This window comes from Parasteatoda tepidariorum, chromosome 3 (assembly GCF_043381705.1).
Source record: "Parasteatoda tepidariorum isolate YZ-2023 chromosome 3, CAS_Ptep_4.0, whole genome shotgun sequence".
NCBI classification, from domain to species: Eukaryota; Metazoa; Arthropoda; class Arachnida; order Araneae; family Theridiidae; genus Parasteatoda; species Parasteatoda tepidariorum.
Window position 1 is genome coordinate 84322264 of NC_092206.1, and position 63525 is coordinate 84385788.

The 63525-nt window shown below is 28.3% G+C and overlaps 3 protein-coding genes across 3 annotated transcripts; 2 read left to right on the forward strand and 1 right to left on the reverse strand.

The window, feature by feature from the left end:
• Nucleotides 1–3488: 3488 nt before the first annotated feature.
• On the reverse strand, nucleotides 3489–24510 carry LOC107437153 (unc-119 lipid binding chaperone). Its single transcript, XM_016049065.3, has 5 exons — nucleotides 23928–24510; nucleotides 22374–22490; nucleotides 11740–11857; nucleotides 9920–10092; nucleotides 3489–8384 (listed from the first exon to the last, which is right to left on the reverse strand). Exons 1-5 carry the CDS (start codon nucleotides 24112–24114, stop codon nucleotides 8266–8268), a joined length of 714 nt encoding a protein of 237 aa, XP_015904551.1. The 5' UTR covers nucleotides 24115–24510; the 3' UTR covers nucleotides 3489–8265.
• On the forward strand, nucleotides 24315–35380 carry LOC107437152 (RNA polymerase II subunit A C-terminal domain phosphatase Fcp1). Its single transcript, XM_016049063.3, has 6 exons — nucleotides 24315–24724; nucleotides 27124–27207; nucleotides 27802–27889; nucleotides 27978–28103; nucleotides 31556–31800; nucleotides 32994–35380. The coding sequence occupies exons 1-6, from the start codon at nucleotides 24495–24497 to the stop codon at nucleotides 34597–34599; spliced, it is 2379 nt and encodes a 792-aa protein (XP_015904549.1). The 5' UTR covers nucleotides 24315–24494; the 3' UTR covers nucleotides 34600–35380.
• A 5223-nt stretch (nucleotides 35381–40603) lies between these two features.
• LOC107437154 (vacuolar protein sorting 60) lies at nucleotides 40604–54116 on the forward strand. The gene is made up of 8 exons (XM_016049067.3): nucleotides 40604–40998; nucleotides 43214–43318; nucleotides 45085–45131; nucleotides 45222–45315; nucleotides 46982–47053; nucleotides 47853–47961; nucleotides 49974–50092; nucleotides 51961–54116. The coding sequence occupies exons 1-8, from the start codon at nucleotides 40930–40932 to the stop codon at nucleotides 52006–52008; spliced, it is 663 nt and encodes a 220-aa protein (XP_015904553.1). The 5' UTR covers nucleotides 40604–40929; the 3' UTR covers nucleotides 52009–54116.
• Nucleotides 54117–63525: the final 9409 nt, after the last annotated feature.

The following is a 63525-nucleotide window of genomic DNA, read 5'->3' on the forward strand; positions in this document are numbered from 1 at the left end:
ATATGTATCTCCTTAGAGATAATAAATATTTACTTTTTTATTGTTTTAAAACTGCGTGTTTTTAAAATATTTCTTTATAAATATGTGAAATAAATAATAGGTATCTTTTGAACTAATTCTAGATGATCATATACAATTCAGAATCTAGTCTTGTTTTCTCAACTGCATTTTTTTCTCAAATTAAAAGCTTAGTTTGAGCCTATGACTTTATTTATTTTACTTTACTTATTTATTAATTTGGGAGTATATTTTACATATAATATTATATGGTTTTCGAATGGGGGGGGACGCTGAAATGGTATTGTGCCCCGGGGGCGAGTTAAGCTCGCTACGCCACTGTTTCAGGGTTGCACATCTGGCTAACGAATCATCCGTCAAATATCTTCAACATTTCAGAAAATCCTCGTCATGATGAGGTCTATGTAGATGCTTGCTGCCGTTCACTAAAATGAAATGAAAACCAACGAATTCCCGAAAAAAAGATAAATAGGGCTAAAAAAATACATATACATTTATAACAATAACAGTGCCTTTTTTCATCATTGAGTTCATGCGGCAATGATTGCGCATTCCCTTCACATCGATTTCTCCAATAGTGGAAAGTAAAGGATACAATGTCTTTCCATGCAAGCTTCTCAGACGCTATCTGCACTTCAGTGTTCAAGAAAAACCGGCCGTTATTAAAGATAATTTGATGGTCTGGGAAGCTATTATAGTGGATGGCATCAAGATTCCTTGTATTAAAAAGAGGCCTTGTTACTAGTCTGAGTATAGACAAGTGTTCTTGAAGAACTGTTTTTTTTTTCTTTTCTATAGGGAGATTCAGTTTTTTCTGATGTCACTTAAAAGATGACAGCACGTGGCATAATGAACCTCACCACGTCGAAGTTTTTCTATAAGTTGAAGATATTTGCTGAACTGATTAGTCAACCAGATCTTCAGACATGAATCCGATCTAGAACGTTTGGAATTACCTATGCAGACAAATTGCTGCTTTGAGTTCTCCACAGGGTCGTTACATAAAGGGTTATATTGTGTCAAATCTTTGCTCTTATGAGTCCGATTGGCGGCATGAAACATAGTTACTATCAATCCATGGAAGAATTAATTTATTTGCAATTGGGGCTAGATACATTCCTCCCATTTTGTAATGTCTCCACTGAAGTTGCTAGATAAGTTTGTGATGAAAAAAGGGACTTTCGTTTTAAAATAATGTTTGCATTTGACTTAATGTAAATTTCTAAGTCGCGTTTATCAAAAAGCAACAATTGGTGCAGATTTTCCCCGAATTTCATGTTGCTGTGTTTAGTAACACTGGGGAACAATTTATTTTCCGTCGTATAAGTTTTTTTTAACAGTTCTTAGATACTTCAACTTTGCTTATTTCCAATCTGCAATCATTTTTTCTCTACAAGCTACAGATTTTATACTACAGTAGGGAACTGATTATCCGGAACGATCGGGACCATCGCTATTCCGGATAACTGATTTTTCCGGTTTTCTGAATCGCTACAAAAAGCCGTTTTTTTAATGTTAAACCTAACTAAAAAAAAATTTTTTTTTTGAAATAATCTTAAAAAGAAGAAAAAGCGATGGAGTAATACACTAATGATTATTTCCAAAATGATGGTAAGGTAAACATCTTTCAAAAAAGAACGAAAAATCCTAAAATCTTATGAGTAAAAAAAAAATGTTTTTTTTTTTAAAATGGCGGGAAAATTTATCGAATTTCGTTCCGGTTTTTTGGTTTTCTGATTTCCGGATAACGGGTTCTGTACTGTATTTAATAATACAGTCCGAAACTAGTTTTCGAAATTCATTCGAATGACTAATAAGAATCGTCACTTCTCTGGTGAGTGGGTCTTACAGGAAGAACTTAATAATACATTTTAGTTTATGATGCGATGTATAAATCCTTGGCTTACGGTGTTCCGTGTTAGCAGCCGAAAGCAGAAGGTCATAACGTTTTTTTTCTTCTTAAGTCTTATTTTTAAACGTGCAGATTTTGTGCACGTTGGTTCACATCAGTTGGAGGGCTTCAAGTAAAAATAGATATTTAAATAGCTCTTTATTTTGATATGCATGTGGTTATTACACACTTCGTTAAATGGGTACCCCCTACTGTTTGTGTGCATCAAGACAAAATAAATAAATATACAATAAAATTTTGAAAAAAAAAATCTGTAGCTCTCGGTACAGAACTTATTTTCAGATATAAAATCACCAGAGACGAAGTAGGTTAGATCAAGTACTAGTATAAATGCAAAAAAAGTTTGTTCCTCAATATAATTTTTAAATTCGTCTCAGAAAAACAGGTTGTGCCCATACTTATAGTTGCCAGAGTATATACTAGTTGTATACTCATTCTGCGTACAGGTTAAAAACAATCGTGAACCATCAACAAATCGGTATGTTCTAACAGTTGCCTCCTAAGAATATAAAGTATAAGATCACTTTTATCAATATTATTCTACACCAATTAATAAGATGCGCAAACTAAAAGCTTTTTATCAAAATTTTTCATTGAAATAGAGTACACGAACACGAGTTAGTACAAAGTGCACCAAATCAGATTGAAAATTTTTTAAAAATGTCCACAAGAAAACTGCTATCGTTTAAAAAAATTTAAAAAACTTTTAGCCAATCCATGGGATGGGGAAACTTTTTTCCTCTCTCCCTGTTTATTATTTTGAAATTTTTTTTACCAGATGGCGCTGCAGTCAATGAACCTGTAAATCAAAGAAACAAAAATTAATTGTAATTGTAGTTCATTTACGTCGCACTAGAGCTATACAATGGGCTATTGGCGACGGCCTGGGAAATATCCCTGAGGATGATCCAAAGACATGCCATCACAATTTTGATCCTCTGCAGAGGAGATGGCACCCTCGCTTCGGGAGCCCGGCGACCTGCACGCGAAGTCGAGCACTTTACAGTAGAACAGTTTAACGAGGACCAATACCGCACACTCTCGGTACCTACACACACTGATCCAAGTGGTCACCCGTCCGTACACTGACCGCAGCCAGTGATGCTTGACTTCGGTAATCTGCTGGGAACTGTGTCTTAACGATCAGTCCACTGAGGGGAGAGAAAAAACAACTTAAAAATGACTTAACAAAATCTTTGAAATCTTCAATATCAGCAGAAATCGCATGTTTTAAGCAGAGGGCGAAATTTGCAGATATTGAAATGCAAAAGGGAAACACGAGAGAAGAGATTTTCAGCGCAATCCTTTGGAAAAACTTTAGACCTAAAATCTGGAACAGAAGGAGGCAAAACTTAAGTTTTGTTACCTGGACTTGCTGCCAGTTTATTATTTGTTTAACATTAACGGTTTTAGTAATCATTTTTGAAAACTGTCTAATTTTGGTCACCCTGAATACTCTTAAACAATAATTGCAAACACCAAAACTATTCAGAAATAAAGTTTTTGTAGTAAAATCATTTGCCTTTAAGGCAATAATAATAAATCAGGTTACAATAAGTCCAAGATCTAATATCACAATTTTTATTCAGATATTAACAACAAGCACAACAACAATATGCAACATTTTTTCCTTTGTTCTACACAAGTAAATTACACTCACTAATGTAATAATATAAAGATTTTGATGAAAAAAAAATTGCATAAATATAAATGTAATAAAAACAGATCTATAAGTTTATAACATTTAGTGAGCAGTATATCTGTGCAAATATTTTGTTCAGAGGTGAACAGTTAGTTACAAGATGACATCTAAACATATGCTTCTTAAACAACATAAAATACATCTTATAAATTATACAAAGTGTTCAGAAATCGCCACCCTTAATAAATACTTTTAGTATCCTTATCAAAAATGAAGACTAAAAAAGTATACTTTTTAGGGGTCATAACTAATTTATTAATATTTAAGGGAGTTAATCATTAATACTTACAGAAGAAAAACAAAACTGTCTAGTCACTAGCATGGAAGGCGGAATGAAAAACATCAAAATTCTTTTGATAACCCATTGCAACTTACAGGCTTTTCAACTCCTCTTTGTTTCCAATGGCAAATAAATAGGTTTTGATGTTGTTAGTCCTCTCTTCTTCCCTAGAGATACGTTTTATTTTGATAAGTATTTCTGTTCTTTTCTTATTTAGATACCAATTTGCAATACCTACTTCATTTTTGACAAGAATTATTAAAAAAGGGTAGTGGTTATAGAACATTTTATATAATAATCAATTAAGAAAATGAAAAACAACTTCTAAAAAATGTATAATAAAATCCAATTTTATAAATAAATATAACTAGGCAAAATAAACAAAATTAAAAAAACAAACAATTTGCAAGTTGCCTTTTTTAAATCCTCAATACAAAGTAAAGACATAAAAAGATAAAAATATAAAAAATTATATAATTAATCAATTTAAATTATAGCTTATAATTTTTCTTAAAACTAAAATCAGGATTCTGTATTCAGCATTTTAATTCACAATTATATTTACAAGCTGTTTTACTTACATTTTTAAAAATTTCTTTTATAATAAAAAACTAACAAGAAAATGATTGAACTAACAGAAAAATAACAGTTAATTTTGAGAAGATATAATTTAATTAAACGTAGATGATTAATAAAACATAATTTACAATTGATCACATTAATTTTCATTGCACTAAACATTTTTAAATAAATTTAACGCATCAAAAATAATTTTATTTCCTTTTTCAAATTTTTAAACACATTTAAAAGCTTAAAAACAGAAAATTTAGAATGAGTCTATGTAGTTAGCAACCATATTCAACTATCACAGTTAATTAGAAACAGAAAAGTTAAAAAAAAAAACAATAAAAAAACATATGGAAAATTAAATAATTAGCATTTATTGTTACAGTTCTGCTTCAAAATTTTATCATCATGCATATGCTATAATATTAATAAAAAAAAGTATTTAATCAAAAACCACCTCAATTATTTTACTTCTAAAAGAGTGCACAAATGGTCCCTGTTAACCAAAAATAAAGAATCAGCACCTTTTACAACTCAAACTTTAATTTATTAACTTACATGGGCATTATAGTTGAAAAAAATTGAAGGTATTAAACTTGGCTTATTGCTATCAAAGGAAATTTTCTTCAACTATTAATGAAAAAAAAAATCAGTTTTTAAAACATTCCAAACCACCAGCTTCCTTATTTTTAAATTATGAATTAACATTTTAAATTAAGCACAAACAATTAAAAAAAAAATTTCGTACAAATAATACTTTCAAATAATAACTACTGACAAATCTTATAACTTTTATTTTAAGAAAAAAAGAAATTTAATGTACTAGTAAGCATGCATATACATAGTACAGTGGCATACCCAGGAAAAGAGGCTCAACAGAATTTGTACAAAAAATTTAGGTAATAATTACATTTTCGATTGACATTAATTATTATCGTTGTTAATCAAAATTATCAATTATGTATAAATATGAACATATAAAATCCATAAAAAAATCTATGCTGATATAAGAAAATTCTGCAGGCACCAGTGAAACTTAGTACCAAGAGAAGAAATATAAATGCAACGTTAATGAAATAATAAAACTGGAATATAAGATAAATATATTACATTCAACTACTTTAGTTACCCACAAAAGCTTTCTTTAAGAACTATTTGCGATTAATTTCACACAAAATGTTAGGTTTTTTTCATTTATTTATTTCATTCCTTTCAAATAGCTCACACAAAAACTATTTTTACCTAAAAATAATAAATTTTTTGATTGATACATCACTAAAAAGGATATACAGTACACTCTCGATATCTCGAAAACCTTGCTGTGTCAAAAAAATATTTTTCCCCTTGACATTATATATCCACATTATGTTAATTTGAATTCCTATGTCAAAGAGTTTCTTCTAAAAACCTTGTTATGTCAAATTTTTCTCAAAATAGAAATTGAATTTTTTCGAAAAATGTAAGTTTATTATAAGCCAATATTTTTTATTTAATGCATAATTATTTTTGTCTTACTTTTAAAAATAAAATAATCATTGTTGTATTTAGACTTATAGTCAACTATCATTATATACGTATTTAATAGTAGTTAGTCTTATGTTTCATGATTCTACTTTTTAGAGCAATATTTTAGAATATATATTTTTATTTTTAGTGCATATTTAGTTCTGAACTTCTTATTTTGAAAACTCGCTATCCCGAAATTCTTTTACAGTCCCTTCAACTTTGAGATATCGAAAGTCTACCGTAAATTAAAAAAATTTATAAACTATTTAACAACAAAACAAACACTTCCCAAAACTAGATATCAACCACAATCAAGAAATAGAATTTCACTCAAAACTAATAAAAACAAAATTTAAAAAAGCATTTTATAAAATAAAACTTGAACACATAATTTGATTGCACTGCTTTTGATACAGATGTGAAGAAAAAAAATGCAAACCAATAACAACAGATCTTTCAATTCAAATTAAGTATTTTCTATATCTTTTCACGGTTTAATTGCATAAATGCAAACCTCTTCATTTTTATCACAAGACTAGAAAATTATGCATACAAAAGTCTTTGAGTCACAAGCCTTTAACTTTCACATTTTCAGAGAATTTACTGCACCATGTAATTAAAACCTCGCCAAAAAGCCAGTTGTCATCCTTCTTAATTTAGAAGATACATAATGACTAGTTTAAAACGTTCAATATATATTGGGGAAACACCACAACAATTAAGAAACAATTACGCAAGAAAGGCAACTAATGCAAAGCAATGACCAGTGGTTAAATCAAGATATTTTGTGCACAGCATAACTGTCAATTATGTTGCCTTTTCAAAATACCATCATTTAAATTCTTTTTTTTTTCCATAAATAAATAGAGTGATATGCTAGAACATTGAACATTTTCTCAATACAGTTCAAATTTCTGAAGAAAAAAAATTTCTGACAACAGTGGCTAGAGTAAATAGCGCTTTTTTGTTCACAAGGTTCAAGGTAACAAAATAATTGTTATAGAACATTAATTGATAAATAGTAGGTTTATTCCAAACATCTAAAAATAGTCTTAATTAAAATCACCAACACTCATTTTCCTAAGACTTACCATCAGACTGTAGCATAATTTTTTTTTTCAGACTAAGGCAAATTTAAAGTAGAACAAATTTAGAATTAAAAGACATCTTTGCCTTTTTTCTTAAATAATTGGACTCAGAGTAAGTACAATAGTTGAATTAGCATTGTAGATAGACATAAAATATAAGTTCACCAAAATCAAATTACACTTATTCAAGAAGTATAATATGTTTTCAATAATAAAAAGATGCTTATTACTTTTTTAACAACAAGTTTAAAACATAAGAATTTTAAAGTTGCACTGCATTTTATATTTTTTTGGACTAAAATTTTCCTACACAATTAATAAAAACCGCACAAGGCAGTTTATACTCTTGTAAAAAAGGAATATAATATAAAAAATGAAAAGAATTTGAATAAAAATAGCATTGGCTTTTATAAGAATCATAAAAAAATGTAGATTTCACTAACATAAAAAATAAAATAAAATTATACAATTAAATCAATTAGGCAACAGAAATAATTTTAATAATCGTAATGCCAAGAAAAAAAAATTATAATAAGTTTTTAGCTTCAAATTTTTAATATAAACTGTTCACACCAAATGAAAGAGGATTGACATTGAGATAGAGAAAATTGTCCGTTTTTTATGAACAAGATTTGAAAAATGCACTGTTTTTTCTAGCCACTGTAGTTATATGCTCAAGTCTAATTTAATGTTTGTCAAATGTTAATTCACGAGTTAAAAATCCATGTCTGTCTAAGCAATAAGTTAAAAAAAAATGTATTTTCCACACACAATCTTATTTTTTAAATCAAGTTAGTTGCCTAAGTACAAAAAAATCTCAGTTTCACCAAACTATGAATATTTGATACACCTGTTTCACATCTTGTTACTACGGCAACACAACACGAACATTCCAAGTTTGTCCCTTACATATCCACAATGACTTCTACAATTAGATTGTGTTTCTTGCAGTTTTTCAATTTAACCTGAAAACAACATAAGTATAAAATAGATAGCATTTTTCAATTAGTTTGCTACCATGAAAACCAAAAATTGTGTACTCTAAAACTAGTATGTTTTATAAATAGAAAGAAAGGCAAATATTTCTGACACTCTTATTCAACCACTGGTTCGGGCAGATGCCCGTAGTGCTGCATGTGATGCTCTCTCCTCGAGGTGTGCCGTGTGCAATAATAGGCCCAAATGTGTTCTCTCATTGCTGCAGTCCACCGTTGTAGGCATAATCGGCTTTATTGTGCATTATTAGCCTATCATCCACAAAATAAAAGCTGTCTGATCTCGTATCAAAGGGGTGTGCAATCATTTCAGCACCTGAAATGCACAATTTAACAATAAAAGAAAATAACTGAGAGGCATTTTAATAGAGAATTGAAAGCATAATAGTTTTAATTTTAAACCCAATTTTATTGAACAACTTTTCTTTTTAAATATATACAGGGGGTCCCGAAACGACCGCATAAACTCTGCACAGCTAGATTCCTCATTGGGAGTACATAAAAACTGCTCAAAGAAGCATTCCTGTACGATCCATAGTTTACGAGAAAAATATGAAAAACAAAGTATGACGTCACTGCCGGTGCAAGAAAAAAACACTTTATTGGACATATCCACGGCGTGCTCAAACCTGCTTCGACATGAACAGCGGAGACTTTGAACATCTGCTTTAAATTGTGCATAATGTACTGCTGTTGATAAGTCAATAAAGTGTTTTTTCTTGCACGCAATTGACGAAAGCTTACTGCTAACTAATGCTCTTGCGCGGGTCCTCTTGAAATGAAATTATAATTTTATTAAACTTTTATAACGTTTATACAAAAATTGTAAAGCAGTTTGAAGTAAAGGAAACAAGAACTAGAGCAGACACAAATCGCAAAGCTTTTTGGTTGTGATTGGTCAATTCATTATCATGTGACGTCACAGTACCCTCCTCTTTGGATATTCATGGGCAAAATTCTGTATTCATGAAGTTAAAATAGTTCTTCAATATTTTGATAACTGTCAATTAATGGCCGATTATATTTTGGAGAACTTCGTGAATTTATATTTCCCAGGCAAGATTGAATTATATTTTGGAAGATTAAAATTGCCACTCGAGTGTAGGAACGAAAATCAGTTCAGAACTGCTTTTGAGTCTTCGGTCCACGGACTATTGAGGCAGTGGGAGTTTCGGGGATTACACAAACAATTACTCGAGTCACAGCGGGTCATTGCAGATGACTGACTAAGTCGCTAACTAACTGATCTTCGGGCGGCCTCGCTTGTAATTATACCTACCTGCAAGGATTGTTCGGGAATTGGATTTTTCCGGTTCTTTCGAGAAAACAAAATAATGAATCGAAAATGCGCGAGTGTCTGGAAGTTTCGAGCGAAGGTGAGTCATCTGTTTAGGTCGCATGGATTTGTCCAGAATACTATTGTGTTTTGAATATCGGCGCAGGTAGTTTTTATGCGGGTCGTCACATTACGAACTAAGAACGTGTTCAAACATTCTCACGACGGCTCTCTTAAACGGGCCGGATTAAACCTTTCCGCGGGCCGTAGTTTCCCCATCACTGATTTAAACCTTGGTTAAGTATACAAACATAATAGTACACCATCATGTCATGCTTACAGGTTACATATTATGTGCATTAAATAACTATTATGTTATAATATATAGAAATATAGAAGTATTTATCTAATAGGTAAAAAATAAAATGTCCATAAAAAAAATCTATTAGCTTATAGTGATTAAACAATTTGCCATCAATTTTCTAGAATAATATAAAATGAAAGTTTCAAAGTTTTAAGCTATTTTAAGGGAAAGATTTATAAATAAGAAGTAAAACTAAAAAGTTGTTACTTACAAGTATCGGTGTCTAATACAGGGAATTCATAAATATGTTCACAAGTATTTTTACTGTTGGGAATGCAGAAACCAAATTCAAAGTCAAAGGTCTTCAGCAACTTTTCACGAAAATAATGACGTTCTATCATTCGGAATTTGTTTACCGCCTTTTCACCAACAGTGAATTCAACCCTGCAATAAAAAATTGAACACTACAGTTCATCATGTAAAAAAGCTAGAAAACAGAGAACTAGCATAAAATAATTAAAAAAAACGTATATGTTTAATGATACTATTGATTGTATAAAAAATAATTCAATTTAGTTACTTTCATACAAACATTATACTTTATTAGAAACTATTTAAAATCCCATTAAATAATCATTGCCAGCTGTTGAAATCTGAACACCTCATAATGCATGTTTAACAAATGGACAAAGCTCAAAAGGTGAATTTACAAAAATAAACACAGTTTAAAATGAGTGTTTTTTAAAAAAAAAAAGAAAAAAGGATACAGCTTGTAATGCGCCTCTTCTGTTTTCGATTTAAATTTAACTACTAAACAAGAAATTACATTCCTTAATTATTTAAACACTATGCATAGTCATTACATTACAGGTCAAAGTTCAGAGCTTCAGGGTCAGGATGGCTATATATCGTCGCTTTGAAACAAAACCGTTGTAACTCAAAAAAGTCGAAAAATGAAATCTTTGGGTCATTTTGTGTAAAAAAAAGTCACCCTTTTACAAAAAACAACCTGTTATCTTTATAGTTCCATAAAATTAATTTAGAGAGCAGATAAATTGTCATCGCATTGCCGCGATTAGCATTAGCGCAGAAAGTTTGAAATCGCTCTCCTGAAAAACTTGCTTTTTTGAGTTACCACGGTTTAGTTTCAAAGCGATGATATAACAAAGATGTAACTTTTCAGGTCATGTCTTCTCTTAAAACTCTAAATATTAAAGTGAGTTTTAAAACTCTAAATCCAGGCAACAAAAATTTACTACCATTATTAAAATTTTATACAACCGGTAGTAACCTTTTAAAAACAACTGTTATAAACAACTGTTTAAAAACAACTGTTAAAAACAATAAAATGTACCAAGACAAAGTGACATTTGCAAATGGCCGTTATCGCATAACAAATTTACTTGAATTCATTAGTTTATTCATTAAAAAAGAACAATATTCATAGAAAAAAGCTTATAAAATTGAATAAAATGCCATCAGGGTTGCCCCTCAAGACTAGAAAATAAATTCCCTGTATATATATGCAGTATATAAGGATTAACAAGCAACCACTATGGTTACAGATTGCTCTTAAAATTACAATAATCCCTTAGTTTAAATCACTGAAAAAAACAAGGGGCAGTAACAATTCAAGAATATTTGGAAGGAAAAAAATATGATAACAGATTGGCGTTTATATTTAGATACTGTAATACAGCTAGGCCTGAAAATGCACAACATAAGTTAAGAGAAAATGAAAATATTTTTAAGTTCTAAAAAAAAAAAATTGAATATAGTCTAAATTCATTTTCTTTTAAATAGCTATGTCCATTTTCGTAAACACAATTTAAGTAGTGGCTATTTTAAGCATGCATTTCGAACTTAGTCTAGATTTAAAAACTCATTCTTATCTTTTATATACCAATTTGTTTGACAGTTATTATAATACTTTTGGAACATTCTGCAATACTTTTTTTCCCTTTAAAAAATAACTAAAACATTTGACACTGATTTTCAAAATGTGCAACAAGAATATTTTTCTAATAATTCATTTAAAAAATACATAGGCTATTAAAAATATAAATCCTAAAAAAGTAAATTGATACATACGTAGCTCCTACAGTTTTAAGCTTCAAGAATTGGGGAGTGAATTGGTATCTGACAAAGCGACCAGCATTAGGATCTGAATCTTCCTGATCAGGATCACGATCATCAGAGTCATCATCTTCTATAATGGGAAATAAGAATACACATTAACTTTACTTATAAAAATGCATAAATGCTTTGTTAAATATACTAATTTTAAAAACATGTGTTTCTTGTTTATTCAGAGTGCATTTTGAGTATAAATTAAATTAATGATCTGAAAGGGAATATTATTTACCTTTTAGAAAGAAAAAAAACAAAACATTAAAGATAAAAAAAAAAATCTTTGAAATAAAAGATTTAGAATTTATTTCTTTACAGTACCATTACATGAAATCTCAGCATATTCATCAATTATTGATATTGCTGTAAAATTCTAATTTATGATTACGATATTGCTGCAAAATTCTAATTTAACTTACTGATCTGGAAAATAAATTTAACATACTTAAAAATGCATATTATAGATGATCAATGATACAGCTGAATTGATAATTAGAAGGAAAAAAAAATATTTCCCATATAGAGTGTTTTGTAATTATTGCTAAAACTGAAGACAAAAGAGGTCTCAAGTTAATATTAAATCTGTTAAATCCCTAGTTTCAAAAAGGGATGAAAAATATCAAAATTTGTTTCATTGCTTGTGGAAACTTGGGAATGTATCTAATAACAACCTCTTAAATAGACAATGTTTAACTGTGTAATGCTCAGCAAACAAGCACTTGTAATCCCTCAACAAAAGATTATTAGATTTCAATAAAATTTTTGTTTTTCTTTGGATAAAACCCTAAATTTGTAATCCCTAATGCAGTATTTCTCAACCAGATTTAGTTAAAGGACTGGTAAAATATTCTAGCGTTTCATTGCAAAGTGGTGAAGTTGTAATATGGGCTAATTTTAGCTGTACATAAACAATTTTTTAAGCAGCTTGTTTCCAATCACTCATATATTCTCTCAAATGAAAGATATTTTAAGCCTGGATCTATTTAAATATAAATAAAATTTAAGTTAATTCTAAAACAAAATTAATCTGTAGATCAGCAACAGTCTGTAGACTGACAGTTGAGAAACAATGCTCTAATGCATATGCTTTATTTTTGAAAAGTGAAAGAACAAACAATATATTATGATTGAATAATTTCTTTTGCAACCATTAATACAATTAAAAAAAGCTATATATGTATGCACAAGATGTGCTAGAATGCTGCATACAAACTTGGAGACAAGGTAGAGAACATCATTAGGAGTCATAATTATATAGGAAAGCAGGGCGTCACCCTCATGCAATAAATAGACACAAAGACTACAACACATAATATAGTGTAAAACACTTTATTACACAACAAAAGAGTTCAGTGTATGACTTACAAGGATGCACGCACAACACCTACGCGACATGGACTGGCAATTATATTCGAAAAATACCTGGCATTTCATTGATCATAGAAGCAGCGGTGGAGAATTATGGTACCAGGTCTACCTTACAATTTACAAGCGTGTCAGACACATGAAAAGGTTGCGTTATCGCTAAACAAAAGAGAGCTGGAAAATTGCACATTTGCCGTACATTGGTGTATAAATCACTTAGCAAACACAACATAAAGTGGGTGATCATCCGGCCATAATAACTGAACTCTCTGAATATGAAAGAGATGCAAGGCTCTGCTCTGCAGTTCGTGAGGGACAGTCGATCGAGATGCTCCGATGAAAACGGCAAGTGCCCATACACTACTACCATAATTTCGGTCCACAGCATGTAAGAGATTTTCTTCGAATTTGAATGTTCCTGTTTTTCGCCTGAGCCCAGTACCTTCAATTCAGACTAATGAAGGATCCACATTTCGCAAGGGGATGATACACTCCAGAGAACAATTGATGATTTGGTTGGTGTCGCGTTAGATATCTTTCCCAACCCAAACAGCAGCACGTCTATTTCTGTTGGCTAGGCTGCAGATGAAGTGGATGTCCGCCATTCCTGCGTTTGTAAAGCGATTCATGTTGAGCCCAGACAGTCTGTAATGAGGAAGCTACACACATGGGCCTTGAGAGCTCCCATACAGCTCCACCTATCAATTTCCGACCTTGCTTTCCCCCGTAATTATTTCTCTTAACAAATGTTCTCTAACTCCCCTCCAAGTTTGTACACAACATTCTGGGATACTCTGTATATAATGTAAAGAAAAGCAGCCTATAACCATGATACATAAATGAAGACATAATTAGAAAAATAAATAATATAAATTATTTCTCTTTAATTAATATAGTGACAGAAAAGAAAGTAAAAATAGAAGAAATGTAAGAATGCTATTTTCAAAAAAATTTGCATAATACGATTTCCATAGGAATAATATATTGTACTAAGAAGCTTCGCCCCCTGCTCGCTGGCGCTCGCCAACCCCCGGAACTGCTTTCGCAGTTCATTTCGGATTGCTTCAAAATCCGATGCTCGCTTTGCTCGCTCATTGGATACGTTCTTAACGTCTAGCTTTTGTATACTTTTTTGAACACTGAAGTTCCAAAAACTTTTCACTGTAGAAAATTCTAAGCCTGTGCATTTAAATATTAATTTGAAATTGAAAACAGTTCGCATATTTTTCTTAATCACACTATTCTAAATTTCAGTTGTTGAGAAAAGTAACTGTTGTTAGTTTTGTTTTAAAGTCTTTCCCACCAGAGGGCTAAACCCATGTGTTGTAAAACAATATGAAATAGTACTGAACGCCGGATGTAAAGCATCGGCTTCGATGAAGATAATTTTGTGAGAATGTTTTTGATAATTCGGTGAGAATTCACCCGATTAGACATATGATACTCACTACGTGCTCTTGCGCGCCGAATCCTATCAATTAAAAAGGAAAACTGCTGCCAACGCGACAAAAGAAATATCATCGGTTTTATTGATACATACGTATTAGCGTTTTATATAATATAGATACTTAATACAATTTTAATACAATTTTAACTCAATTTTTATACTGAGACCAGAAGACACTAGCCACAAATGATTTACAAAAATTCTTTTTTCCCTTGATGATAAATAGACCAAAATGTTTTTGAGCATTAATACAGATTTGGTTATGCACATTTATTTCTGGATTTTATTGAGATAAAATTTAAACCAAATCATTTTACTCAGTTGTCGTTAAAACTATTTATCTTCTGTTTTTTAAATTCCTATTTAAGTTTTGGCTACTATACAAACTTGTTAAATTTTTAGCCAAAATGATTACTTAATAAAAGGGTGAAAATTGTTATAGTTTCTAATAATGTCTCACAATTTTTTAATTATTATTATAATTGCATATGTTGACAGGACCTAGGCTTAAACAAATCTTGTCATAAAAATAAATGCATAATATTTTTATTAATAATTGTAAAATGGTACATAAATTTAGATAACAATATAAATATTTTTATCATAAAATGTTGCACGACAAAGTAATACTATAAGATTACTTCATAATTAAGAAATGCAATGTTCAATTTCAAGCATTTGGAATTATAATTAAAATCAAAAATGTAATAAGTAGGGATTATAAACAAATATTGCAGGCAAATACCAATGAAATAGGAATAAAAAATATATTTTACAGGTAATTTTATGCTATAATAACCAAAGAATTTTTGATCTTCAAGTGAGAAAACTACATCATACCAAGTAATTTTTTTCTCAAATAAGTATACACAATCCAGTCATTATTTTCACCTGATTTTAATGTATATGGATTGTGATTATGTTTAGTTGTGATATGATATATAATTTGTACATTATTCAATTTACATGTTCCAATTTCCATTTAAACAATAATAAAGAATAATATGAATTTTTTAAAACATGTTTAAATTTATGAATAAAGAAAATGTACGAAGCATATATTATTTTAAAATTCAAGTTACTTTTTAAGAAGGAAATTTTATTAGGCAACAATAACAAACTTTAGGAATTACATATAACTGTACAGAATTCTAAGCAACACTTCAATTTTTCTTTTCTAACTCACTGTTTTTGAATCACGTTTAGAGCTTTTAAAAACACTATTTCAGGTCAGAATTAATTGAATTTTGTATTAACTTTTATTGCTCAACTTCTTATTTTTTCTAAATTTCTGTAAAACAGGTGCACACAAAAATGCTGAATTTCAATGAACTAAAAATAATTTTTAAAAGCTTACAGAATTCAAAGTAATTTAACAGTTTTTTGCTTTTATGTTAAATATTACTAACATTTTGTTAACCAGATATGAGTATACCCCATGATTTGTAACATTCTGTAGTAAAATTAATAAGTGAATATAATTACATAAAAATCTTTCAGTTATCTAGATTGATATTTATTTCATTTGCAAATCCAAATTGGACAAATCTGTTACTAAAAATTTTAAAACTGATCAACAGCCTCTTGCAATATTATTCATTAAATGTTAATTTAAAAATCATAGAATTAAAATGTTGCATTGAAAATTCAATCTCTTATTAATTAAAAACATTGAATTATCCAGTATATAGCTATCCCTTTATATAACAGTATATAACTATCATATTATTGCCTTGTGCAAATTTAGTTTTTGAGTCAATCCAAGGTAACAGACAAATCAAATGTGGTTCTTGAACGCACCTTAAAAGTATATCCTACTACCCTCTATTTATGCTTTAATTTCACATTTTGAAAGCTTGCAACTTATTTACGAAAATATTTCTAAATCATTTTTGAAATATATTATTATGCACATGACAACCCTTCTGCTTTCTTTCTTTATATGTTCTTGCATATTCCTATATGTGTTTAGTTTTGTATTTTTCTGCAATTTTTTTTATTTTAACTTTATTATTTTACTTTGGCCTTTTTTGATATTTATTTTGTATTTTGAATCAATTTATCCCCCCCCCCTTTTGTGCTATTCAAACTATCTTATTAATATATTTTGCTTTTCATATGTTAATACAGTCAAACCCCTCTATAGTGAACACGGTTTATAGTGAACTTCCGGATATAGTGAACGAAATGTTCGGTCCCGTGCCTTGCTATATACGAATAATGTCATTTTTTGTGGATATAGTGAACCAAGAAAGTGAGGAACTTGGATATAATGAACCTTTTTCTGTCTTCAACTGATTTTTTAAAAAAACAATTTTGTAATAATTTTGAAATTTCTACTTCAAGATAAATGCATATACCGATTTTCAAAACCATCTATAGAGAGGAATGTAGCGATAAGCATTTTTATTAGTTTGCTTCTTTTATCTCACTTTCCCATCCCTAAACAAACCAAGCAAATGTTTCCTACCCAGGCAGACGATGCACCTGTAAGGTGTCAGTGGGATCAAAATGCATTTCCTGTCAGAGGGAATGAGTAATTATTCATTATTGGTCAAAGGGTTGAACACTAATATGTGTTGATAAGGCCCTCATTTCATCTCCTTTTCGCTCTCAGTTCAGTTTAAAAAAAATCCAGCAAACAAGTGCCTCAAATTTAACTATGGCGAGCAGAAAACGTAAAAAGTTCTCCTTTGATGATAAAATGGGTATAATCAGAAAAATTGAAAATGGATGCAATCATGCAAATATTTGCAGGAAATATAAATCATCCAAATCTGCAGTTTGTAACATATGGAAAAATAGGCAATTAATAATTTCTGTTCATGAAAAAAATTAGATGGCAGAAAAAAGTTGAGAAGCGCAGATCACAAGGATATTGAAGAAGCATTACGGAAGTTGTTCACCAATTGAAGAAGTCGCAATCTTCCAGTATCTGAACAAATGTCAATGAACTTGCTAAACAATTTTATGAGACTACTTTTATGTGCTCGAATGGCAGGTTAGGCAGGTTCAAAAAGCGGAATAACATAAATTCAGGAAAAATTATCTGCTAGTCTGGAAGTGTTTCCATATCTGATGTTGAGGATTGCTCATCAGCTAAAGATTAATATAATTTTTTTTTTTTTTTTTTTTACACGCTCTTCCCCAGGCTGTGCNTTTTTTTTTTTTTTTTTGTACACGAGAGGAAGAGTATTGAAAAAAAAAATTTTTTTTTTGCTATTACATAATATTTTTCAGTTATTTATTTGAATGATGTGTAATACGAGGGAGGAGTTTGGGAACCATTAGTTAAATTGCCTGCGTAACGGATATAGTGNTTTTGTTGCTATTACATAATTTCATTTATTTGAATGATGTGTAATAAAAGGGAGGAGTTTGGGAACCATTAGTTAAATTGCCTGCGTAACGGATATAGTAAACCAAAATGTAGGTCCCTTGAAGGTTCACTATAGCGGGGTTTGACTGTATAGTATTAAAAAGCACATTTTTGCAGATATAATGGACAGTTGCAGCATCTCTTAAAATTTCATACTTCCAGTCCTAATTTATTAAACATTTAAATTGCCCTAAGAAGCCTCCGTAAGTGATGCAATCAAAAACGATCCCAGATTGGTTACGAAGTCACATGTGCTAAAGGGAAACACACATCTCACGTCTGCTAAGTCTATTTCCATGCTCTTTTAGTTTTTCTATATCTTATAATGCATAATCGTTCCTTATTATATTACTAATAACAATTTCGTGAATTAAATTTAGGCTTTTGAGAGTGTGAACAAAATGGAAGATTTTTAAACTTCAGACTGTTTATTTATCTCTAAAATTGCCAAAGAAATGATTACGTAGCTCTCACCATTCCTTTAAATTAGATGCTTGAAAGTTCAAGGCAAATATTATATTATTCCACTTATTTTTAAGTTAAAATGTTTTTCAATTAAAGCTTCATTACATTATTCAGTAACAGATAGGACAGAAATTAAAATAAGTAACAAATTGGACAGAAATAGTACACATTTAGTTATAGGGTTGACGATTTAAGTATATGGTATTGCATTAAAACGAATCAATGCTTTCATAACACAAATCCAATAAAAAATATATATCTATCATATTTATAATCTATGGGCTAGTGTTCGAAAATTCAATTTGAATGTAATCTAATTTTGCCATACAACTTCAGTGAATCACTTAGTTAACAGCTTTTACTAGACCTGTAGGATTTTTTTATTTACTAATGCATTTTTTTAATTATTTCTTACTATATATTAAATATTTAAATACAAAATAAAGTTCATATATATTTGCAATATTATTCTTTGAGTAAATAAGAATTTTGCTATGATTAGAAAATATTTTTATTTAGATAGTTTAATTTTATTTTCTGCTATATAGCATTTACAAAATATCATTATTGTTAACTTATCACCTTATTTCCGTACATAAAAAATTATCTTAGTTCTTGCTAAGTTGAATTTTAAAGTAGTAAAATTAATGTATTAAACATTTTCAATAAAAAAAAATTATTGAAATAAATCGAAAAAAATCACAGGTTTAGCATATGGCATCACCAAAAAGCTAATACTCCCTTTTAAGAATCTAGTCTCTTGAAAAATAATCTAAGTGCTTATCTAAGTGCAGAATTTCACTTGATACAATTATACCCTATAATTTCAGTGAATCATTAAGTTAGACATTTTTGTTTAACTAAAGCTGATGAATCAAAAATCCTCATGCGAAACAAAATTGATCTTTAATGCATTTTTTTTTAAAAAAAATTTCTATTATTTAATCTATAATCAAATTGGCAGCAATGTTGATATCTATTCTCAACATTTTCATTCTTTGGGTGAATAGCAATTTTGCTATAGCAAAAAATTATTTTTTTAGGATTTTATAAAATTCAATTCCTGTTTCTGTAATGTAGAATTAAATAAATGCATATTCATGATTTTAATACTCTTATTATATAAAGTAATGCAAGTAAAATAAAGTTAATAAATTTTACTGAAATATATTAATTTCTTCTTTTTTTTTAAATTTAAAACAATATTTCAATAAAAAAATATTTTTGCTGCCATTCTTTATAATGTTGATTGTAATTTTGGGCTTTATAATGTTGAATGTAATTAAATTCATCATTATCAGTAAAATCAATATTTGTTTTTCTGATTTTTTTTTTTTTTTTTTGAAGAATGAATTAAAAATTTTGTTGGAATCACAACTTTTTTAAAAGGTCTTTGTACTGTTATACTAAAAATAATTACCAGCAACAAATTCATACTGGAATAGACAAGAAAATATAATAACTTAAAATTTAAAACTATTCCGTGTAAAAAATTAATTCAACATTTCTTTCACTTAAAATTAGAATTATAAGACATAAAATCTGAAATATTTTTTAAAATTAAAATGGTTAAAAAAAAAAGAGAGAATAAAATTATTTTGTATTTATAAAGCATTATATGAATAGGTAATATGTGTAACTCAATCTTACACCTTTTTTACAGAACTTCAAATATTTAGAGCTATAAAATTTTGTCAACTATTAATACCGTTTAGTTAATAATATTATAAGAATTTATTATATTAAGTCCTCATTTTTATTAAGCTTCATTAAGATATAATTATATTAACGTAGAATTAAATCTTTGTTCTGAAATATTTAGTATTTACAATCCAAAACAGTAAGAATTTGTCCGAAAAATTAAAACAATAGCTGAAACATAATGGCTTTCAATGGACGGCGATTGTAAATAGGCATCAGATGAGCACTGGTGACGTCAATATGTGAATAATCATGTGGTTTCCCATTTCAGACAAAAAGGTAAGTAAAGAGTTTTTAAAATAAAAATAACTTAATAATTAGCACTCTTTGCGAAATAATAAAATATTTTTTGGGCGTTTTGAGTAATTCCGAATGCATTCAGATTTTTAAAAAAATTGACTGTAGTTATCCATTGAGTGAGACGATGACAAGATTATATCTCTTCATTGATCTTTTCTTTCTGGTTTATTTTTGTTTTGTTTTTTCTTTCTTAATTTTAGTATTTTAAAATTTTTTTCCTTCTCTTCAATTTCCCCCCCTTTTTTTCATTTCTTTATTGTGTACTTTTCATTTTTATCTCATATTCGGTTCTATTTACTTGCAGTTTAACCATAGTTAATAAAACTTATTTAATTATTAATTTTTATTTACATTTTTCTGTTTCATTCGATTTTTTACAACAACTCTTGATACCCCATGATAACAAGGTTTGACTGAAATAATGAATGCATTAATAATAAAATATATATTTTTCAAGAGTTGAGAACCATTAACATACTTTCATTCTTTAAAGTTTCTGTTCAAGTGAATAAAACTAACATAAAAAAAGTTAGACAACTATTAAACATAAATCAGTAAAAGAAATTAAAGTACAGCAAATATTTCATGCATATTAGAGGTAAACAAAAAATTCAATGAGTTTGTTCTGTGACATAATGCTTTTGAAGATGCTTCAAATTTTTTCAACTTTTGAGAAGTTTATCGTTTAAGTTAACAATTGCTAATCAATCAACTGTTTGATTTTTTGAATAATTCAATTCATAATTAGAAGATGCCATTATTCTTTATTTAAATCAGGACTCGAAAAACGGCCCGTCGGCGGCAGTAAAAAATTCCCAGCGAACAACAAATTTCTCGAATCCGACGTTGGTGCAGACGGCCATTTTCCCGTTGATGTTCGTGATACATTTTTCATTTTTGTCATCTTACAAGAGTCTAGCACCTCACTTCTAAAATGACCCTCCGATCTAGAAATCCTGTTAATTCCTTCGTCAGACCAAATGCGTATGCTCACGTAATCGGTAAACAAAAGAAAAGTTGCTCTGTGCATTTGGACTTCTAACGTTGTGGAACTGGCAAACATCATATTTGGTTCATTTAAAAAAAGCAGCACCCTCAGATAAATTGACATTCCAGATAACTTGATCTTTGTCATTTAAATTATTTCATAAAAGAAATACTAGGTTACTATTAGTAACCTAGTATTTCTTTTATTACTGCATAATGTAATCCAAGTATTTGTAATCCTAGTAACTACTAATTCATTATGCAATTTATATAAATGTTTGTAATAAATAAGAGAAATTATATTTTTATTTATTTAGAAGCTAAGGGTTAGTTTAAAAGGAGGACGGGTACATTGTTGGACACGCCGTCCTTGGCAACGGGTAAAATTTCTGAGTTTCTTCGAGCCCTGATTTAAATACAATTCTTTTAACAATATTTTAAGTACTACTTCTTTCAGAAAGTTAAACTTCAGTAAGAAAAATAAACCTTTAAGAAATAGAAAACTAAAATACAACTCATGACTTTCACAAACTTAGGGAACATTCCAACTGAATGTGGTTTGACTTTAAATGCACTAATCAAATTCTGAATTTCTAAATGCATAATTTATAAAAATTTTTAGTTTGATGAAAAAGTTTTTAAAAAAAAAAAAAAAAAATACTGTTGGTGCAGTGTTGGAAAATATTTTGTATTAAAATAGTAGGTTTGTTTTCAAAACATCTGAATTCTAAAAAAATTTTTTTTATTGATAACAAAAAGAGAAGGAAACTCAACTCTTCTCTTAAGATTCAAACCGATTAAACTTTTTAATGTTTTCGAATGGCATCATCGAAACAGTTTGAAGCAGATTCCAAAAGCTTCGTATCAAAGTCACCTAATATACAAAATGCTCAATTTTATAAATTAGTTCTAACAAAAATATCCAGTTTTAAATAAGAAAAGATAGTTAACCTGCAGGTGGAGGTGGTTTAGCTATTTCAAAAAGTATAGTTCCAGTTTCCATATCTCTGATCTTGAAACGGATAAAATCGATATCGAATACATTAGCCTCAGGTGAACATAGATAATCTAAAGAAATAATAATGAAATAAGTCAGTCAATTTAAAATTATATATAAACACATAAACTATCTCCTTATAAGGAATATTGATGCATAAAAATGCTTCTAAAAAAAGGTTACCTAAGATTTAAAAGATATTCTTATAACAAATAAGAAGATCTGTCTTTTTAGAGCATTTTTCAATGTATTTTAAGGATTTTAGTATACATTAAAATTTTTATAAGATTTCCCAAGTGATAATATAAATTAAAACTAATATTTTTGGAGCAAAAAACACTAAAATCATATTTCTTGTTATGAATTGTCCTTTTAAAGGTAGCAATCAATATTGCAACATGCAATATTCTTCTGCAATATTAGTATTTTTGCAAAATCATTTAAACATAAATGTGCTTTAACATACTCTTGCATAAAAAAAATATACAATAAAATAAACTTGCATAAAAAAGTGCTTAATTTCTAATTTTTCTAGCTAGAACTGACTTAATAAGAAGAATCTGATATAAACGCACTTTTCAAAACAGTTTTTTCTTTTTAAGTCATGCAATACTCCTTTTAAGGTTTTTTAATTTTGTAAAATTTGGAAACACAAATTGAATGCTTTAATAAGAAAATACCATCATCAATAACTTTTTCATAGCATAATTTGTCAATAACTTAAAAATTTTTTAATTTTAAATTTTAAGGTTTAAATTTTATTTTATGAATGGGGAGAAAAATCACCTTCATGATTCAAGTCAATGTTTTTATTATTAATTAATATGAATAAAATCATGATTTTGATTGCTTTCACTCAATTATTTAAATCATTCACCTCTTGCACTTTGTAAATGGGAATTAATATTTATATAAAAACCAATAAACTTCAATTTGCATGAAAATTAATCAAAATCTAGATTGCAGTACAGTTTTAATGTCAAAATTTTTTTCCACATATTTTTGCAGCACAATTTGATCAACCAATTGATATATATACCAATAATTAAATACCAATTTTGACAACTATTGTTGTACATTAATCAGTTCAAAAATCAACTGAAATTCACTTTAATTATAAATCTTTCAAAACAAATTTAAACACTTTTCAGTTAAATTTCCTAGGGAAAAGATACCCCTACATTTAAAAAAAGGCAGTCATGCATATTTCATTACTAACATTTCANAAATAGGTCGCCAAAAAATTGGCGGCACTTGGCCTTGCCGTAGTTATGATAATCATCCCACTTTAATTATAAATCTTTCAAAACAAATTTAAACACTTTTCAGTTAAATTTCCTAGGGAAAAGATACCCTTACATTTAAAAAAAGGCAGTCATGCATACAATACTAACATTCGAATTTAAGTCTAGCGAAAGAATACGTGGTGCAAAAAAAAAAGAAGACTGAATAAAAATAATTTATAGATAATCTAGGTGCAAAAATATCCATAGATTTGCATTTCTCACTTTCGGTAACTTTATTTAACCTTAGTACATCATCAGGTGTCACAACATCTTTTTGCAGCAATTCCTCTTCTGTCACAGTATCTGCGTCTGCAGATGGATCTTTCCGAGATTTCGTTTGACGCAAAATACCGCTGCTTTTCTTTTTCGAACCTGAATTCAATACATTAGCATTTTTAACTACACTCATTTTCACTATAGAATTTAAATTTCTAGCTCGGAAAGTTTAATTAAAACATTATGTAATACACTTCGCAAATACGGTTGATAGCGAAAAAGGAAGTAAACAATTTCAGACTAATTTCAATCGATGAAGATTATCCAATAATACTATTATCGAAATTTTTTTCTAATGATTTTTGTATGCAAATAAATATATAACTTCAAATAATGCATTTATATATTTAAATATAACATTACGCAAACTTTACTTTTGTTTTTGTTTCGATAGTTGTCTATGAATTTAGAAAAATATTTTTTCATTCGAACCAGTTATTTACTTTTTGCCATTTGGCCACAAGTACAGACAAGCGATTGTTTTAAAAACAAAAGTGAAAACAAGCAACAAGCATGGCTACCTCTTTGCATGTTTACAAATATGATGGAATGAAATCATTTCATTTATCTAAATGGAAAATAAGAGTAGGACATCAATTGTATTACAATTCTACAATATTAAGTTACAAACAAAATGAAGGCGTGAAATCCGATATAACAGAACCACTTCTTAAGTACAAATCCAATATTGGTGGAACTGTGACTGAACTTCTAGTTTCTGAAGGAGATATTGTGGAATCAGGGTAAAATAAATGAAATTTTTATATTTAACTGATCACTTAATTATTGCAATAATTCTATGATTGGCAGAGTAGCATTTAATGTTTTTTTGGAAGCACTTAAGAAGTTTAATTAAAAAGATACATTTGAATGAAGTGTCATATTTCGATGTTTTTTCCGGATACATCTTTTTGAAACTCGAGTATTTCCTTTGGGGGTGATATAACATTTAATTTTTTTAAGTGGTTTCACCATTTATGAGTGATTCTTATCTCCAGCTGATTACCGAACTTAGTTTACTTCTTTTTTTTTTCGTGATATATGTTTCGAAAACAAAATCTGAATAGTACTGAGTTCGTTCAATTGTATGAGCCAGGGTTGGATAAATTTAATATTAGTATATTGTATGCGTAATAACACTATACTTTTCCTCGTTTATTGGTCCTTTCAATATAGTATTTTCTGGATATGGTTAGTGTGTAGGGTAAAATCCTAGAATAGCCCACCTCTTGCGAATTTTTGAAATCTTGCCAAGTTAGAAATTATTACACTGGGATCAACGTTGATTTTCGATTATTAAACAAAACAATTAAAATTATTTCGAATTTATTACCTCACACAAGAATTAAAACATGAAGTAATAATGATAATAATAAATGAAATAACGGATAAAAAATGAAATAATAACGATGATTTTAACAGCAAGAGGAGAGAAGAATAAATGGCGAAAAAATAAACCCTTTTACCTTTTTTCTAACAAAATCCAAATTTTGCGTAAGTATACATATCAAATAACCAAATAGGTTTAAGAATTTTGGTTGGGTGGTTGTGGTCTGATCCGACGTTCAAAATAATCTCTTCGAAATATCATCCATATACCTAGTTTGGCGAGATTTTAAATTAATGCCTCGGGGATCCACCCGAGTGTAGTATTGAGTGCCCCTTGGACATTTCTAAATAGGTACCTGCAACCAAATCATTACCAGGTTTTGGCACCTTTTAGTCAAATTTCTGAAATGTTTGATTTTTAAAGAACTTGTTGGCGCTTTATCGTAGGTTCGCCTAGTTCAAATAGTTACCGATATAAAAATAACCCAATATTTGAAAACATAATTATGGGTTATTTCTGTATTGGTACCTGTTCGTGCCAACTACAATTGTTATGATGCTAAAGCAATTTTAAACTTTCTAAAAAGAAATATTTACTGGCTTGCTCGATGGTGACTGCGAAATATACCCTTTAAATTGATCCACTTTTGTGATTTTTTTATTTCTATCGGGCTACTGCCTGTAAATTACCAAAACTTGGTGGTAATTTTGGTGCAAGTTCTAGTATGATGATCTTCCCTTAACTTGCATTTTCATTTGGTAATTTAACATCAATACTAAATATTTTAGTGGTTTTTAAAAAGATTTTTAAAAAGCTATTAGAAATATCTTGTTTTTTAGTGCTGATCTTGTCATAAAATAAAGCGTTAAAAACTACAGGGATGCCAAATGGTAAATCTTTACTTTATGTTGTGCTGATTCAAAATTTTTATGAATCTAAAGCAATGTTCTAAAGCATAAAAAAAGAAAATAAAAGAAAAAAATAAAAAGAAAAAAATAGCAAATAATGAAACATTTTTTAAAATAAATAAATATTGAAATTATGACAATTTTTAAAAATTATTTATTAAATTTTGTTATGACTCTGCTACAACATTAGGTATTTTAAGAAATTTTTTTTTAGAGCACCGCTTTTAATTTTTTAATTATTTTTGATTTTGTTTCATGACAAAATTTACCTTGTTAAATTTAAGAAAGGTTAAAAAAAAATTGTTAGTTAAAAGATTCTGATTGAAAAGATTCTCATTGAAAGTTGGTTATATTATTAGTTTAAATAAGAGAAGAAAAATTCTCCATATTAAATCCTGTCCCAAAATTTTTTTGTGAGCTGGTAATGATATGCACGAAACTAGAAGAAAACTGACATCAACACTTTGATAGTCAAAAACTGAAGAACAGTTGGAGGAATTTCCTAGAAAAGACCAGGGCTCCACCAAGGGCTGTGGTGCCAGTTAAGAAGAAAAAAGCTCAATAGATGGCAAAATACTTGCCACCTTAAGGAACACCTTTCAATAATTTTTTAAAATTATATTCTTGTTCCCAAGTTTAAGAACCAGGTGGTGGTTTCTGCAATCAAGATCCAATATGGTAATGTCCTCATTAACTGAAGAAATTAGGCTGGTTTCATTGAAGTGCAATATCAAGCAAGCTATTAGTTTCTGCAAAATCATTACAATCTTAATTATTTATCTGCTACATGAAAGAATTTCTGTCATTGAAGATTTCACCGAATCCTAGTATTTTAGATTTATGATGTTAATGCTCTCGTTGTGTATTATGAAATTACCTATGTAATCTTTGCTTATATTTTTAGGATGCCTCTTTTGAAAGTAAAGCCATGTTCTCATCCTGTAATTATGAAAGATTTATGTGCTGAATGTGGAACTGACTTAAGGAAGTGAGGTTTTACTTAGAATTTAATAATATTGTTAATTTAATATTAATACATATCGATTTTCTTTTTTTAAGATTTCTGTTAAATATGGAAAAAATGTTAATGATGCTGTGAAACTTTGATATCTTTTAAGGGCGAGTAAATTGTTAAGAAGAGTGTTCAAGTAAAGAATTTCCTAATTATGAAATCTGAATATTGTTTGAGTTATTAGGAACATGGTTAGAAATGATAAATATTAAATGTTTGACTAACCTTAAAATTATTAATATAAACTTCATCTATAGCACTGACAAGATGTCCTAGCCAGAACTGAAAAATGGTCAGCAACTTTCTTCCTCAATCAGATTCATATTTTAATGACATGATGCCTCGATTAAATTTTTCTTTTATTAAGAATCATATTTTGCTTATCGTTGGATATATTTGTGAATTAGTTAAGTCCTATATTCACAATAACTCAATTATTACTTAGAAGCATAATAATAACAATGTTATAATTGTGTTACTATGTCAATAACAATAATAACTAAGAAAGAATAACTTTATCTTTATTATGTTTTTATGCTGCTATAATTATTTTTACTCATTTTTATTTAGTCTTGATCGAGACAACTTTGAGAATGTAACTGCTGCTGCAACATTTAGCATGGTTCATGTTGTACCTGAATTAAAAGTTTCTTACGAGGTATGGAAGATTCTTTATATATCTGGATTTATTATTTAGAATGGAGAGAAAATATTGTAGTTATACCTGAAAATATGTTTTTTTTTAGCAAGCAGAAAAACTTTCTCAAGATGATGAAGATAGGTTGTTGAAAAATGAAAAACTTGTACTCTTAGTAGATCTTGATCAGACATTAATTCACACAACTAATGATAATATTCCAGAAACAATGGAGGTGATAATTTAATAATTTCTTTGCTTACTTGCTGTATATAAATCTTGTGAATTGTTTTTTTAAACATTTGTCATTTTGTATATTTTATTTTCATGTGGAATGTTCTTGTATGCTTCTGATTACATTTTTCAAATATACTTGATGAAATAGCCAATTTTCTGGGTTAAAATTTCTTGTTTGCTCGTTAATTGCACTTTAATTTATAAAATTTATGATACATAGAGAAAGGGATATAATTTTTTTTATGAATTTATTTCTAATAATATATTTATATAAATATTTTATTCATGATTTAAAACACACTTTATCAATTATTTTGTTGTACCTTTTAATGTGTTAAATGATTGTTAACTTTTCTAATCAAGTTTTCTAAAGAAATTATTGAAAGTGCAAAATTTTTTTACTCAATGGTTCCAATTAATTTCTAGTTGGTGAGTTGCTCACAGCATTTTTTTAGCATAGACAGCATTGCTGTAATGAGCTACTACTATTGTAACTTTAAAATTTCAGTGTTTTAATAGATATATTTGAGTAGTTTAAACTCTAAATATGCAAAATACCTAAACACATTCGAAAAAGTTTTTAATTTTCTGTGCAGGACTGTGGAAAATTACTAATAAATTTAAAAGACATATGATAGGTTTTACATTCAAACAGAAGATATTTTCTTCGACTTTTCCAGTTTTGTTTACTTAAAATTACAGGTTTAGCAATAATAAAATTTTTTTTAAAAAAACGTCTTTTCCAGTTTTAACAATGTGTGTGTATGTGCGTGTCCGTCCGTCTAGAGATAGTGGGTCAAAATAAATCAGCCCTCTTAGTGTAACAGTATTTTAAATTTAAAAGGTTAAGTTACACACAAAATTACAAACAGATACTATAATTACAAAGGGAATACGGAATGTTTACTGAATCCATTAAGAGTTCAAAAGCTTAACTGACTATTTCTATTCATGCCTTCCAGATGGAGGCATTTAGACCAGTTCACTAGGGATAGAGTGTGTGTGTCACAATATATAATTATTTTTAATAAAAAATATATAATCATAAAATTATGCAATTGAATTACATTTTAGAGTTATGGAAAATATATTTAATCTGGGTATTTATGTACAATATATTTAATTGTTGTTAACATGAACAATGACTCAAATTGTTTAATTTTCTAAAAAAAATTATCAATTTAAAAACATGAAGTAAAACCAATGATTAAAATAATTTATCATGCTTATCATGCATTAATTTATCATTAATTAAAATATTATTTTAAATTTGGGAACAAAATTTGTGTAATTGTTAAAAAGTAATAAAAAAAAATTTTTGACAAAATTATAGCATTTTTATATATGTATTGACTATAATAAAAGCATGGCTATCCAAGATGCTCAGAAATCAGAATTTAATCAAATATGAAATGTAATTCCATATATAAGCCATATATAGTATTATCCTGAAACATTTATCTAATACTCAGTATTTAAACCAATTTTTAAAAAATTCCTGCAGTGTTAATTGAAAAAACTTGTTTTTTACTGTGTATGCTGGTTTGGAACTCATTTTATGCTCATTCCTCAGATAAAATATATTACAAGTGTGGTTAAATTAAAAATTGCTGTAACATATGAAAAAATAATGCGAATTGCACCTAAGCTACAACCACTGCATGTTTGCATAAATTCAATTTAAGAATTTTCTATTATTATTTCTATTGTAGGTTTGGTACTTGTCCTCTGGTAGGGAAGATCCGTATATAAACTGACTCCTACTTTATTTTTTCAAAAGAGTTCCCTAATTTCTCAGTTTATGCATGGGATCATGCCTATGACTTATTCAAAATTTTTTGTCTCCAAAATTTTACTTGCTTCTAGAAACACAAAGAAATTAATTTGACCATTATCTTCTTTGAACCTACTTTCTACTAGAAGTTGTTTGATCTAGAGAACTGATCAATTTAAATCAAAATAAGATTAATTCCTATTGAATATAAGTATATTTAAATTATTTTTTTGCCTTTTAAATAGTACCAAATTAATTTTTAGCTGAGTAACTAAATAATTATTTCAAATGGTTAGTTACTCTAGTAGTTTAGGTAATAGAATAATTCTTTCATTCGAAACAAAAAATAATAATAAGTTTCCATTGCATATATTTCTGTTTCCTTATTAAGAAAATTTTTAATAATCAAAAAATAAAATAAATAATCAAATCTTGAAATTTTATAATTTTAAAAACAACTAGATCTGATGAGATAAATCATTTTAGATAGATATTTAAATAGAGTATTGATCATAAAACTTAAAAATTAAATCCCTTTGTCAATTTCCAAAATTAATGAAAAGTATTACTTAACCCCTTAACTGCCGAGTAAAAGTTACGTGATTCACTCCCCAGTGCCACCGTTTTTCGCTCAAGTGCACTTTCTTACGCGGTGTTTTGGTGGGGGGAAATGATGCACGCGTTGCAATTTAAAAACAGTTTACTTTTACAAGACAAGAAAAAGGAAAGAAAGAAAATACAAAATTTAAATTAAATAATAAAAATACAATATAAAAGATGTTAAAACTTAGCTGTTGTATGATAAATCCTGAAACATGGTTGGAAACATAAACCAACATCACATTCATTGCACTGATAGCGGGATTCACGGAGAATTTTTTTCTTGAACAAACAGCACATTTTCGTGATGTATTTGAAGACGTTGATGGAAAGAATAAAAAGCACCAATTACACACGGGAAACGAAAGCGAAAAAAGAATAAACCCGACCTTACTCAAAAAGAGACAAGCAAACGAATTATACGATATCACTTTTCCATAACATCCTTTTCCCATTCCCCCTCCTCCGAAATTAGTAATATATTTGCAAACCAAACACTTTCAAGGTCATTTTACTGCATTCTGAAGTAGGGGTGTAGTTCTATTTCTAGCAGCGCAATGCAAAGCATCATACTTCGGGAAAAGGTATATATACACCTGGGGCAGTTAACACATCGTCTGGCCGAGACGTATATATACGCCCGCGGCAGTTAAGGGGTTAATTCCAAAAAATTTTTATTTTCTGGTGAGTTTATTGTAATGTTATTAAAATAGCTTTAGTCTGTTGAATTTTTAGTTGGTGCATTTTACTTTACTTATGTGATTGGTCATTGAAACTAATAATCTTACACTTCGTAAATTCCAAAACTTCACAATTTTTACTAAGCTGAGTCTCAATCAGCAACATGTATTTCTGTTTCCTAATCAAAAAAATTTTGAATTAAAAACCTTTTGCTTAACTTCTAATTTTAAAAAATTTGTTTTCTTGTGAATTGATTATAATAATGGCTTTAATTTCTTGGTTTCTGATAGGCCAATATAAGTATTTTTGTTACTTATTATATGATAGGTTGTTTAAATTAAAAATTATTTTTATATGAATTTATTTATCTTTTAAATTTAAAATTAACATTATAGGTTGATGCACACTTTCAACTTTATGGCCAGCATTCCCCATGGTACCACACAAAATTACGCCCTGGAACACAAAGCTTCCTTGAAAAGATCTCAAGATTTTATGAACTTCACATCTGTACTTTTGGTGCTAGGTTATATGCTCATAGAATTGCTCAAATACTTGATCCAAAAGGAAAATATTTCTCCCACCGTATTCTTTCTAGAGATGAGTGTTTTGATCCTACATCCAAAACAGCTAACTTAAAGTGAGTAATAGAAAGTTATGAATTGGAATAAAAATTAAATGCATCTTATATTTTTAGATTCGGTAGCATGTTTGTACAATTGTTTTAATATGATTATAAAAGGTTTTTTTGACAGCCCAAAATTATTAATTTTAAAATGACCCATAAATTCTTCAGCAAGGCAGAAGATGCTGTAGAGTGTTCTTCATTTAAGTTTTTTATTTTTAAAAAGCAAGCCAACAAACGGAGAAAATTGCTGAGACTCCTTATTAGAACATCTTTAAACATGTTCCTAATGAAAATTAAAAAGCAGAATTGAGAGAACATTACAAAAAAAATAGAAAATAAGGAATTTTATTTTTCTGTTACTTGATTACAGGCTTAATTATGTAATTCCATTTTTTTTTTCAATATCATTGTATAAACTTCAATTTGAGCATTACAAAATCTTTATGTATAATTTTGATGGACCTTGTGTCTGTAAATTTTGCTATATGTATGTTAGATTAGAAGCCTGGTGGCTGAGTGGTAGCACTCCACGATCTTGTGCCTCAGGTTCTGGGTTTGATCCTCGAACCGAGCAAGGTTCATTTAGCCTTTCATCTCTTCAATGGGTTGCTAAAATGAGTACCAAGCATGCTTGGTGACTAAACACTGGGTGTTCCACGTTCAACTGACCACCCAATCCGAAACATCTGCTCCTGCACCCTGGAGCCCAAGGAAAAGAAAACTGAGATGGGCACAGTAGGCCTTCTATAGGCTGTTCTTATAAAAGTCTTTTAAAATGCATAAAATTTATGCATTTTTCACTTTCGTGTAAATCTACTTATTTATTATTTTGCATCTAAGTGTAATAATCCCCTATTTTTGTTCAGTTGTAGCCAACTGATTATACACCTGAAATAAGGACCTTGCACATTTAGTTTGTAGGGATAAATACTTACTGAACAAAACTATAAATTTGAATAAGTAAAATTCTTTAACAAATAATATTTGTTTTTAAGATATTGGTTTTAATTGCAAAACTACAGTAGGAGTATTTAATTCTCCTTTTAGAAAGATTATTTGATTTATTCTTAATTTAACAAATACAAAGAAAGAAAACACCTATTTTAGCCGTAAAAACTTTAAACTTCCTCTCTTTAGTTTTGTATGATATACTGTTTAATAGCATTCTTTTTACAATCTTATATTTATTATTATTCTTTTTTTAGAGCATTGTTTCCAAAAGGAGATCACATGGTTTGTATCATTGATGATAGAGAAGATGTATGGAATTTTGCACCCAATGTAATTCGCGTTAAACCTTATACTTTTTTCAGAAACACTGGTGATATCAATGCTCCTCCAATTCCTTTAGATCCCAAAGAGGCTTCAAGTCCAAATTTAAATGAAACTAATGCAGTTTTAGTAGAGAAATCAGTAAAACCAGATCCGACAGAGGCTTCAAGTGCAAATTTAAATGAAACTAATGCAGTTTTAGTAGAGAAATCAGTAAAGCCAGATCCCACAGAGGCTTCAAGTACAAATTTAAATGAAACTAACGCAGTTTTAGTAGAGAAATCAGTAAAGTCAGAAGAAGCAAATGTCTCATCGGATAACAAACCTGTGACATCAAAAGAAACATCAGAAACTAATGATTCGGGCTTAAAAGAAACGAATAATTCAGAAAGCATTTCAAACAAAATTGAAAATCCCGAAACGTCATGTGATAAAGAGAGTAGTGCTGAAACTCTTAAAGAAGTCAAAGAAGTAGTCTTGGCAGAAACACAAGATTCTAAAGAAAACTCATGTGCAGAAAATAAAAAGGATGATATTGCTCAAAAAGAAAATAGTTCAAATATACAAAAGGATAATAATGTGCCTAGTGCTACTAATGTAAACAATTGTGACTCTAATTCAGAAAAGAAGACAGATGGAGGTGAAGGAAAAGAGGAGACACCTTTGAACATTGTTGAGACTGATGATTATTTGTTGTATTTGGAAGAAATTCTGATCTCTGTACATAAATCTTATTACAATCTTTATAAGAAGCGAAAAGAAATCAAAGACAACTCCATTCCAGACTTAAAAAAAGTTGTCCCGGATGTCCGCAAAAAAATTCTCAGGAAAGTAAATATTGTGTTTAGTAGTATTGTGCCCACAAACTGTGATGCCGAACGTCATCATTTTTGGCTGTTGGCGGAATCGTTAGGTGCCACTGTTTCCAGGAACTTAGTTCTAGACTCGTCACACAAACGAACTACTCATCTCATCGCCCTTAAATCTAATACATCCAAAGTAAATACTGCCAGACAACACAAAGACATTTGGGTTTTGACTCTTGATTGGCTTCTGTGCTGCGAAGAAAGATGGGAGCGTGCTGACGAAAGACTTTTTATTCTCCCGAAGGATGCTACCGAAAGCGAAAACAGCGAAATCCTGCTCCGCAAACATAATCGTCTGAAAAGACCTTTCAGTTCTGAAAAAAAGCAAGGAAAGTCTGAAGAAGATAAATTTTCTGAAAGAGTATTTGCGGAAGCCGGTTTAGCATTATCGCAAGATGAAATTGACGACATGGATCGAGAGATTGAGCAAGCTTGTAGTGAGGAATCAGAAGACAGTCAGGACTCCAAAGCATCTTCAGAATCCTCCTCCTCCGTTGAATCTCTTTCTTCTGGAGATTACCCTAAGGGATGGAAAAGGCGGCGTAAGTGTGACGCAATAGACGAACAAATTATGCTTAATGCTGTTAATAGTGAAAGCAGTGATGTAGATACCATAGGATCTGTTGATGAAGAAATGGCGGAAGCTGTTAAGCGAGAATTTCAAGATTTCTAGTCAAAAGTGTTTAACTGCATTTTTAAATTGATGAATTGGAATTTTGAACTTACTTATGTTCGATTTATATTATAAAAAATTTATAACTTAAATTTTACTGAAAAAATTTTAAATACTGTTTTTAGAAATTCAAATATTTTCAACTTAGCTAATGTTTGTAGATATTATGGTTTATTTAAGAATTTAAAAAGCTTACAAGTTGATAACTGGTTCAAGAAGATTTATTTACAAATTTAAAGTTACTAAAAAGAACTTCGTTCTTAAAGTTTTATAATTTCATTCATTAATAAAAATTATTAAAGGAGAGCTTCTAATTTTATAAAATATCTATATTATTAATGTTTTTGTCTGGTATAATGTGTTAGACATTGTGGTTCCTGATGGTAATATGATATTAAAATTTTATCAAAGAGTTTAAAAAGATTTGCAAGTTAATAACTAGCTAATGAGAATAGATTTTTTTCAAATTTAAAGTTATTAAAAATTAATGCATTCTTATAAGTTATATAACTATATTCAATTTTTAAATTAAAATTATTATATGAGAGCTTCTAATTTAATAAAGATAATGATATATTTATGCTTTTCCCTCTAAAATGAGTTAGATTTAAATATATACTTCAGTATGAATGTCCATGATGTAAATGTTGAAACAAATTTATCAATGCGATTTTCTTACAATGATTATTGCATATTCAATACAGATTTTTTTTCTTTCTGTAAACCTGATATTTCTAAAATTATACATACCCATAATAAAATTAATTACAAATGTTGTGAATGTATGTTTCTTTTATGTAAGAAATATTAGCACACTTGGTTTACATTAGTTAATTTTTTCATAGCATTTTCAGTTTTAAAAGAAAATTGTGATAGCTTATGATGAGCTATTTAGATTGAGCTTTGTAAATTCTGTATGTGAATGCCAGTTTTGGTGGCACTCTTGCTGGGATATGTTATTCACTTAAAATTTTTTAAAATAACTTGTTAATATTGTTAACTCTTAATAATATTGAAATAATAATTTATCAACAGTCTATAAATATATGTAATTAGCATGGAGGCATGTATGTATAAGTTGAAAAACAGTAATTAAAGATGGGTCATTTTCTTTTTCCTTTGGTGATTTTGAATCCTACTTATTTTCTAAGTAGGATTCAAAATTACCAAAGGAAAAAATTGAACTTTATTATGTCAAGAAATTGGGAGGTAGGGGAAAATGCCTCAGAATGTTATTTATATATTCAGTTTAATTCATTTATAGGGCCTTAGGTAATTAGTTAGTTAATTAAGGATTGGCCTAAACAATGCATGAAAATGAACTAAAAATGTAATGTTTGCCCAATCCAAANAGAAAAAATTAATATAAAATAGATTAAGTTTTGCTCTTCAAAAAAAAAAAATTCTGTTTCTCAACACGAAACAAAGATGTCTGCAAAGAAATTGGGAGGTAGGGGATGCCTCAGAATGTTATTTATATATTCAGTTTAATTCATTTATAGGGCCTTAGGTAATTAGTTAGTTAATTAAGAATTGGCCTAAACAATGCATGAAAATGAACTAAAAATTTAATGTTTGCCCAATCCAAAGTTGCAGATGTGACATTTGCACAAACTAAATTGGCCGTTGATTTAAATTTTTACGTATTTCAACATTGACCATTTACATCTATATTTACAAATCTGCATCCCTGTTTTCTATTTATTTTTTTGAAAAACTAATTTCCTCGAGTTATGGGTGTAACATGCATTTTCATGTCTCAGTATAAAAATTCGAAATTCTTCGAATTATAGCAAATGTGTGAACTATTTTTTTTTATCTTAGACAATTGTATTTAAATTAGTATTCTATGAAAAAATTAAATTACTTTCCAATTCTTGCCTGTGTAGGAAATATTCTATGTTTTAGTTGTGGTTGTCACTTATATAATCAATGAAATAATGACATACACAAGTATTTACAAAGCAGTTTTTTTTAATTAAGATATTAATGAATTATACAGTAATAACATAAAAATGTAAAAATATTAATTTTCTTTGCCTCTTATTCCGCTTTAATTATTTTTCCTTTTTTAGCTGCTGCCGATGTTTTTTTTTCCTCTTTATTTTCTCCTTATTTCACCTTGCTTTTGTCTCCACCCCTCTCTTTTGTAGATATTCTGTATATTTGAGGGGTTTCTCATAGTTCTGTGCTATTCCTTCTTCTAAAAAAGAAATTAATGCATAAATTTAGCACTTTAAGTCCAAAAATACATATTTAACAAATTCTAAATATTTTTATTGAAATGATTTAAAATGTTTAATCTTAGTAAAAGTTAGTTGTTAAATTTTGTTTAATTTCAAACTCAGTATCTTCATTTTATACTAACTTTATAAACATTTGAGAAGCAGTTTCAATGATTTTTTTCTTATTCTTTCTTTTTATTTAACGTAAGTAAAAAGTAACCAGATATCTGCTCCTGATATACCTATTTTTTAAAAAAAAAATATGCTATGTAATAAGAAAATCATATATATTTATATTTAAAAAAAAAATTTCTAAAATTTTTTTTTCCTTCCAAATAGTGATAGAATAACCTTTTAATTAATTTTTGTAATCATCTGTCATTTGAAAAAATATTTCCATGAAGAAGCAGCAACTTATCGATCTAAATTGAATTAATAAACAATTGTATGCAATGCCATGTGCTCAAATGAGGGTAATTTTGATTAAGTAACTAAGTTTCACACAACTAAATCAAAGGATATAGTTACCCTTGTCATTTACATAATTTCAATCATTATTTTTACGTGAATTTGTTTAATAGTTTTTTTAAAAAAATTTGTCTACCTTTGTGTTGAATTTTAAATGATGTTGCACGTGTGTCTTCAAATAAATGTCACATCCATTCCAGGAACATGTCACATTGCAATGTTTAACAATTTTAATTAAAATATTTAATAGTTTTTTGTTTTGTTTGTTTGTTTCTGTAATTCAAAATATCTTTATAAACTATTTTTGAATACAAAGTATCAAAACTTACCCTCAACGAAGTTTTTCTGAGATTATATAAATGTTACTTTCTGTTGCGGGTATGTCAATAATTAAGAGTAAAATTAAATATGCTTATCTTTTACAACAAAGATTAATGAACACTTTTCTCCCAACATAAACTCCCAATAATAGTTGTCAAATAAAACAATAGTTTAAAATAGGCAAGTTAATGACAAAAATTTCTTTTTTTTTTCATTAAAATATGAAATAGTAAATACTTTTACAGTTAATATTCAAAATTTCAAGCATGTTTAAGGAAGTTAAAATTTTCAGCTGAATGTCTTGAAAAAAGAATTTTTTTTCCGCACATGTAATTTGATACAATGCATGATAAAAATGGAACACCTGAATAACTTTTGACCTACTCAGATAAGTTTTTATATAAATGTTAAGATTTAAATCTGTCGCATCTAATCTCTCTTTTATTATTATTATTAACAATTATATACATTGAATGAACTGGGCAGCTCACATTTTCAGAAGGAATGATGACTCAAATTTAAAAAAAATCCTGTTACACAAACCCCTAACGAACAGGAAAAGAGGTAGACCCAGGCTGAGATCCTTACTCTAAAGGAGAAAAACTGGCAAACAAGTGTCAAAAGTAAAGAGAAGTGGATTCGAATTCAAAGGAAGGCACTGGCCCAGCCTGGGCTGTCTAGCCAGATATGATGATGATGATTAACAATTGTAATTTTTTTTGAGTGGGAGAGCACTTTAGTCCTGAAGCTAAGCCTGAGCTTATAAGATGAAGATCTTGAAAGAGAGAAAAAAAATTTTCTTCAACTATAGATAAATAGTAAATTATTCAACACTAAAGAGAGGGGAAAAAATCACTCAAAAGATACTTGAAATTATAAAAATTTCTAAAAAGCTTCATTATGCTCATAAATGAAATTCGTCTTTTCAACGTGTCAAATTTGAGCTCCATAGCCGCATTTCCTCTGGCTATAGATAGGCTCCGATAGTATTATTTTACATTCAGTTTAATAGCAGATAATTCCCAAATTAATAATGGAATTTAATTTTTTTTAATTGCCCCGCACTCCATGTACATTTTTCTACACACTTTCGTAATTTTAGGTTTTGTAATCTTAGTGTAGCAGAACAAAGTGCAATATTAAGTTCAACACCCAAAATAGCTATTTACTTTGTAGGTTAAAAAAAGACTGAAAAGTTCAAAAAAAATATTTAGTTTTTCACACATCTACTGAATATACTATAATTAAAGTATAATAAATAAATACATTATTTATTAGTACTATTTTCAGCAGAATAAAATTGATTCGGTTCCAAACAGCTTTTTATTGCATTTGAATATTTTTCTAATTCGGTAAAACTAAATGACAATCAAGCACAGAAATGGTCATTTAGTTTCGGTGTTATAAATATGAATCATCTTTAATGTTGAAATGAAACACAAAATGACAATATCATGCACTCAGAGCCGGATTAACCTATAAGCACACTAGGCACGTGCCTAGGGCCTACGAAAAACTTGGGAGAAAAAAATTTGCTGACAAAAATAATTTAGCTTTAAAAACAACAAGTGTATTTTGCACAAAATTATGAAGATACAAATAAAAATATAATATTTTACGGTAGTAAATTATTTTGCAGAATCTTATGATCTAATATATTACTTTTTTGCGATTTTTGGATTCAACGAAATCTTGTATTATGCTGTCGAATTCCAAACTACGCAAAATGTCGTATTCAATAGACATAAGTGCGAGCGATGCCAAACGATCTTGATTCATTGTTGAAAGCAAATAATTTTTTATCAATTTTAATCTGGAGAAAGATCTTTCTCCTGCATTTGATCCAAGAATCGACAAATATATTCTTAATGCAATGTGAACGCTAGGAAAAGTATTCACAAGTTTATCTTTAATTTGAGCCTTCAACATTTCTTGTGCAGATTTATGTTCATACAAATTTGTAAATAGTAAAAATTCATCTACAAAGTTTTCCTCTAAATCGGATGAGTAAATTTTCACCAAATTTTGCGCTTTTAGTTTAATCTCAGATTCTGACAAATTTTTGTGAACAAGAAAACCGAAATTATCGTACAAATCACTGTAAGCTTTACGCCTTTTAGTCATTTCTGAAATTAATACATCTACAGTACCGTCTTTACGCATGGGCACACCCGGGCAGTGCCCGAGGGCCCCTAAGCACTAAGGGGGCCTTTGAGAATCTTACTTTTTATAAATTGTATTTAAAAAAAACTAAGAATAAACAAAATTGCCGGATATATTTTTAAAAATAAATATATTCTATGGTATAAAGTGTGCATTTTGTTTTTCTTTCTACAAATAGTGATTGATTATCATGCAAAAAACAATAATTTTAATAGTTTATCACCAGGGAAACTAAAAAAGACAACCGAAATCTATTTTTCTACGTTCCAATGAAATTTTTATGTGGATTCAGTTTTTTTGAGGAATCAAAATGCATTTAAATTTGTTCAAATTATTGCATATGTTAAAAATGCTTTATTTTGCGTATGTGAAGTTTTTGTTAGTTTTAAGCAGTATGACCTGTTATAAGGGTCCAAAACACTTCTGTGCCCGAGGGCCCTGCATGCTATTAAGACGGCCCTGTACATCTAAAATGGCGTAATACGTTTCCATACGAAGAAAATTTTAGCATATATTTTGAAAAGAGGGGAGGAGGGGAGGGCCCATAAAGGGCTGTGCCTAGGGCCTACGAAAGGTATAATCCGGCTCTGCATGCACTGGGTAAAACAAGTTGCAATAAGGTAAAGAAGTTGTTAAACCAACTGGAGAAGAGGAACAAGATAATATGTAAAGGACTATAATAGGAAACCTTCGGATGATAAAAAATAAGAGGGGGAGTAGGGTGTGCAAGTAAAGAATGGCGTATTAGAAAGAACATTTACTGAAGGTTCATTTGAATGAGAGCCGGGTGGATTAAATACTTTTACCAGCGCAAAACAGACACCAGAAAAAAGTTGAGTCCCCTGTAAATGGTCTGTAATTTACTACCGAATGTGTGAGTGCGAAAGAGAATTTGATTGGACAAATATTTTCAGACCTGAAGAACTTGCCAATCAGGTTCTCGCTTGTGTGCAGGCAGTAAAAATGCTGCGTAAGAGTGAAAAAAAAATGGATGGAGGGCTCTTCCACTAGAAGATCTCAGGGGCGCTACGGAATGGATAGATTTTCTCAACTTCAACTTACATTTTGTGTTATGGTTTCGGTCTGCTGTTGCAACACTTGAAAATCAATCGAATTATTTTACCAAATCGTTAATTTCATTAAATTAAAAAATATGAATAGATTATTTGGCCGAGCTAAACCAAAGGAGCCAGCTCCGAATTTGACGGATTGCATTGCTAATGTGAGTTAAAAGTTTATATTAACCGTTTTGTACCTTGTCATTTGTATCTTTAGCGCCTTTAAATAACAAAGAGTAACTGTAATTTTACAAACCTTCCTTTCAAAAGTAAAGGGTGCTTATTTAAATAGATTCATTTAATTTTCATTACGAGCAAACTTCTAACTAAAACTCAATATTGCCTTTTCTCTCAAACCTGATGTCAATCAATTAGAATTGCATAGGTCCAACTTTATTGTGAAATTTTAGCACGATTTGATTTAATTTATAGAAATGAAATGAAGTTCGTATGAAGAATAATGTGAAATGTGGTTTGAATAAATCGGATTAGATAATTTTGTGTAATTTTTAAGTTGGTTGAAATTGTCATTGATTCCATTTCGAACAGTGGAAAACTTTCGAATTCGGAACTTATTAACATCACTTTTTCTTATACTTTTTTCAAATATGAAATTTATTTTTTCTTTGTTATGATACGAATTATTTCTAAATTTACCTAATATGAGATGCTTCAAATCTATAAACATGTAATTTCTGTTATTTTTTATTTCTAACGAATTTCAGTTAACTCAAATTTGTAAATACCATTTATGCAAATATCTGTTTTTATTTTCTTAATACAGGTTTTTCTTTAACGTAATATAATTAAATGAAAACATTTTTAACTTTCAAAATTTGTAAAATTTTTGGTGAAATAATTTAATCTTGCATTTTGAGTGCTGTTTAAAAAACATATGTATATTGTAAAGAAACTAAGGGGAAGGTTTAGATGACAAAAAAAAGTCTTTTGCATTTGAAATCCAAGTCTTAAATTATAACAGACCAAATAGTTATTTTAAGAAAAAGCAGTAATATAATTTTATACTGAATTTTGATTTTCTCCTTGTGATATTTAATACAGAAAAAAGCTATTTTTTCAGGGTGCATAGTGTTTTTAAAAAAAGTGCTTAAAGGTTCTTATTTTTGATTTTCTTTATTTAAAAGTCCTGAAGGTGCCTTTTTCATTGGGTGTGCGCTGAATTTCCCTTTCCCCTTTCAACCTCAATCTATTTTGGTGTACCGCTGGTCAGTAGCATAGGAAGATGCCATTCATTTGGCATGTTTAATGAAATACCTGCATCCGCATGTGCGTCTATTGACCTGGATTCAGTGGGAAGGATTTTTGTCTGCTGTTGTGCATTTTGCATGAGACTCTCGATTTCAGACTTCATTTTCCGTCCTTTTCAAATTGAACTGAAAAATCTCTCCAATTTTTGCTGATTACGGGGACTAACTGCGCTTTGTCAAATTTTTTCCCCTAATAGCGATAAAAAATCTTATTTCTCTTATTAATTTTATTATTGGTGACGCAGCATCATCTTCATCACCTTCAAGCTAATAACCTTCTTGTGATATTCTATTTATAGATCAGTATTGTAATCTTTGACCAGTACCTTAATCATAAGTTTTGACTTGATCATACACTAAATACGTATTTTCATGTCTGTTCCCAGAGCAGTCAAGAATCTTAATGCTGTATCACCTCAAAATTATCTCATTTTTATTCATTAATTTTAAGAATTAATTGAGAATTTTAAGCATAATATTTTTACTCGAGGGACCGTACGCTAATCGCATAAAATTTTCTTATTTTTTTATTGTACTTTATAACTTTTTTTGCTTAGTACTTTTTATTAATTATTGTATTCTGTGTATTGAACTTTTGAAAATTTAATATACGTAATAAAATATCTATATATTTAACTAGGATAAGGAAATTTTAATTACAAATAATTCTTTCTTAAAAACTATTCTGCTATGATGACAAATTTTCCATGAACACAGTTCTCACGTTTGTGTATGTATCTGATAGTGACTTATCTGATAGTAAGATGAAAGTAGTAGACCCTAGACAAAAAAAAAAAGCCCTAGCAAATGTACTCCAAAATTACATTTTGCAACTGGGTAAATAGTTCATTTTTGCTAAGCATTTTATATTTCTTTTTTGATTTGCTTTCTTGTAGTAGCACTTATATTTTATAATAAGTTTATTTTTCTGTTTATTTTAAAATTAGTAAATCTTTATTTTTATTGTTTTTGACTTACTTAATTAGTTTGTTTTGTTAAAAAATGAGTATTTTGAATGGTTAAACAGAGTTCAGAACTGTTTTTAATGATTTTTGTTTAATGCGACTTTTAATTAATTGAGATAACTGAATTAACTTTTCATTTAATCTAGGTCGATGCAAGAGGAGAGTCAATTGATAAAAAAATAGCTCGGCTAGATGCGGAGTTGGTCAAGTATAAGGATCAAATGAAAAAAATGAGAGAAGGACCATCTAAGGTTAGTATTTGTTCTTGGTATTAATTCTGTTAAGTTCGTTATTGACTTTAGTATAACTTTAATGGTATATTTTATCCGAGTGTTTTATACATTATGATTTAAATACTTAATAAAGAAGTTAGTTCGTCAGTATCCTACCTTTTAGTAAAGTAATTATATAAAAATTTTTTGCTCCTTTTATCATAGTTGTGAAGATATTTGAAAGTAATTTATGCCATTGCTATTTTATAATTATCACTAATTTATTGCTTATAATTAGTCTATATTTATTGGAACATAATTATATTTATTGGAACATGTGATATATTGGAATATGTACATAAATTTGTTATTTACATTTGTTTTTATATTATTTTACATAGGTGAAAAATTATTATTTTGCATAAATTTTAAATAAATCATAAAAATTTTGCAATTTTAAATGTGTGTATGGTTGACATATTTTCCTCTTAAAATAATTTGTTATGGCAAACTTGATATTTCCCAAATCTTAGATCATACATAATAGAACATAATGTAAAGAGTATGTAAATTCTGTGCTAGATTAGAAATAGAATAATTTATGAATAAAGAAAGAATAATTTATGATAAAATTACATCATAATGAACAAAATATTTCTGTTATGTTTAGATTTGAATTTTATTTAAAACAAGTATTAAAACAATGGGGAAAAAATTTCACGAAGAAAATTGTCCTGATTATGTACAAATCACAAATTAAAAAATAGAATATGTTAAATTATTTAATATAATTAACTAATAATTCAAAAATTAGCTAATTTATGAAGCATTTTAAATGTCAGAATTATAAGTACTAAGTAGCAGGCTCCTTTAGGTAGTCTTAAATAGTTAGGCAATTAGTATAGATGATATTTTGTGTGAAGGATACTGACACCAAAGCATTATTTCTTTGTGTAATCATACTTTTCAGGTTTTGACCCCTAAAATATAGGAAGTAGCTCTAATCTAAAAAATATGGTTTCACTAATTTATTAAGTTTAGCAAATGGAAATTTGAGATGCTTGATGCACTCAGTGACCTTCATTCGTCTACATTTAGTATGCTCAAGCTATTTGAATCAAAATAATAATATTTGAATCAAGTTTATTTTATTATTTATATCTATTTGATTTTAAATTTATAAAATAAATTGTTTTAATTATTACAATAAAGATGACTTTGTCAAATATTCAGTGTTAAGACTATTTCATAATGTTAGGTAGGTTTTTAAATGTTTCATGTCACTTTCATAAGTGATGGAAATAACAGGATTTTTATCTGTAATCTCTAAATGTTAGTAATTTGCAAATTGGTAATTGATAAATTGTTAATTTCGTGTTCATCCGTTTTCTTTAATTTCAATGTTTATTTTATTTTATCATTCTATTATATTTCAATTTTAATAAAGATGACATTAATTTTTTATTTATGATAATGGGTTCTGCGTCATTCGGCTGACCATTTAATCTCACCATCTGCCCCTGCCTCCCTGAGCCGAAGGTTCAGAATACTTAGATGGGCCAGTAGGCCTAGTCCCTCCATGGGCTGTCTTGTCACTGTGTTTAGTTTTAGTTTAATTTTTTATTTAGTTTATGAATTTGATTGAGATATTAGTGTAATTATTTTCAGATTGTTCTGACAGAAATGAATTCTTTCATCTAAGTATTTTATAGTGTAACACATTTGTAAAAAATCTTGAAAAACTTAAATAAATTACCTACATTAAATATGATTTATTTTACTGAATTTATTGATTTTTCTTTTAGAATATGGTGAAACAAAAGGCTATGAGAGTTCTGAAGCAAAAGAAAATGTATGCACTTTGACTTTATATTTAGAAAACGTTACATGTTTTTCTAACCTTTGCAGAATATGACAAATTACTCTATTACTTTTTTTTAAGGTATGAATCACAAAGGGACAATCTTGCTCAGCAATCATTTAATATGGAGCAAACCAACTTTGCTACTCAGCAATTAAAGGATACAAAAGTTACTGTAAGTATATCTGTATTTGTAATACTAAACAAAAAGAATTTAATGCATAAAAGATTAGAGTTGGGTTTTCTTACACAAGCAACTATGTGATTTTGTTAATTATTTTGTCAAAGGGAAACCTAGGGACTGGTTTGTTATGTGCTCGTATTCATTTTTTGGGATTTTTTTTTTTACCACCAACATCTACGATAATAACCACTGTTGTGGTGTTTGGATTGTACTTGTGGTGTTTGGATTGTCGTATAGATAAATGTGATTTAATGATTGGAAAAGGGGGAGGACCAAAGAGTTCGAGTTAATATCTTAACTGTTTTTCTTCTTTTTTTTAAGTTTATGTAAGATTGCTCGCAATACACTACACTGGTGTTTTTTGGTTTAGGAATTGCTTTCTTGTTCTGATTAGTAGAATCCACTGTACTTAATTTTTTTTTTGGTTAAAGAATTGACCAGATGTTTCTTTTTTAATCTATCTACACAGTCCAGATAAATTAAGAATGTTCATATTAATTTTGAAGTGATGTGTAGAATCTTAGTACATCTGATGCGAGACTATCGTCAGGCATTTTGTTTTGCTTATCACCAAAAATTAGTAGTTTCACTGCTTTTTTGCGTTGAGTATATTTGCTGTAATTGAAAGGATTTAATATGGTTATGAAATCAATTTTAAAATTAAATGCATTTAATATTGCTGTGCTTCTGCTAGAAGGTTTAAAAGATTGGTGTAATTTTAAGGTATTTTGAAGGAAAAAGAAGTAGGATACACATTTTATGAGTAAATAACTTTGATGCGCTTATTTTTGTATCTTTCTTAAAAGATATGCATGTTTAAAATTATTGAAGAATAGTTGTTTATATTGTGTATGTATTGTGTGTGTATTATAATGTGTGTTTATATTGCTGTTATTTTTTATAATTATTTTTTATTAAACTTGCTGCTATTATTAAACTATTTTTTATTAAACTTGATCTGATACAGATCTGTTATTTTTTTCATTTCTGAAATGTATGTTTTGTGTTGTAAAGAATGACTGTAAGAAAAGTGAACTTTGAATTTAATATGATTTCAATATTTTTGTTTTCGACATGTGTTGAAAGTTGCACCAATAAAAATGAGCCAAAAGTGGTTGGCAAGAAAATAAAATAAAAATATGGGTGCATACTGATAATAAATCAGTTTCAAAATCCAGCATTGGAAAAACATAGTAAAGAGTTAATTAGTAGCATTTTCAAGTTAACAAAATTTGAAATTAGGATTTCACTGTAATTTTGAAAGTCTATATTTATAAAAAAATTCTTTTCCAAATTTTTTGTTTTAAAATATTGTCCTTATTTTCTTCAGTTGTATTTAAATATTCATTGGAATTTGATTGAAATAAATATTACTTCAGAAAATGTATTAAAAAATGTTTAAAAAAAATTGTTAAAAAATGAAGGAAAAAAATTACGCTTTGTGAAATTAGTTTTTTAATTACTGTAATGTAAACAGTTTCATTAAAAAAAAATTTTATCAATAATTTTAAAAATAGAACTGTTTTCATTTTTCTGATTAAACTTTATAAATGTGTCAAATAGTTTCTTAATAAAACATTATCTTTTTAAGGTTCAGAGTTTTTTATTATTGTTAACTTAAATTTATGTAAAAAAATTGTAATTGGTTTTTATATAGATTGATGCAATGAAGATGGGTGTCAAAGAGATGAAACAACATTATAAAAAAGTTAACATCGATGAAATTGAAGTAAGTATTTAAAGTTTCTATATTTATAAGACTGTTACGTAATTGTATCTCATAGATTTGACATTGTTTAATTGAATACCAGGAGTTTCTACACTCATTACTAAAAAGTTTTTGTGTTCAAAGTAAACTGACAATCCGCATAACATATTTTAACTTTTTGTATATTTCAGTTTTTATTTACTGAACTTTGTAACCTTGGAAATTTGAACCTACTGCTTAAAATTAAATGATTGATGATTTACTTTATCTTGTTTTTCTTTCTTCTATATACTGTTATATCTTCTATACGGTTTATCTTCTTTTTGAATGCACTTATTTTTTAAGAAGGGATGAAAAACCAAGATCCTAGCATAAGTATCTCAAAAGTTCATGGAAAAACTTTTTTATATTTTTGAATATAAGATTTAGACCCTTTTAGCTGTATAGTTTTAAAAATGTATTTATTATTACTTAAAATACTTTTGTGCAGTTACACATTTAAAAAAGCTTTTAAAATTTTTTTTAACTAACATAATTAGACATTACTTAGCTTGTCAAATACAAGAACATTAAAATATATTGTAAGTTATTTCACCAATACTTTGTATTCCATATAATAAGAACAACTGCAACGAGTAAGTTATACAGTATGCATTATTCTTGAATGGTGGACTAAGTGGTTCAATTTTTGAAAAATGTATGAATTTTTTTTTTTTTTAATTAGGTTCTTTTTATGATAAATTATAAAAATTTTTTTAGAATGTTAAATTCTGAATATAAATTTTAGAATTATTTTGTATTGAACATTTAACAATTTCAGAATGTTCAAGATGATTTAGAGGATATGTTAGATCAAGCTAGTGAAGTGCAAGAAGCTCTTGGTAGGAGTTATGGTATGCCAGAAGTTGATGATGACGAACTTGAAGCAGGTATAGTCATTACTTAAATTATCATAACTTGTTTTACTAAATTCATATTCTTACTTATCAAAATATTTCTAAGTTTTAATGCATCTCTTATGTGTGAAGTTATGTTAAAATATGTTCTTTATAACACATAAAAATATATCAATATAAGTAATATTTTATGCAATTAAACTTTTTTCATTGATTTCTAAAAAGGTTTTGAGGGTATGTTTTAATAAAGAACTTAAAACTGTTGTTTCGAAATGCTGAAACTTATAATTGTACTGAAATGTATAAGTGAAATTCTATAGATAGTTTTCAATTTAAAAAAGATTTTTTTAAAATAATTATTTTAACTTCAGCTTTTTTAGAAAAAATATTTCATATTGTTTGCCAATATTCTTTTGTTTAATATTGTTTAACTACATGTTCTCATATTTTACGAAGAATTTTAGTTTAAGTGTTTCTAATTTAAGCTATAGTTGAAAACCAAAATTTTATCTAATTAAGTTTGTTTTCAAATACAACTTATCCTTTATAATACAAAGTAATTTAAAAGAAAAAACTATTTTGAAAATACTGTATTTACCTTCATTTTACCCAGAGCAAATATTTCATGAAACTCATAAATGATAACAATTGTTCAATTTTTGCTAACTTAGAAACTTTTTGTTTTACATGTAAGACTTTTGTCTAAACTTGGGATTTTAAAACTCAAACTTTTGTCAAAATTAGAAAGTTCCAAGTCAAAGGTAATATTGACAGATCAATTTATATTTTTCTTATTATAAGGGAAGCTTAATTTGTTTTGGAAATTTTGCAAGGATTTGAAGAAAAAGTTATGGAAAAAAGTACAAAAGTTCAGAATAAAGTACACTAATTAATTATTTTTTTGTGAAAAGTTAATAGAATAAGTGAGAAATTTAAATTATTTTAGTCACTGACATTTTGAAAGTAAACATTGTTTTAAAACAGGATCACAAAATTTTGATAGTTAGCGAGTATCTTTGAAGACGTATGTAGGTTTATATGTAGGTTTTTTCAACAAGAACCCTGTTTTTGTTAATTGTCTTAATTTGTTTGGTTTTAATTCTTAGTTTCATTCTTGTACACCATAATTTTATAAAAAGATTTTTTTTAATAAAGAAAATAAGGCTGCTACTATAATTTAAGTTAAAAAAGAATATGCTGAATTATTGCATAACAGACCCACAGAAAGCCTTTTTATTTAAGAAATTTAGGAAAGTTCCTAAATCTAAGTGTAAAAATAAGAAAACATTGATACAAATTTTATTAAAAAAAATTTTTCAATTTTTTTATTCCCACTGCTCTGAATGTCTATAGTTGTACGTAGTAACTACCTAGTTACACATGGTGATAAAATTATAATTGAATAGGATGAATTGAAACTAATGTAAATACAGTATACTCTTGATATCCTGAACTTCTATATTTCAAACGCTTTGTTGTGTCAAAAAAATATTTTTCTCCTGAGCATTATTTATCCACTTAATATTAATTTGAATTACTATATCTAAGACCTTCTTTCTCAAAATCTTATGTCGAATATTTTTCGAAAGGGAAAATGAATTTTTTCAAACTATCACTATGTTAGTTTATCGTAAATCAATTCTTTTCTATGTAATGCATAATTATTTTTGTCTTACTTTTAAAAATAAAATTATCACTGCTGTATTTAGGATTATAGTCAACTATCGTTGTATACATAACTATTAGTAGTTATTTTTATGTTTCATCACTACTTTTTAGAGAACTATTTTACAATATATTTTTTTAGTTTTTAAAACATATTTAATTCTGAACTTATCTCAAAAACTCGCTATTTCGAAATTTTTTTAGCGTCCTTTCAATTTTGAGATATATAAAACCACAATTTATGTCTAAAAATATATAAAATCAAAATTTAAATTTTTTTCTTTGGAAAAGTTTTGAAATGACTGAAACCAAATGTTTCTTAGTTCATTTGAACTTATTGTATACTTTGTTTATCAAGACTTTTTTTTCTCCTTTTACAGAATTGGATGCATTGGGTGATGAGATAGCTTTAGATGAAGATACTTCCTATTTAGATGATGCAGTAAAAACACCATCTGTTCCTTCTAAAGAACCTGGAGCTGACAGTGTTCCACCTGGTGTAAGTGTAAAAATATCACTGTTATTGAACTCTTTAGTATGTATTCTAATCTACCCTGGCAACAATTTTGTCATTCTCAGAGATGTTTCCTAGACTTTCCCCATTACCCCATTGTGCAGCTCTAGTGTAACAAAAATAAAAATATTCTGTATCAATGGAAAAACAAAATGAGATTGATTTATAAATACATTTTAGTAAAATCTTTGTCCGAAATACTATTTTTTTCTTTAAATGTTAACTTTAAAAGCTCCTTGAAACACGACTGCAATACTACTTTTTTAGTAGTTGAGCAAAAATCTTATTTTGCTATGGACTTAAAGATTGTAATAAACTCTGAACTCCAAAACTCTGAATTATTCAAAGGTTTGTAAGATCAAGATTTCAGAAATTTCTGAGTTTTAGAGATGTCTTAAAAACCTTAAATGCTTTAAAAAAAATTGAAATAAAGGGAAAGCTTGCATCACATGTTTGGGAACCAAACTGAGTGAGCAAATTAAACTAAAATTTAACAGAACCTTAATAAAGTTTTATTTTCAAGTGTTTTAAAATTTTTTAGTTAAAGTATAGTTTATGATCAAAGCATAAATTAAAGCTGTAACATATAAAATTGTGCTAAATGAGTACTGAATCGTATAAATTTTATACGATTACATTGAATCGTAGGACAGTACTAGATAATAAAGTACTTAGATTGAATACATGACTAGAACTGATACCCAGAATACAATAAAAATGTATTCTGTTTTTGGGTCCTCTAATCTCAATCACTAGTTTTATTCTTATCTTAGTCAATGTTTGTAAACAAAAACAATTCAATTTCATCATTCCTAAACAGTTTTAACATGATTATGTGTTTACATAAGAGGCTCCTCATTCTGTATATTGCTCTCATATTTATTGGGATAAAAGTGAAGTCGAATTATTTTGCTCGATTCAAGTCGTAACTTCATCAACAATTATAATTTTAAATAGCTAATGAGATTTTAATTGCTATAAAAACTCCTTAATGTTTTTCGCTCAATGGATTATTTAGTAATAGTGTGAAAAGTTAATTCGTAATGGTGCTTTGCAGTTTTGTATATATTATTTTAACTTCTTATGTTGACTGGACGCAGTTTTTACTAAAGCTTACGGCAAAAGTAAATAAAACTAATTTACTATTTGATAATTCCGAAATGGATAATAAGTTATATACCATTTGAATTATTTTTATCTAAAATTTTTGTGTAATAATTTAATATCGTAGGATTAATTTACAATAACCTAACACCTCTATAAGTACACAACTCTGAGAAAAATAATCAAAATTTAAAATGTAATTGCATAAAAATTTAATTGCATTGCAAAAAAAGTTTTATAAGGAAATATTTCATATAGGTCAAAAATATATTCGTAACTCTTATCAGTATCATGCAGAAGATAAGCTAAGAAATCTTTTTTTCTTTGTTAATTAAGTGTCCTACCGTAAGATTTTCTGACCAATAAGAATGCATAGACAGTAGCAAAAAGAGTTTTAGATTTTTCTCTTTATGTTATATAGAGATATTCATAGATATTTAGTAACATGTTTTTGTTATGGCTGTTTTAATTATTTAATACATAGCAATAATGAAATGCTTGCAGTATGATCATGCATTATAACATTTACAGTCAATAACTAAATTTAATTTTAAAAAATATTACAATTTTTAAATTTTGAATTATAGGTAAATTCCGTTGAGTTTATTTTATTTTATTCATAAATTTTTTTATTGACACCGTAAGAATTCAATGCAAAGTATTAATCACAGTTTATTATTTAAAAAAAAAATGTTTGTAAGTGCAGTATGAATTTTTTAGTGATTGATTTATATGTTTTTTTATTTCAGGGTGTATTGGTTGACGAATTTGGATTGCCAAAAATTCCAGCCAGTTAATGTTTCTTAACTCCAAAATATTGTATATTTTATCTTAAATTGCTTTGTAAATATATGGGTATCTAGTAATGTGATATTCAAAAAATTGCTCTACATTTGTATATTCAGTTGATGAAAACTTTCAAAATCTTAAGTAGCGTATAAAGTATTACTTTTTCTTTCAATGAAGCAATTTTATTTTCTTAAGGGATTAAAATAATTGCAATTTTATTCAATGATCTTTATATATAAATATTCATTTCTTTAATGCTTTAATATGGTTTAGTTGATTAAGAAAAAGTTAGTTGCATACGTTGTATTAAAGATGTTAATTTTTTTATAATCAATAATTATTTAGCTTGTACTTTTTCTGTAACTGTTTACCCTACATTATTTCAATACTTTTTTTAAAAATATCGACAACTTTTAATTTTTAGTTTTTGTTAAAATAGTATATATATTAAAAAGGATTCATTTATGTGATAAGAAATAGTTCAAAAATGTATTTTTAAAAACATGTCATCAAAGTATTACTGACGTTTGGTGTTTGAAATGATGGGTTCATTAAAAGCAAATAGTAACAGTAAATGTTTTCCTAACAAAAATAGTCATTTCTTAAATTATTTCACAAAATACAAACATTGCTGGTTGTCCTGATATTCTTGATTTTCCTGATGAAAAATATTTTGTTTATATTTATCCTGGTATTCTTGATTTCTCTGTGTGAAAAACATCTCATTTTATAAGAATATAATTGCGGATTTTTAAAAATAGATTTGAAGAATTGAGAAAATTCAATTTTAGATCCAACACTTTTTTATTTTAATTAATAATGCTAATAGAAATCTCAAAATTTGATAGTTCACATTTAGGATCTATCTACTAATTTTATACAGGGTTCAGGTATGCCCACACGATAGTTTAAACTTTTTTTTTCTTTTTTTGAATTCAGTCCTATCATAATTTTATATTACCAAATTTTTATGTATTCAGTGTCCTATACTTATTTATTATTTTAAGCAAATATAATAGCAAATCTTGTAGGGTGCACTTTTTTAGGTTCACATTATTTATACACATTTTTCTTGTGATTTTAAAAATGATAGATTTCAATCAACTTTACAGTAATCATAATTTTTAAATAATAAATTGAGAGATCGTTCATTAAATTTACTTTTGCCCAAAAATATTATGCGGCATATTCACTATATTTTTGTTTTGAGATTGTTGAAACCCTACTTTAAAGTTATTTGAGTAAGAAAATCTTGAAATCAATTAAAATTTTCAATTATATATTGGAGTGAGGGAATAATAACTAATTGAAACTGTTTTTTTTTAATCTAACTGTACTATGAAAATTTTCTATGCCTTGTTTGAAATTTTTATGAGTTGTTCACTATAAATAAAATTATGTTGAAAACTTTCTGTTTTAAGCAAAATAATTCAGAAATTAAAAAAAAAAAATATTTTATTATTCTTTTGGGATTTTCCTTTTATAATCCTGGAGCAGAACAAATTATGTATTTTTTGTTTGCTTTTTTTTTAAAAGAAGTCTAGTATATGTAAATGTTCTGGTTTTTTTAAAAAAAGTTCTGATATTTTCTTTGGTTTTCCGCAATGTCTGCCTAGACCTTGAAATTAATTTTAAAAAAAGAAAAAGATATTATTAAAAACAGATCAGTATAATTTTTTATTTATTACTTTGAACAAATAATACTAATTTGAAGTTTAAATATATTAAGAGAAATAAAACTTTTTACCTAGTCTTTTTCCAAAGAAAAAAGAAAATTTTGGAAATTCCTCAAAATGTTTAAAAACCCTGCATTTTCCTTGGAAGAATATAAAATATTAGTGTGCTTTATTAAGTAAAACCAATGTGTTGTAGTGGTATGTCTTTTATTTTTTTTATACAATAGCATGTGCATTAAATTAGGTAATGTTGCTTGTTGGTTGAAAACTGCTCACAGCATGCTTTAATTGCAAATTTCATAGATGTAGTATACCTTTATAATTGTCCTAATGTCCTTTTTTATTTTTCAGTAAATAAACCATTGCTTATAATTCTACCTATTTAACCACTTGCAACTAGTTATAAATTTAAAGTTCTAAATAAAGTTGATTGTTACCAATATACTGTATTTGTTTACTTATATCTATTGTTTTGCATGCTCAAAAAGAGATTGATTAAAGCTTAGTATCTTTGATGAATGAAAACAATTAGTATGTATAGATTCCCCCTTCCCTTAAAAGAAAAAGAAAAAAAAATTTTTTTGAACAAACATATAGACTATCTTGATTATTTTATTTTATCGAAATTTTAATTACTTGAAATATTTTATTTTATTTATTTTAACTGAGAACAAAAATGAAAGTGAAAAAAAAAATAATTAAGAATTTTTTATTGATGATTCTCTCTTTCTTTTTTGCTATACATTAATTTTTTCTCTTACATATCCCTCAGAAAACAAAAGCCAAATATTAAAAAAAGAAGGAAAAAACTCAATTGCAAACTAAGTCCCTTTTTATTACTAAGCAGTAAAAAGTTGCAATACGTTTTAAGTGGGGAGAGAGGAGAGGAGGAAAATCTCTGTATGATATATCAATGTAAATAATAAGTATTTTAAGAATTATTTATAAGCATTAACTCTTAACCTCTAAATTTTTTATTCTATTCACTTGTGTTAAGCCTAATTCGATTCATCATAAACAAATATGCACATAAAAATACATGGTAAAAGTAACATAAAAGTACTCTCCTTATAGTAGGTGATTAAAAAACTTACATATTTCTATTTAGACTTCTGAGACATTGTTTTTTTCATGCTGAAGCGAATGTGATTGATGATACAGGAGTCAATAAGATGAATAGTTCAAAATAAGCCAGGTTTTATAGGTATGAATAGTACATCTTTTGACATGTACTTATGTACACTTTTTACCTTGTTATATAGTAGCGATGTGGTCATATAAAGTAATTTTTTTAATATATATGTTTTCGAGTTGATAGGATAAATAGTGTTAAGGTTATAAAGGTTTTTTCCTAAGTATTTATAGCAAAAAAAAAGGGCCACTCTGAATAACTTTTGATCTAATAATAGGATCTTTAAGTTCTAGGACTTGGTGGTTCGAGGAATGACCTCAAATATTCTAATTAATTAGTTTAGACTATATTTTAAGTTTCGAAGTCAGACATAAAAACTGAATAAACATAATTTTTTTTCGGATTTTTTACCTCCAAAATATAGAGGGTAGTTGCAATCTGGATTTTTTTTTGCCCACTGTATAATTCAGAAATTGTACTTTTTATACTATGAAAAATGCTCTAAGTTCGGCAATGTGATGTAGACACGTACAGAACTTGCCTGACTGATTAAAGATGTAAAGAGTAAGTATTTCTATTTGAAAGTTAAAGTTTTATGGTTTCAGATCATGAAATATGCGAATATAAACTTACATTCTTATAATTTAATTTAGTAATTATTTTTCTTATGTTACAAGTCTTTTTTTTAGATTGATTAATTTTAAAAACCCTTTATTTTCACCGTTTAAAAAATATCTAAATTCCTTTTGTATGAAGAAAATCTTCTAGCATAAATCTTTTTGTGACACTAAGTCATCGCAAGCATAATTTGTCTCAAAGAATATTTTTCATTTAATTGAAGAACCTCATGCAATTTCTGTTTGTTATTAAGAGTCATTTGTATTTCTATCCTGGTAACTTCTAATTAAAATAAAATATATCCAGTTTTTCAAAATAATTTAATATTTTTTTTGTAATAATCTAGTTTTTTGCTTCAAATTATCAAATGATGTATTGTAGAAAGTAGAAGCGTTCAAAAATCTTGACACAAAATCATTGGGTCAAATAATAGTATTTAATGATATTAAACTCAACCCCTAACCTTAGATCTTGGGAGGCGAATTGAAAATCTTTAATCGGAACCTCGAACGTGACTAAACACGATGGAGTTTTTTATTGCAGATTTGGATACTTCAGAAAAGAAAATATCCTTACTGATCTTACAGGTTTTTGCATTTTGATTATAATGTGATGCTGTTATCGCAGATGAAAATTGGGTTTAAATTGGATGTTTCGAAAAATACTATAGGCTTAAAAAAATTGATTCTATTGGCACAAAACTCGGCTATCACACTCCCCGGGGTCGAGTTTGCTATTATCGAAGGCATGTTTTGAAAATATTTCACCCGGGTATTTTTAATGCTTTACTCGACACGTATTTCTACCGATATTTTTTTCCGCATGAGCTGCAATGGCTAGTGTTTAAAAACCGTGAGCTTCCTTTACGAAAGACGGGTTCGATTTTCAGCGGGGAATTGAAGCCCACCCAGCTTCTCTGAGAAGTAAAGGTGGCCTGTAATACTGACCACATTTCCACAATCGTGCTGTTGGTCACGAAATTGTTTAGCCTTAATCTTTATGACCACCCTAGGCTCAAAATTGGGCTTTTGTGAGAATACTTTCAAAGTTTTCGTGCACCCTCTATAACAGGGGTGGCCAAGCTCCTTGATAGTCGAGCCATTTTTCAAAATTTGAAATTTTTCTCTAGCCGCAATTAAATACGTATTTAAAAGGTATTAAAATCTTTTAACATAAATTATATTTATTGAAAACATAAAAATAAAAGTACAAAATATGTGTAATGAATTTAAATATTAAACACATTTATTTTACTTCTCTTGATAATTCTTTAAAATTTGATGAATAATTATTGACAGCACTTCTCAGTAATTCCTTGAGATGCTGATTAGTTAACACTGATCGGTGTTTGGATTTCACGAATTTTAAAATTGAATAAAATGATTCACATAAGTACTTTGTTCCGAATATTGAAATAATTCGACAAACAGCCTTTTTTTAATTACTTCGATTCTGGTACAAATTTCCAAAATTCAGTAATCGACGTCGACTTATATTTTAATTGTAGAGCTTGATCTTCTTGCATCTCTATTAATTCTCATTCTCAAGATGCTTTTTGTGTCATAATTATATTGGAAATGGGAAACTCACCTTGAACGTTGCACTTAGTTTTTCATAATTGTTCTCAGTAATTCAAAAGACATTTTGAAACACATACTGAACGATAATAATTGTTTTAAATATAATAGCACAAAAATGAAAAGGGAACTCGACTACCTTTATCGAGAGCCACAAATAATCCTTCAAAGAGCCGCATGTGGCTAGCGAGCCGCAGGTAGGCCACCCCTGCTCTATAATAATACATGATCTAGCAAGTTAATAAATGAATGAATGAGGGAGTAATCAGAAAGAGGAAAGAAAGAAAGTGAATTGGCGTATTAGTGAGTGAACGAATAAATTTATAAATACATAAAACATTTATACCCATGCTTTGCGGTATATCTATAATTACCTATATCTAGTCCCATTGCCATAAGACTTATCGTGAGAAAATTTCGCGGTTTTCCTCTCCATGTAACGCAAATGCGAGTTAATTCCATCTACAAAAAAAAAACATCCCACGAAGGCAAATTTCTCCCAATATTTGACCCAGGAGTTCCCACGTCTTCTGGATAGGGTTCAGAATTACAAGGTTACAGAGTTGAGCATTAGCTGTCGTATATCCAAAAAATTGAATCGGCTGTTCAACAACGGTTATAAAATAAAATTATATCTGTCTCCTTTGCCGTCATGCTAACCGTGGGAGGTTTTCGTTGTTTTCTGCTCCGTGTAACGCACATGCGGGTTATTACCATAAAAAAAAGACCTCCCCGAAGCCAAATTTTCTCCCAATACTTCATCCAGGAGTTCCCAAGTTTTCTGTATTAGGTTCAAAATTACGGAGTCGTTGTAAACTCAAATTTGGGTCGGCTGTTCAACGATGGTTATAAAATAAAATTACCTATACTTAAAATTTGCGACTTAGGTAATTAATTAGCACAATTTTTGTTTATTTATTATTTTCTAAAAAATAAAATTAACCATAGTACGACACTTAATTTGATAACAAATTTCTGTCGTCACGCATTACATAAGCGGACAATTCAAATCTTCGAGACAAGAAATAATGCCACCACGAAATGATTAAACACTGTCCAAAATATTGCTCAACAATATAAAAGTGTTATTCTTTTGTGCAGCTCGCCATTTTTAATAAACCCGAACTGTCAGCTATACCGTTGATTTCTTTGCATTGGCATTACTGTGCAAAAAAGGAGAAAAATTCAAATCTTTTGTGAATTATAGTATACCTTCTACAGCTAGTATTTAATCCTCTTAAATATAAATAAAAAAAGATAAAGGTCAATTTTATGGGTAAATTTAGAAGACATTTGACGTTGTTATTGGTTTTTATACTCAGAATAAGACTTCTGTCATTTCTCGTGGTTGACAAACCGTCTGAAGTCTCCCAATGGAGCAAATCACTTGTTTTCATCGATGTCAAAACAACTGCTATTGGTCCTCAGAGAGCTTTGATGAAAAATCTCAACTGTCACTGGTTGTCACTACTAGATTCTATTTCGATGCCAATATCATTCAGTTTGGCGGCAAAGTGAGAGATTTGTTTAAGAGTTTCTTTTTTTTTTTTTCAGGTTAAGTGGTGATTACGCAAAATTATGTTAATATATTCGATTCCATCCTATACAATGACATGAAAATAAAATTACTGTCTTTCTATTTTGCTTTTTTCTTTTTCTGACAATTCATTGATTTTTTTCTATTATTTAGTTATTTAAAATCAACTGGGATTTTGAAACTCGCTTTTTAAATTTAAGAGAAAAAAATTCCGTAAAATTGTTATATAAACTTTTAGCATAGTACTACGTACATGCACAATGCGCCAAAAAATAAATAAATAAAAAAAATGAACAGACCGTCCGGAATAACTTTTGATCTAATGATCGGTTTGTTACGTTCTAGGACTCAATCTTAACTGTTCGAAAGGGTAATCCCAAATATGCTGATTCATTAGTGCAGACGATATTTCAAGTTACGAAATCAGAGACAAAAACATACTTTCTCTGAATAAGCGTACTTTTTTTCAACGGATTCAGATTTCTGACCCTCAAAATATAGCCGCACTCTGGGAAGTATGGGCCCCATAGTTCGGATCCTTCATTGTTAATTTTACTTTTTGAGTATTTCGGTATATCTCGAAAATTTTTTAAGCGAATAAAAAAAAAATTGCACACAATTATAAAATTTGTTTGTCAAAAGATAAATCTATGCAAAAAAATATTTTAGTAAATATTTGTTATATTTTATTTAATAATTATCGAAAAAAATTTAAATTGCAAGATATTAATTTTTTTGCATTATTTTAACATTTGTAATTTCATATGGCAAAATACAAAATTTGAACGAAATCGGTGGAATAGTTCCTGAGGAATCGAATTTTTAAAAAGTCGTTCAGTTAAAATTCGATTTCTCAGAAACTATTTAACCGATGTCGCTCAAAATTTGTATTTTGCCATGTAAAAATCATGATTTCTTTTCTTTCGAAAACATAAAAAATATTCATTCGATTTGCCTGACTTAAGAGATGATTTTTTTTTGAATAGCTTTAAAAATTTTCAAATGAATCAGGTTGTTTTTGAATTTGAAGGCTTGTACTAACCTTGCTATATCTAATATATTAAATCTACTATAGGTACTATTAAATTGCAGTAGTAATATAGTTTTACGAAAAGGTACTTCATTCCTCGTCACCCTTAATATGTATCTTTACCTTAATGTTAATTCGTCACCCTTAATATGTATCTTTATCTTAATGCTAATTCGTCACCCTTAATATGTATCTTAATATTAATTCGTCACCCTTAATATGTAACTTTATCTTAATGTTAATTCGTCACCCTTAATATGTATCTTCATCTTAATGTTAATTCGTCACCCTTAATATGTATCTTTATCTTAATGTTAATTCGTCACCCCTAATATGTATCTTTAGAATCCTAATCAAAAGTAAGAGCAAAAAAGTAACATATTGGGAGCAAATTTATATTCAGGGAGAAACAAAAACGTTATCGAAATCTGACAAGCTGTAAACAACAAGATAGATTTGATTACGGAAGAATACATATTAAGGGTGGTCTTTACGGAACACCTTGTATATATGCGTCACAGTTTGTAATTATAGTATTTGAATTATTTTAACAATAACTCTACTACATAATAGAGCTTGTGATAATTATTGTACTGCAAAAGAGTTTGGTGTATATTTGCCACTTTTTTTTGAACTGAGGTAAACTAAATACATTTTTAAATACAGAACTAGCTGAAAGTTATCGTGCAAAAAATAATATAAAAATTGACAAAACGGCAATTTTTTGGAGGAATTAGTGTAAATATATTACTAAAACTGTGCTTGTTTTTTAAACGAATTATTTTTTGAAAAGAAAGCATTAAATTAATTCTAGTACGCATGAAAATATATGTTGTCAGAAAAGAAACAAACAAAAAATTAAGAAATAATCTTTAACAGTGAACAAGTTAATACAAATTTTGACTACTTCCACTATACTTTGACTACTTCCACAATTTAGTCTACTTCACCAAAAATGGTGGCAACTATACACCAAAATTTCTTACAGTGTATTGTAATACTTCGAGAAAAAAAGAAATTTATGCACAAAGTATTATAAGTACTTATTAAGTTAAGTATTATAAATACAGAGATTATTATGTTTCATTAATTGTTTTGTCTAAACCTTGTTCTCCCTGAAATACACGAATCAAATTTTTTAACACCAAACATCCATACAGTAGAAATACATCAATTATCCTAGAAAGCATGTAACCTTACGGCAACCTTGTTTCGGAATTTTCTTTTCATTGTCACGCAAATGTTTACTCTAAAAACCTTTTTTTAATAAAGCAAAAATATTGCAGTTTCAAACCTTTAATCCTAAAAGGATTAAAAATAATTTTTTAAAGCTTTTTTTAAAAGGTACTGTCACTTAGGTCAATAATGACGTTTTAGCTGACGTCACACTAGCGGTGGGATCAAATTGCATTGTCCATTAAAATTTCAACACAAGTTGAATTTTAGCCGAGCATATAAGACTTTTCGAAAAGAAACCTTATAATTACCTAGATTTAAGAGCATTTTCTCTTTGGGACTACCTTAATTAAAGAATTTTTTCACACTTGAAAACCCTGAGTCAACCTCGATTTAAGGTTTTGTATGGAAGGTTGTTTTTTAAGGTTTTGGATTAGGGTAATGTGCGTGGAATAGAGCAGATTGTCACAGATCTCGTTTTAAGGTTAGGAAGTTTACACTTAAACCGTATCACAAACGTTTTCAGGTTTGCATTAAAAGGTTTTTGTTGAGTGAAAATAAACTTTATTTTGGCTACCTGGGATTATATTAATGCTTTAATTACTATTTAATTTACATTAGTTTAATAACGATCTCTCATTAACAGCTCGTTCTAATAAAATATCGTTATTTCTCCTTACTCATTTTTATGTATTTTTTATTAACAATAAGAGGTTTCGTCCCCTATTCGCTTCTCTCATCAACCCTGTTGGTTGCTCCGTATTTGTGATTGAAGATCAAGGATTGAGAACGGTTTATGTTATGTTTTTTTTTTGCAAAGCTTAGGATTGCATTGCCATCTATTGTATTTTGATGATTAATAACCTTTGGTTAATCAATTACATGGAAAATCAGTTCCCCCGAGAGTTATTACTCAGTGAAAATGGGCTGTGCTATGAAAAAACAGTTCCTGTCGTCGCTTAAATTCATTTTCCCCCTCAGAATCAGCTTTTATGGATATAAACTATTCTTTCCCTTGATCTTTTTGAAAAACGATTAAAAAAAAGACAATTTTGTTTACAAAATGTATGATTATTATAATTTAATATAAGCACATTTTATTAATATGTAAATCGTAATGAAATGAAAAGATAGCTAGATTTGAAAAATTATCAACTGTACTTGAATTTTTTTTTTTTAACTGAAAGTTTGACACCGTAACATAAACTGAATTTTACTGAATGTACACCATAAACAGTAATAAATTAGAATAATTTTGTTTATAAAAAATATAATTATTATAATCTTATGTAAGCAGTGTTAATATGTTAATCGTAACGAAAAGAAAGAACAGCTAGATTTGAAAAAAAAATGTGTAAAGTTCGTAAACAAATATGGTTCTTTCAGCATGCCAAATTTCAATTCTGTAGTTACATTTCTACGGCTTATAGAGGGTCCCGTATGTTATTTTTTCCAACAAGTTCACAGTTAATAATTCTCGAATTAATTACCGAATATTATTTTTTTTATTCCGTCTTAATTCCGGCACACTTTTCTACACACCTTAAGAAATTGTTTATTGTATTTGCTCAGCAAAACAAAATTGCAAAAAAAAACAAAATTACGTTGAACTCCCAAAACAGTAGCGCCGGCTTTCTTTACGTTTTTTTAATATAGGAATTTTTTAATATAAATTTTTTTAATAATTTTAATGCAAGATTACGAAATACATTTTCAATTTAGTGCTGGCACTTCAAGAAGAAGAAAATTACGGATACTCACGCATGTGACCTATGACGTCAGTGCCAGCTGATCGTTTATAAGCAAAATGGCATGTTAAAGTCGAGCTAAAGTTTCTCCAAATAAGTTAGAATGTTAATTAACGTGAAGTTAATTAAATACAACACCGTATCGCACATCGAATGTGTTGAAATATAATTCTTTCCCTTCTACGTCTTTTACTTAGATTTATTATTTGTTTATGTATTTTATCGTAACACATGATATATTTTTGTTTTGTGTACCTGGCAACTTCGATAGATAATTAGTTTGTTTATGTTCTACATGGCTTCGTGCCTGTCTTTGTGTTAAATAAGAAATATGTAGTTAAAGAATATAAAATGTGTCACTTAGAATTGATGCTTGACGAGCTTGGCTTACTCAAAATAGAATGGGAAGAACATTTGCTAACGTAAACAAATGTCACATTTCAACAGCCAATAAGGATCGAGAAACTAACACTACGTCACTTGCAGGTATCCCATCGAAATAAAATATAAAAAGACGCATTTGTGTTACAAATTATTTTAGAATGATAGTTTACATAATATCTTAAAACTGAAACCTTAGTTTTAATATGTTTTTATGAGAAAAGTGAAATTTAGAACCCTTGCTTAAGAAATATTATCTTAAACGAAGAATATTATGTTTGCAGTATTTGCTTTCATCATCCTTTTTAAACAGCGTATTGTTTTCGATATATTTAGAAACTTCTATTTGAAACCAAATTATTTTTTTGTCTGACGTCTTGATTGTTTTGGATTAATGAGACACTGAAGCTTTATAATTACGGTAGTATCAATACATTGTGCTCCCTTTTGAGCTACCTGTGATTATAAATAGAAACTGTATAAAAAAGATATAGGCAGTGTTTCTCGTCTAGTGTATATCATTATTATGTATTCACGTTAGCTTAATATGATCGTAATAAAAGTAGTTTTTCAGAGCTTAAAAATGTTTTTACTCCAGCAGTTATGTAGACTTTTTCAAAACTTTATGTATTTTATGCAAACGCTTTTAG

What these genes read in the sequence shown, in the direction of transcription:
- LOC107437153 (XM_016049065.3), bottom strand. Translation starts at nt 24,114, where the DNA reads ATGAGTGTAGTTAAAAATGCTAATGTATTGAATTCAGGTTCGAAAAAG. An exon ending in CTTAAAACTGTAGGAGCTAC is followed by an intron (nt 10,093 to 11,739) that starts GTATGTATCAAT and finishes TTTTTATTGCAG; the next exon opens with GGTTGAATTCACTGTTGGTG. An exon ending in TGTATTAGACACCGATACTT is followed by an intron (nt 8,385 to 9,919) that starts GTAAGTAACAAC and finishes TGTGCATTTCAG; the next exon opens with GTGCTGAAATGATTGCACAC.
- LOC107437152 (XM_016049063.3), top strand. Translation starts at nt 24,495, where the DNA reads ATGGCTACCTCTTTGCATGTTTACAAATATGATGGAATGAAATCATTT. An exon ending in TGTGGAACTGACTTAAGGAA is followed by an intron (nt 27,208 to 27,801) that starts GTGAGGTTTTAC and finishes ATTTTTATTTAG; the next exon opens with TCTTGATCGAGACAACTTTG. An exon ending in AATTAAAAGTTTCTTACGAG is followed by an intron (nt 27,890 to 27,977) that starts GTATGGAAGATT and finishes GTTTTTTTTTAG; the next exon opens with CAAGCAGAAAAACTTTCTCA.
- LOC107437154 (XM_016049067.3), top strand. Translation starts at nt 40,930, where the DNA reads ATGAATAGATTATTTGGCCGAGCTAAACCAAAGGAGCCAGCTCCGAAT. An exon ending in TAAAGGATACAAAAGTTACT is followed by an intron (nt 45,316 to 46,981) that starts GTAAGTATATCT and finishes GTTTTTATATAG; the next exon opens with ATTGATGCAATGAAGATGGG. An exon ending in TTAACATCGATGAAATTGAA is followed by an intron (nt 47,054 to 47,852) that starts GTAAGTATTTAA and finishes TAACAATTTCAG; the next exon opens with AATGTTCAAGATGATTTAGA.